Source organism: Camelus dromedarius, chromosome 11, assembly GCF_036321535.1.
Source record: "Camelus dromedarius isolate mCamDro1 chromosome 11, mCamDro1.pat, whole genome shotgun sequence".
NCBI lineage: Eukaryota > Metazoa > Chordata > Mammalia > Artiodactyla > Camelidae > Camelus > Camelus dromedarius.
The window spans coordinates 4132878-4196587 of record NC_087446.1 but is presented as its reverse complement, the minus strand read 5'-3'; the positions used below and the strand labels follow the sequence as shown (position 1 = coordinate 4196587).

Here is a 63710-nt window from a genome sequence, read left to right as displayed (position 1 = left end):
TCACCTTCAGATATTGGGGCTCCATTATGAAGGTCTGAGCATCCCAGGCCACCGTGGGCTGCTGGGCCTGGCCTGATCCCTGGGGACTCTGGTGGCACCTGCTGGCACATAGGCCCAGGACCAGGTGTGACCATTGTCCACGGGGCCCCTGAGCTCTGACAAATCCCTCCACCCTGGGGCGAGAGGAGGCCCCAGACACCAGCCAGCTGTGCCTCGCCTGCCATGGGGAGACTGCAGCCCAGGGAGGGTGGGTGCTGAGCCCAGGTCCCACAGCAGCTCTGGACACTCATTTGGGGCTTCTAGCTGGGGCTGCCCCTGCTCCCCAGAGGTGGGCCGAGCATGTCCATGTGTTATACCCAACCTTGTCTGAAAAATGTTTGAGGTGATCTACATCAAAACGTTAAAATTGGTAAATCATAAGTGAAAAATCAGGACTAGGAAACACACAAATTAAGATAGAAGACCAGCTACTCCTGGTCTCCTGGTCCACAGAAGCTTTCACATACAGCCATATGGGCCTTGGTGGAAGATGAAACCCAGGTGTTCCTCCAAGAACCAAACCTTACAGTGATGGTCACATCACTGACCATGTCTTCCTTTGGCCGCCAGGGAGCTCAGGCCAAGCCCCAAGCTAGCTGTGGCCAACGCCAACCTATGGCCCTATGTCTGCCCCACCAGCCTGCCTGCCTTCCACCCCCAAGGCCTGGTCTTCTCTCCCCACCCTACACCCCACCTCCTGATTCCGCACCTAATCGCTTCACAGCACTTGTCACTCTGAAATCCAGGGGTGGAAACAGGGATCGTGGGGTCAGAATCGCATACAGCGCAGTTTGCTTTAAGGGCAGAGTGGAAAGAGACTGGAGAAACTCCTCCATCTGCAAATTTACATCTGAACACGGGGCCGGGGCCGTGGAGTGACTGGAGCATGAGGAGCCCAGGGGTTTTAGCTTCATGAGCTCAGGGGAGACATCCCCCCAAGAGAAATGAGTTTGTCGTTAGCTTGTCTCCGCAGCCAGAAGGCAGCCCCGTGCGGCCAGGAGGCTCACCCGCCCCGCTCCCCCCAAGTCCTGGGCCACAGGCCAGTGCCAGCACGTGTTGGCTATTGCTTAACTAAGCGTTGGTGTGGCCTGGGCTTCAGCCGGGGAATCCGCAGTGGAACGTTGCATCCGCATCTCCAGGGCTGGGGTTCCAAGGACCGGCTCACTGTTTTTGTCTTTTGTTGCTTTATTTGTTGTAGATTTTCCAGGGTGACCTCTCACCCCCTCACCTCTCAAATGCAGAGTCTCCGGCTGGCCCGCACCTGCTGCTGCTGGATCTGCATCCCGGCCACACCCGGGGGTCCGCAGGCTGTGACCTGCTCCACACACTGGCTACGCTTGGGTTCCGGGGCGGCTGCTCCAAGGGTTGTCTGGACGGAAAGTCCCGCAGGCTAGTCAGTCAACAGCACTGCAGGCAAAACACACCAAAAAGCAGATGGTGGCTCACCTGCCCGTCCGTCCAGCCGCCTGCAGTGGGGGTGCTCGTGGTGAAACTCACATCCCCCGCCTCTGCTGGTACCTGGCCGAGGGCTGCTCACCCCGCGGGCTGGTCTTCATCCGAGGACGGCCGACCCTCACTCCAAGGTCAGGGCGTGAGCACAGAGCTGGGATCTTATCCGCGGGCAGCTCAGAGAATCTCAGGAGCTGCAGTCCAGACCCCGCAGCCCACCCACCTCTAGGGGCAGGAGGGACTCCAGACTCCCCTCCCCTGGGGTCACGTAAGCCCTATAGTGTCTGCTGGCCAGTTGTTCCAGGCACTGTGTGGTCCCATTGGTGGGGCTGCTGGCTGCCCCTTCCCACCGGAGGAGCTGGGACTCAGCCAGTTCAGTGTCCCCGGAGGCCTCCTCACCCTCCTGCCTGTGCCCACCACCCCCGCCCGCCTAGGCTGCCTCTCTCCCCAGTCACTACAACGGCGTCCGCGGCTCCCAGCTCCACACCTGGCTCCTCCCGCGGGTCAGCACTGCAGGCAAGAGCTCCCCTCCCACTGCCCCTGCCTCGGGGGCCAGGGCGCGCTCTGCAGCCTGGATGGAAGGCCCTTCTCAGGGAGGGCCTGTTGGCCTCCCCTACCTGGCTCCCCCTACACACCATGCACATGCATGCACACCCACACACGTGTGCACATGGCACACAGCTCACCTCCCAGAGGCCCTTTGCTGCTTTGTACCTGCTCCCGCCGATCCTTGAAGGTTCTCCCGACCACCCGGCTGCCTGGCAAACACTCACTCAGGGTCCCCTGACTGCAAAGTGCTCCCTGGTTTCCCTGCAGGGAGACTCAGCCATGCTGTCCTGACCCCCGCCCCTCTGAACCGAGGGCCTGTCAGGTTCCCATGGCACCCATGGGGTCCAGGAGACAGGAGGGTTAAATGAGACTTCCCTCCTGGAAGAGGACACAGGACAGGGACAGCGGGTGACCGCAGCTTAGGACCCAAAGCCGGAGCAGTCCCTGCCTCACATTCTCCATGAATGGCCAGTGTGCCAGCTGGCAGTGGGGGTCAACGGGCCATCCTTGGGGGGCCCTGCTGGTGAGGGCTTCGCCTTCCCTCACCCAGCAAACATCCTTGTCACTCTCATTAGACACCGGTAACCCCCTCGAGATCACGCTTCGTCCACGCAGAGAGAATTCTCTCTGTCTCTGTCTCCTGACAGCAGTGCCCCTAAAGCCATCCAGGGCCCCCACCCCCTCAGCGTCTTTTTTTGCAGAAAAGTCCAGCTCTGTCCCTTTGGTCTTAAACTTTCATATCCAGGCCTGGAAGAGGCTATCATATCCTTCTTAACAAACAAAAGCCCTTTCAACTACCAGGCTCCACCTGCTTTCGAAGGCAAGAGAACTGTGTGTGAGAGGTCACTTCTGGGACGGAGCAAGGAATTATAAACAGCTTTTTCCTGCCCCACCGGTACCGGCCTGCTGTTGCTCCGGGCCAGCACCTGGCCACAGATTCCCCCTTCGTCACCTCCTCTAACCCCTTCTCCCCAGGGCTAGCTGCTACCATCAGTCCTATTTCACAGATGACAAGACTGAGGCCCCGCCGCTGTGAGTGGTGAAGCTGGACTCTGTCTCAGCCCTGTCTGACAGCAGGACTCTCGTTCTGAGCTTCACTCTGACCGCTGTTGGCCCTCTGGCCTGAGAGCATCCGGGGGCCGGGGTACCTGGGACTCGTGGCTGGGACCTGTACTCAGAGGGTGCCCGCAGGTGTCTGCTGGATGAACTGAATCTCAGAGGAGCCTTTCAGAAGAAAGATCAGGCTGGATGTAGCTTACGTTTTTTCCCTTGAAAAAGATAAACCAAAATCATGTAATATTCTTAACTCCCCCCCGTCCCCTCCTCTCAGCTACGATTTCCTTTCTCTGACCCAGACTTCAGCTCCAGATGGCACTGATGTGCTCTGTGGCTTCATTCTTGGATGGGAAATGGTACAAACGCAGGTTACACGTGGGGGTGGGGGTGGGGGACATACCGGCAGTAGCTGGTGTGTCCTCGAAGCACTGCAGGGCGCACCTTTGGCATGTCCCTACGTCTGTCCTCAGTCCTTGGACTGCCGCCTGCCCCTGAACAGCTATCAGAGAATGTCTCTCCATGCCCCAGGGTCCCCACTTCCTTCCCAGCACCCCAAGGGGCTTCCTCAGTGCTGGGGATCCATCCTGGGTGCTGGTGTTAGGGGGCTGTCCGTCCCCCGGGCCTCACTCAGCATCTGGGAGAACTTCTGGGGCCGCTTGCTGTCTGCCAACCCTGCCCCAGCCTGGTTAGCCAGCCCCTTGTCCCTGGCATTGCCTGTGGGTGGGCTCAGTCCCCTGTCCCTCCCCAGGCCCCCTACATCTTGTGAACAACAGGGATCCTTTGGGCAGACAGAGAAAAGTGGGAACCTCTGGACTGATACGAAATCACGCATTTTGGGGGTGACAAGTGGTCTGGAGGCCAACAAAGAAAGATGGGAAAAGGTGGGGATCCCCCGTGTCCGAATGCAACTTTTGCTCATTATGCCTTCATTTCAATAAAATCAGCCTTGCAGATCAGAAGTGCCCGTCAGGCACCAACACCATGACCCTTCCCATCCAGACTCAATAAGGACAAAAATCCCTCCTCCCCTCGGGAAGGTAGAGCTGGGTGGAGATCAGGGAATAGGACCCCAAGCCCTTCCCTCCCCACTGAGTATTCTGCCCATTCATTTTTACACCCTGTGGAACCAGCTTGCCGAAGAGACTCGGCAGCTGCTCCCCTGAGCCTGCCGTCTCTCCCCTTGGGAGCGTGCTCTCCAACACTTAATAAATCTTCACTCTGCTTCCTAGGCCTCCGTGCCTCTTCTCAGGGATGAGGGACAGGAACGTAATCACCGGCAACAGTCCCCGTCACTCAAACTGCCACCAGCACCGACAGCAGCCCCCGTCCCAGGTACTTCACCTTGCAGCCACTGCAGCTCCCTCGCCTCCCCCCACGCCTGAGCTGCCCGTCTAGGCTGCCCTTTCCTGCATAATAAATTGCAGGGCCGCCTCCTCTCTTACGGTATAGGTCACAGTGGCGGAGCCTGGTCACTGTCTGGGCCCTGGGTTTATTCTGGGTAAACCCGCGGTCTGGCCCCCCGGGGCAGAGAGACTGGGAAGGTGGGGAATCCCAACAGAGCAAGGGCATTTGAAAGGTGCAGGGTGTCAGAGGACACAACCACGTTCCACCTTGATGTCAAAAAGGCATCAAGAACATGACCTGCTCAGTTGCAAGTCAAAAGGGTTTTGACAGTCAGGTCCAGACAACCCCAGAAGACATGGTGGAGCGTGCACATGGGTTAGACTCGGCTGGCAGGCAGTGCTAGCAACCAGATGCACTTGCTCTGAAATACGGACCAGCGCACAGGATAGGAGGCCAGGGCGTCAGGAAATGCGGCTGGGGTTCCTGGCTTGGCTACACAGCCACCAAGAAAGCCTCTTACCTCACTGGGTCTCAGGTCCGGGTCCACAAGGGAGAGAGTGGGAACGTGGCCCTCCTGCCCGTGCCCACGCTTAGCAGGAAAACCTTGATTTCATGGTTTTAATAAAATTCAAAGCAGACCAAATCTTGGCTCCAGCAGCTGGTGGGGAGAGTTAATTTGGGAGAAAACAAATGAGAAGCCCAAGGCCGGGATCGGCTGTGGGGGTGGGTCTTTATTTCCTCCTTTCTTCGAGCTCCCATCCCCCAGTGCTTATTAACGTGGAATTTGCTGCTTGGGGGAGAAGCAACTCTCCGACTTCATAAACATTTGCACGGAGCAAATTTAATAAAGCCGGGAATAATACCATTCAGATGTAATTCCTTCATTTTGCATTATTATTCTTGCTTTGCTACCGCAAAGTGCTTGAAATGCAAGGAGTTATTGTTACAGCAACAAAAGGAAATGACTGACTGGTGGGTTACTGATTAGACGTGCTTGGGGAAAAACAGAAGAAAGTCCCTAAAAGGGAGCCGGCCTGGGTCTCACAGTTCCTTTTTAACTTTTTTTCCTTTTATTATGAATGGCGGGATACACCTGCAATTTTTTCCCCTACAATCTTTCTGTATTATCGCTTTATTTGTACCTATTTTAATATCACTAAGCTATGGTCATGGAATTTGTATGAGATTTTTGCAAAACACAAATGCGAGGAGGGTGGCCTTCCCCTGACATCTCGTACGTAGTACCTTGAAATTAATGCTGCCAGCCGCAGACCAACCGGGGGCTGTTTTATTTCTGTTCAAAGTCACTTTTTGAAACAGAAAACCTGCAAATTGTCCGGCTTTCATGAGACTGATCTTACACTGGGAATAAAAAAAGATGTTTACATTCCAGAAAAGGAAAAGAGAACCCAGCACAAAGCACTAGACAAACCCAGCCAGTGTGTGAGTCACCGGCATGAGTTTTGTCCTAGAAATAGGCCCCCTTCCTGATCCAGCCTCGGGCTCAGATCTGCGGGGCTTAGAGGTCAGACAGTTCCGTCCGCTTTCTCACCACCCATGTCCTTCGGGATCAAGGAAAGTTCAGATACTAATAACTTGCAAGGGTGCTGTGTGAGGTGAACAGGCCCAAGTGCTAGGATGGTTACAAATTCTTTGCACAGAAAAAGGCAACTGCATGGGTGACGATAGGGAGAAACTGAGGTCATTCATACATTCGTATTTTTTGTTTTTTGGGTTTTTTTTCAGGGGGCGGTAATCAGGTTTATTTATTTTAACAGAGACACTGGAGATTGAACCCAGGACCTCGTGCATGCTGAGCACACGCTCTATTACTGAGCTACACCCTCCACTCCCATTCATTCATATTAACTGGGGACAGTGGCTACTCAATACTGGGCACAGGGCTACGCCCTGGGGATACCTCAGTGAGCAATAGTCTCCTGGTGCTGGCCTGAAGTAGAAGGGTGACAACTAATGTTTAGTACCAGGCACTGGTCCCCATTCATACTAAACCATATTCATTTATTTCATGGTCACCTTTAGCACAACTGGTGTGGAGCTGACTGTCTTGACTATGGGCTCACTACGGCCCCCTGAAGGCCTGCATGACTGGCTTAGGCCCAGTAACTTCCAGAGCTTGAACCAGCTGCTGGAGCAGTGGAGCGATATTACACCGACTGGCCTGTGCAATCAGACCTCATCTCTAGAAATGGGGAGGGGCCAATACATCTGACTGTCCTAGCTGCTGTACACTGGCCACCAGGGACCACAGAGCCTGCCACACATGACCTCAGAGCTGACAGCAGCCACACCACCTCCCACGTAAGGCAGCCCGGGATTGTGGGGCTGTTCTCACCCCCCCCACCCTTCTCCCCGAGAGCAGGGGGGAGAAGGGGGAGGGGCACTTGAGCAGGGACAAGACAGGATCTCAGGAAAGGATTCCCCTCGCTGCTGTGTTGACACAGATGGAAGGGGGCGAGGGCAGAAGCAAGGAGATGGCTTCGGAGGCTGCTGCACTGAGCCACGAGAGATGTTGGCGGCCTGGACCGCGTGCGCCAGTGCGGGTAGAGAAAGTGGTGGCACTGTGACACATTTTGAAGGAAGAGCTATCAGGCTTGCGGAGCACTGAGGGACCACACACGGGGTGTGAGAGAATGGGGGAGTCAAGGATGGCCCCGCAGGCTTGGATGGGGCTAGTGGAGATGGACATGGGAAGCCCAGGAGAAGAGCCGACGTTGAAGTGCAGACCTTGAGCTGCCTGCCAAGATCTCCCCGTGGAGATAGCAGGTGGGCAGTCGGAGGCAGGGGTCTGGAGTCAGGAGACATTAGTTGGGGACCGTCAGGGTATAGGCTGTATTGAAAGCAGGAGGCTGGGGAGTGATTACAGAAGGGAAGAGGTGCAGACCCAGCCCTGGGACGTGTCCTTCAGAAACTGGGGAGATGGGGGGGAGACTGAGAGCTGCACCAGAGAGGGGGGCGCGATAGACAAGGGGCCTGATGGAAATCCACCCTTAGAACCCCACTTCCTGAGCAGCTCTCAGGATTGGAATGTGACCATATCGGAGGACCCGCCATCTGCTTGCCTGGGGCTCCGGGCAGTCAATGGCACCTCCAAGGGTAACTGGACCCCAGCCAGGGCCTTCCTGATTATATGACCCCGGCCTCAGGGCTGGGGCAGTGACTGCACACATGCGCAGAAATGCAGCACCGGCCCCGAATGACCCCGGGTCATTCGGGGCCGGTGCTGCAGGAAAACAGCGCCGGAGGGGTAACGCGCGGGGCGGGGCGAGGGGCGGGGCCTGCGCGGGAGCCACGTCCGGGGCGGGGCCAGGTGAGGCGCGGGCCGAGCGGAGCCCAGGTGAGGAGCCGGCGGGGCTGGAGCCAGGTAGGGCCTGGGGTTCGCGGGAGGGAGCCCGCCTGTACCCGGGTGGGAACGCAGAGCGGGTTCTGAGGTTGGGCCCATTGCTCAGGTGGACACGCCGAGGCGGGGCGCGGCGTCAGGCCACGCGGTGCGATGACCGGCGGGGACCCGAGTGCCTGCGCTCGCCCCGGCCCGGCCCCTCCCCCTCCCCATTTTGCCCAAGCGCTCTCCTCTCCCTCCTCCCGCCCTCCTCTCCCCCTTACCCCTGCCCCTGCTCCCTGCCCCCTCCTTGCACCCCCGTCCCCTCCCTTTCTGCTGCCTCCCTTCTCCCGCGTTTTCGCGTTTTGGTTTGGTCCGGGTGGGCTGTCTCAGCCCAGGCTTTCGCCGGCCGCCCATTTCCCTCCTCTAATTCGGGGTCTCCGATCCGGCCGACACATCAGCTCCCTCATCCCGAACCTGGGAGGCGGGAGGCATCGTCCCGCTTCACAGATGTGAAAACTGAGGCACAGCAGGTGCTGCGCTCACTCAGAGGTTCTGGCTGCGGGCGCTGGCCCATTTATCACCAAGACCAAATATGCCGAAAACTTCAATCCGGAGGCTAATCAACCTCCAGAATCGCTAGTTAGGGGAGAGGCCCTGACTGCTTTCACTTTTCCCAAAACCTGGCATGGGGCCACTGTCAACAGCACAGGCTTGAGGGTTGCCCAGGGCCGGGCAGGTGTGTGAAGAGTGGCAGCTCAGGCCCCTGGAGAGGCAAGCAGGGTGGGAGGGGAGGAATTCCTGAGTCCTTATTTGGCCAAGTTGGGAGGGTGGGGACCCGGCCTTGGCTGTCTGGTGGTGCAGACTTTGAAGTTTTGTGTGAGAGGCTGTGTGGATTCCAGAGAGCGCGGCGCTGCTTGTCCGTGAAGTGTGGTGTTGACGTTTGTCCGGGTGAGAACACAGAACATGAGACTCAGCAGTAAATATCCTTTGGTCGGTCTCTGTTGGTAGTTTTAGGGTCTTGTTTATGAGTTTCTCCTTTAATGCAATGACTATTTCTCAAACTAACACCAGGGCAGGGGCCAAGGGGTGAAGAGGGACACGGGGCACCACCTGAGCCCAGCTAGTCCTTGAGGACAGCCCCCTCCCCAGTCCCTGCCCACAGAGGACCCAGAGTCTAGCCTTTGTGTGACAGAAGGAAACTAGGGGCTTATAGGAGATCAGGGACAGCTTCCTGGAGGAGGCGACCATTGAGCTGGAGGATGGATGAGAGATAGGCAGAGGAGGTGTGGCACGTTGAGGTCACACACAGGCTGGTTGGCTTAGTTGGCTGGTTGGGGATAAACCACCTGTGAGGTGGGGTTGGAAATGCCTGTGGAGTACCCGACAGGTGGAGCGGTAGGAATTTACTTGGACTCAATGACTTGAGTCATTGAGATGCAACCTCAGTGAGATTTTTGTTATATTTATTTATTTATTTTTTAGATTCCACATAAAAGTGAAATCATACGGTATTTGTCTTTCTTTGTCCGACTTACTTCACTAAGCATAATAATACCCTCCAGGTCCAACCATGTTGTTGCAAATAGCAAGTTTTGTTCTTTTTATGGCTGAGTGATATTCCATTGTATGTACAAACCACATCTTTATCCACTCATCTGTTGATGGGCACTTCAGTGAGATGTCTTGAGGTCTGGAAACTTGGCTAAACATCTCACAGACACACGGCATCTCCCTGACAAGCTAGTTCCAGCTGACTTGGTGGGGGGCATGCCGTAGATGGTGGCTTCTGTTAAAGAGAGGACAGCAAGAGCTCAGGCCACCGTGGAGGTGCCCAAGGTACAGATCTGTTCTCTGATTTTGCCCTCTTTCACTGATGGGGAAACAGGCAGCAGGAAGGTGAGAGCCGCAGGAAGAGTCAGAGACTTGAGCAGGTCACTTTCTCTCTTGGGGACTCAGCTTCCTGACCTGTAAAGTGACCTTCTTGGCCGTACTTCCCCCAAAGGGTCATGGTCACCTTTGCTAATGGCTCTCAGGCTCCAACTGCACAACTGGTTGCCTCGTTCCTCACTCCCGCCATCCTCATGAGTCAGGAACTGTTACAGTCCCCTTTTACAGATAAGGAAACTGAGGCAGGGAGCTTTAGGTGACTTTCCGAAGTCACACGGCCAGTGAGTGGAGAGCCGCAGTGTCCACACCCTCCCCACCGGCACTGAGGTCTGCCTCCTGGGTGGAGACATTCCAAGCCTGCCAGTGACTGCCTTCAGATCTCTGTGAAGTTAGCATGTCGATATAGAAATGTCTAGAGGTTTTTTTCAGACCAATTTTTCAACTTTTCCCTCAATCCTTTGATTAAAATTGATGCTCAAAGAAGATGTGCCCCACGCATCCAGAGCTTCGAGGCCTCCAGGCGTGCCTTTGAGGGTCCCCTTCTGGCCCAGGCACTGTGGGAGTAGGGATGGCCTCAGAGATGCCGTGTGGGGCTCAGCTGCAGGCAAACACGATGCTCCCGGGTCCTGCCCCAGCCACCTTCGTGTGCGGCTTCTGGAGCTGCTGGCAGCTGGACCTGGCCACTGTCCAGGTTTCTGGGTCCCTGAAAGGCAGGAGACCTGGCTGAGTCAGGTCCCTGTTGTCTCACCTCTCAGACAGGCATCGCAAGCAGCAGGTGGTCCTGAGGCTCAGAGGAAATAACGTGGGTGCTCAGTGCAGGCCGAGCGGTGCGCTGGTTAACAGCTGATACTGGAGCCTGACTCCCCGACCCAGCCAGGATCCTAACCATGCGACTTTGAATTGCTGACCCGAGTTACTCTGTGCCTCAGTTTCCCCAACTGTAAAATATGAACAACGTTATCTCCTATCATAGGGTTATTGGGAGAAACAAATGAGTTAATTTGCATAAAGTGCCTAAAACAGGCTGTAGCATCTTTACAGGTGTTTACATTTGTTTGTGCTAGATCCCCCCCACCAACATCACCCCCAACCAGGGGAGACGGGTGAGGACTGAGCTTGTGGGGAGCCTGTTCTGCCCGGGCTGGGGCCAAGTGGTTCTCTCTTCAGTGCCCCTGGGCAGAGTAAGGCTTGAGAAGTTTGCTTCAGTCAGAGCCCATGACTGGTGACTGTCCATCCAAAGGAACTGGTTTGGCAGGTCAGGAGTCCAGGAACTCCTGGGGACTGCCCCGTCCCTTCCCCTACCCGGTCGTGGAACTGAAGCCAGGGACACGCTGGCGGGCAGGAGGCTGTCTGGGCTGGGCCATTTGTCCTCTACAGAAAAGCTTCATTTCAGGTGGCTGAAGGCAGAAGGCGGAGGCTTGAACCAGCCGGGCAGGTGTGGGGCTTCTGGAAAGCGCCTCCTCTCTGGGCCATGGTCTCTGTCAAGTTGTAGGTGCCTCCGAGACCCCCGCAGCTGTGAGGGTCTCTGCTCCCCCCGGGCCCCTAAAGCTGCAGGGTCACCGCATTTGCTTCTGTGCTGTTATAGCACCTTGCATCTAGGGTGGGGGGCTTTGGGGATTTACTCAAAGTTTTTTCTTTAAGGAAAATTTCAGATATTCAGAAGTGAGCAGGACGTCCCAGCGTCAACCACTGCCTCCCTGCAGCCAAGCCTGGCCGGCACCCCGCCGCCTTCCCATTCCGTTCCCCCACCTGCTCACCCCCCACCCACTCAGCCCCGCCTCCTGCTCCCGTATCATTGTAATACTTGTTCTCCATAAACACTGCAGTGTGCCTCCCCTTATATCACGTGACCACAATACTATTATCACACTTAAAACAACAGTAATTCCTTAATAGCCAATACCCAGTTGGCAGTCAGATTCCCAGTTGCATCAAATATAAAAATAAGGTTAATCTGTCTTCTGACCATGCCTCGCCTCTTGAGGAGTGGTCTGTCCTTGGCTCCCACAGCCCTGGTGACTCTTACGATGCATTAGCCTTGGAGCGCCTGACCTTTCAGTGTGCTGTCACACCTGTCACTTTATCTGATCTTCTTCAAGGCACTGGCCAGACAGAGCTTGTGCCCATTTCACAGACGGGGAAGTGGGGTTTAGAGGGGCAGACTGACCTCAGCAGGGAGGTACCCTGAGTAGGGGTGACCCAGGCTGGAACCTTTTCCTCTGACTCTTCGTCCATGCCGTTTGCTCACGGCGCCAGCGTGGAGGTACAGAGGGGTTTCTGGGTGGGGTGCAGAGGGGATCAGAACCAGGTCCCTGGCTCTGGGAGGTATGGGTGGCCTGACCTTCCCCCAGGGACCTGGGGTGCTTTTCTCTCTGGCTACATGGAGGGAAAATCTTTATTTGACTCAGCTAAGCTCTAACCAGATCTTTCCATACAGAGACATCTGAAGGTAGAGGGGTTTTGGGCCCTGTGGGTCCCACTTTGATTTCCAAGGAGGCCAGTGTGGAAGGTAGATTTGAATTCAGACTGAATTATTGAACTGGACTTGAGCCAATGCTAGTAATAGGAACCATCTATGGATCATTGACCGCCTGCAGGAGCTATGTGTTCCAGGTAGTGTGGACAGCATGTGCAAAGGCCCTGAGGTGGGAACAGCTTGGCGTGTTTGAGGGGCAGCCCTGAGGCCTGTGTGGCTGGAGCAGAAAGAACAAGGGTGGAGGGGAGGTGATATGAGACAAGTTTTTGAGGGCAGCAGGGCCAGGCCACAAAAGTCTTTCAGGTGTCTGCAGGGGTTCGAATTTTATTCCAAGAACTGCAGGATGCTGCTTGCACTCAGAGGGTGTCATGGGAGGTGTGGAGTAGGCAGTTGGGATATTCGAGTCCAGGACTCCGGGAGAGGTTTGGGCCTGAGATCTGGGTGTAGGGGTGGAGAGCGTGGGATTTAATATCCCTTAGTGAGGAGAGGAGAGGGCCCAGGGTCCCCCACCCAACAGGTCTGAGTGTGGATGATGGACATCATGGCAGGGGCCACAACTGTGTCCTCTTCTGGGACAGAGAAGCCTAGGATGGCAGACAGTGGAGCCAGTGGGAGTGGAAGTGGCCTGGGAGTGACCTGAGAGTGTTGGTGAGACGGGCCGGGAAAGCCTTGAATGCGGGGCGCTGTCGTTGCGCTCTGCTTGTTCTCCTATTCAGCAGGCACCCCATGTTCCTTTCATGTCCTGGATGAGAGCTGAGACTCAAGTGTGTGTCAGAAATGGCCCCGGTTGTCAGGGGACACCCAGTCATGGGTCCAGAGAGATGCATGGACATGCGATGTTGGCTGGTGAGGGCTGCCAGAGCCTAGAGGAAGTTCCTGCGGCCTGAGGTGGGTGGGGGATCTGGGGGCATCATAACACTTTTGACTGTAACAAACAGAAAACCCAACTCTGAACTAGCCCCAAAGTCAAAGGGGACCCATTGGCCCGTGTAGCCAAAATGGTCTGGGGATTCTATGGAGATCAGATATGGCTTGATCAAGGCTTAGCAATTTCCTGTGTTTTTTGTGAGCTGCTGGCTCTTCAGGGTGGCAGTGATTGGCTACAGCCATTCTAGGCCACATCTTTATACACAGCTGTGTGGTGAGAAACTCCTCTATTGGCCATCTCCTGATAGCAAATGATCTTCTGGAAAACTTTTCCGGGTCCCTCACAGGCCTCAATGAACCTATCCGATTGGCCAGGAAAATTGCTAGGTGCTGATTGGTTCAACTTGACTTCCCCAATAAACCTTTGAAAAGGGAGATCGGCTTACCCTTAGGTAATCGGCAGGTCCTAGGAGGTGGGGTGGGTCAGCTCCTTGCAGCTGGAGGGCTGTGCAGGTAAGAGGGGCACCTGGGTACCACGGGCAGGGCCACAGGGATGCTGGGGAGGGGAGTGGCCCTGAGTCTTGAGCTTGGTGTCTACCAGAACCACAGAAGCGAGTGGGTGGTCCCAGCAGCTCTTTACAGACCCCCTTGTCCTTTCAGAGTGTCAGGGAACTTGTGGGCAGGCCTCTGACAGAACCGTGTAGCAGTTCACAGCTCACCTGGACCTTGCTGCTGCCACCTTTGGGTGTCTCACCCGGGTGTCATGCCCAGGTTCCAGTGGTTCTGGCCCCGGTACCTGGACAAACCAAACGGTCTACACACGCCTTCTCGCCAACACTGGGGACCCAGGGGTGTTTGTGTTAAAGAGTGGGTCATAGGGGTTTCTATCAATAAATTTGTGAAACGGCTGAGACAAAAGGGTGAGAATTACTCTTTATGGGGTGCACCTGGGAGAGCCTGGCATCCAGCTCAGTGGCGGCCCCTACTCAGCCAGGAGTGAGAGTTCCTGCCCCTGCCTCAGGTGTGACCCTGTGCCGGCGCCCTCCTCTCGCGTCGGTGCCCTCCCTGTAAAGTGCGGGGCCAGGCCTGGATGGCAGCCCAGCCCCTCCTGCCCGCAGAGCCCTTTGTCCGCACGCCCTGTTCACAGACAGGAGCCGGGCGGGCGGATACAGCAGCGAGCTCTTCCTCTGTACGCCCTGCACAGCGCCCGCACCACTCAAGTTAAATCTGGTGCTGATTTGCCCGAGGTGAGCAGGTGATAATTTGTACAAGATTAGGATGATTGCTGTGAGGGTCTATTTGGGTAACGTGCAAGTATGTTTTTATAGCAACAAACCATTTTGCTGTGAGTTACAAATAGAGCCGTTGGGTGATTCGACACCTCTCTTGCGTGACGTCACGTTGCCCTAGCTCTGGTCCACGTCTCTGTCGTTGTGGCCTCACGATGCTGGTGGCTCCTCGGTGCCCATGCCCCCCACACTTGGGCCACAGAGCCCCACCCAGAGGGAAGATTTTGGGCAGTGAGAGGTTCTGGAAGCAGGTGAGGTGCGTGAGTTCTATGAGTCATCCTAGCGAATTATTGAACCAGAGCAGGGCTGGTCATGGGAACCCCCGACTTTGTAGCCAACTCAGACAGAAGTGCACCTGGCTGGGGACCTAGGACTTGGACTGGTGTGTGTAGCAGGGGCAGTCTTATGGGACTGAGCCCTTAACTTGTGGATCTGCTGCTAACTCTGGGTAGTTTACGTAAGAATAAGATTGTGGGACACGGACTTGGCATCAGAGAGTTGGTGTTGGGATGACGTGTTTGTTGTTAGAGGAAAACCCTGTACAGGAGCAGAAAGAACAAGGCCCAGGGAAGAGTCTGTGCAAAGGTCCTGGGGCGCGGAAGCAGCGTGGAGTCTGGGAGAGGCTCAGATGGGCAGGTTTTGTGGCTGGAGCTGCAGGAGCAGAAGGGGGAGCCTCATGTGAGTCTCGATTATGGGCCTGCGGGGTGGGGGGCTCACAGGGCTCACCCCAGCAGTTACCCCCTAACTCGCCATCCGTTGCCACAACAAAGTAGAGATTATGGATGACACGCTTAGGCCTGAATGTACAAACTTCAAAACAAATCGTGCTGCCTGTGCTGTTTGAGATAGGCGATGGAGTAAAGGTTTTGAGCTTGCAGAGAACAAAAAGAGGAAAAAAATCACTCTGTCTGGTTAAAGAAGAGTCTGGAGGGAAAACAAAGCCCTCTTGGCTTCAGAGACTCTCGGCCCCGGGCGGTGCTGCCGGACCGTGCAGTGGGAGTCTTCCCTCTGCGGTGGGAGTTCTCTCTCTGCTGAGGACGAGGCCTGGGCCCTTCCATTGTTTACCCGGGTAGTCGGGCCGCCTGCCTGCGAGGCTTGTAAGCAAGAATGTTCCAGGCATGTTCCCTCCCCTGGGTGGGTGGGTCCCTCAGGAGGTGGGCCAATCAGGGCCCCTGGTGTCCTCAGAAGGTCACCTCCAAGCTCTTTGTCCAGCTTTAACAGGCTTTTCCAGGGTAGCCCAGCAAAAGGGGGCGCATGGGGCTGAAGGCTGGCGGGGGGAGCTGCGGTGGAGTGGGGACAGGATGGCTTCCCACCTTCTTCAAACTTCAGGAGCCCCTCCTGCCTGTCGTGAGGGGTCAGTGGAATGACAAGGTGGCTGTGAGTCCCCCACAGGACTGAGTGCCCCCCAAGGGTGGCAGCGGTCTTCACACGCACCCCTGTGCCTGGAGTGACTGAGGACAGACATGCGCCAAGTTCGCAGCTCGTCGGGCTCCCGGCCTGGTCTCCTTGCGGACCAGCTGCCCGGGCTGGTGCAGGGCTGTGGGTGTAGATGATTGAGTTTATTTTCTCACTTTCACTGCAGATAGAGGGGAGCTCCCTGCCAGGCGTAGGTTCTAGGGTCCCAGGCCTGGGTGTTACCCCGCTGCCCCCGGGTCCCTGGCTTGGGGAAGGCTGGATGTGGAAGACGGTGCTGTGTCCTGATGCGGAGGAGGTGGGCGGTGGGGCAGCGCCGGGCCTCCCTGCCTGGTGCTCGGTGCCCTACGTCCCGCAGGGAGCAAACCCCAGCCTGTGTGTGCACCTGGCCCTGCCCACCGGCCTTCAGCTGCCATCCCGTCCGCCTCCCCTGCCCTCAGGAGATGCAGCCTCTGGAGAACACAGAGGGTGCAGGGGTTGGGGACGGGGGCAGTGGGCGGGGGTGGTGGCAGATCCAGTCGCTGGTGAGGGTGAGACGTGTGGGTGGTTAGGGGGCCGATCTGGAATTGTCTGTGAGGGCGCTTGCTGGAGGTGGTGGCCCAGAACTGTAGGCACAGGGGAGCCAGGACGAGAGTGTGTGTGTGTGTGAGTGTGAGTGTGAGCGAGTGTGTGAGAGACACAGAGAGAAGTGGAGAAGGTGGTGCAGGTGACTCCTGAGACCTCGCCTGCCTGTCCCTGGGGTCCCTCTCTCCGGGGGTCTCTGCCCGTCTTTCCCTGCCTTCCCCATCCTGGGCTCCCTCCGTGTGCTCTGCCCAGCGTCTTCCACCAGCAACCAGCAAGGCTCTTGGTCCATCTCAACTCAGAGAGGGCACAAAGGGCACAACTCTTGGCGAGGCGACACAGCTCTCAGTGGCCGCAGAGCCCACCTGAGGGAGCAGGTGGCCTGGGCTGCAGGGAGTGCTGGCGGGGTGGGGGTGGGGGACACAGCAGGGGGTGGAGGCTGGTTGAAACTGGAAATGGTCACTGGTGACATGGCCCCTAGACAGTGGAGAGCTGTCAGAAGGGACACACAAAACCCCCAGGTGTATCTGTGCCAAGGTGAGAGAGACTGTAAAGGGATCGGAGTAATAGGAGGCATCCTGGGGCCGTGTCACCGTGTGACCCTGAGCCACTGTCTGCACCTCACTGGCCTTCCTCTTGTTCTCCGATAAATGGGGAGGCTACAGAGTGGCTCCCTCCTTCCCGCCTTCTGTCTCCAACCATTGTTATGAAAATTGTTCAGAGAACAGCAACATGTAAGAAAACACACTTTTTGCCTTGGTTTGGAAGTTGGTACCGTTCATTATGGATTTTCTCTGTCTCTTTCTCTCTCTCTGAGCTGAACTCTTGGAAAGGAAGTGGCGGACCCCCCGCCATTCATTCCCTGCCGACTGTTTGAGCATAAAGACGTTCTCCTGTACAACCTGATACTATTCCCACAGCTCAGCAAATGAGCCGTAATTCCTTTAATATCATCGTCCATTCAGGCCACGTTCACGCTTCCGCAGTTGTCCCAGGGATGTTTTCGCCGCTCCTTTATCAACCAGAATTCCATCAAGGGTCACATGCTGCGTTTGCTTGTTCTGTCTCTCCGTCTCCATTCAGTCTAGAACAGTGCTCCCACCCCACCCCACCCCCACGCCTCCCCTGCCTTTTTAAAAAATAACATCAACTTTTAAAGAGGCCAGGCCAATAAATTGCCTGGTAGGATGGCTCTCATTCTGGGTTTCTCTGCTTGTTTTCCCCCATTATTGTGTTATTTCTTGTGTTCTTTGATTCCCTGGGGTGTTTCCTCTAGAACAATAGAGCTGGAGGCTTAATTAGATTCGGGTCGGACCTTTTGGGCAATATTGCAATGCATCTGAAGGTGCGGAGGTCAGGCTGTCCTGCAGTCGTGGTGCTGGGCTTGCCTGACTGCGGGGTGGCCACCAGCACATCACATGTTGTCCAGCACCCAGCTATGTTGTCCACACTCCTTTCCTGACTCCCACATCTTCCTCTTTGCAGCAAGAGACGCCAACTCCCATCCCAGATGGCGATGGCCGTGCCGCTGGTGGCCCAGGCACTGGGCTGAATATTCCAGGGTCTGGGGTGCTCTGGGCTGATGGAGGTGGTGGTGGGTGAGCAGACAGAGCTGATTATAAAACATACATGTACGTGCAGTCTGATTGTGGCTGTAAAATATGGGTGCGTGCAGACAAAGACTGGAGGGAAATGTGCAGAAATAAAAGTTGTACACAGGGTCATGAGCGACATCCCCCCAACCCCTTAAACTCAGTCCTTCAGTGTGCTTGTCACACCATTTTGCTGTTTAGAAATGAACTGCGGAGTAGAGGGAGGTCTGGGGGACTTAATCACGGCGACGTGGAGCAGAGCAGGTTCCTTACAAGGCTGTGTTATCTGCCTGGCACAGAGAAGCTTGGATCAGGGGAGAGCAGCGTCCTCAGGTGCCCTGCTGAGTCAGCGCTGGTGCTACCGTTTCTTACTGTGTCCTGGAGTGGAGAGATGGGGTCGTGTGCAGGGCCAGGGCTGGCGTCGGTTGTAGCTCTGTTCTGAGTCAGATTTCCCCCAGAGCGTTTTCAGAAATGCAGTTTGTTTACCTGTACCACCATCAACAGGAAAATAGTGGGCTTGATCATTCCATTCTCTTAGAGAAGAGAATATTGAGGCAGATTTCATCAAGTGTTTCAGTATCACTGATTTTTCAAAGGAAAAAATAGTTCTGGTGGAAGTGACAGGTCATCTACAACCCCAACTGGCTTAAGGAGAAAAGCGGATTTATTGGCTCTTCACACTCAGGTACAGCTGGATCCAGGTGCACAGCGTTTTAGGGACATTTCTCTTCTGCCATTCTGTTTTCATTTTCCTCAAGTTCATGTGGTGACCTTGGCTAGCTCAAGGCTCACATCCTCTCAGGTTTGGGTCCAGCAGAAGAAATTTTAAAAGCATCTCCTTTCAGTGGCTTTGTGGACGTCTTAGACGTCACTCTGATTGGACCGGCTGTTCGTGTGATCGCTCCTGAGTCGATCCCTGTGGCTCAGGGAATTTCGTGCTGTGATTGGCCAGGCAAAGGTCCCGGGGGTGGAGCCTCCCTCGCCATCGCAGGGCTGTGTGTGTGCGTGTGTGCATGTGGGTGAGGGAAAGATTGCACGTGTGTGTGTGTGTGAGGGAGAAAGTGGGTGAGTTACGGGCAGAGGGGGAAAGGATGCCGGTGGCCAAGAGGTGTCCACTCAGTCCAGCCATGAGCCCTCTTCCTGTGGGGCCGCAGGCCTGGACCCTGGCCGGAGCCTGTGTGTGTGGCATCGTCCCTTTGGGCACAAGTGTGAGCAGTGCTGACTGGGGAGGCCGTGCCTCTGATGCCTGTTGGGGTCTCCTGACACCGGCTTCTCTGCCCGTGTGTGGCCTCAGCAAGCCCCTTACCTCTGTCATTCTCCACATGCGTCTGGTAGACACCCAGTCCTTTCCTCACACTGGTCACTTCATGTCTGGGCCCCTGTCTCAGCCTGAGTGCTTCTGAAGGCACAAATCCATCCTGCTCTTTGTCGGGGCCCTGGGATCCTGCCCGGAGCGGGTGGCAGGTGAGGGGTGAGGCCATCGTTTCATATGAATGGAATCGTGTGATCTTTTGTGGCGGCTTCTTTCACCAAGCATCATGTCTTCAGTGCTCGCCTGGGTTGTAGCAGGTGTCAGCACTTCCTTCCTTTTCGTGGACAAATAATATTCCATTGTTCAGTTACTAATGGGGATTTTTGTAAAGATGTGTACAGGTTTTGAAGCAGCATCCAGGCACAGAATGACCATGTGGTAACTCTTAGCTATGATTGTGATTGCCAGCCCTATGCAGCCATGAGTAGCTGAGATGGAGCTTTGCTGGCCTCAGTCACCCCATCTGTAAAGTGGGTACAGGAGTGAGTATGCGTATCTCTGAGGTGGGTGGCTCGGAAGGAATGAGACTGTCCTTGTAGTGCTGTCCCCACTCCATGTGTCCCTGATCCCACCGCCCTCCACCCTGCTCTCCTGGGATGTGGGGCTGGTTGGTGAGGGGAAGCCCCGTGGGTGCCCTGGTCGGTGGGCAGTGCCTGCAGAGGAGGAGGTCACATGTAGAGGCCCAAACATGGGGCTGATGCCACCGTGCAGCTGGACCGTGAGTTGTTCATCGAGGGGCAGTTCTCCCGTGTTGGGGGGATGGGGTGCGGGAGGGCTGGGCAGGCTGAACCCCGAACACCAGAGTGATCTGCAGTCTCGGCGAATCAGATGTAGGTGTTTTGTTTTTAATGTCAAGGAGGAAAATTAAACAGTAAGCAGGTCACATGAAGGGCGCTCCTTTACTCCTTAAGCCCGGTGCACTTGTGTGTTAAATGCCCCCCGGGTTCCGTGTGCTTCTCCCTCAGGGCGTCAGAAGGACCCCACGCCCAGATCCTCAGGCGGTGGCATCCGGATGGTGTGCCCAGGCCACCCTGTCCCCCGTCAGAGCATGTCCCGGCTGGACTTGGAGGAGCTGGCCGAAATAGGTAACGCGCATCCTCCCCCAGCCCCATCCTGGGAGATCCCTGGGGCACGTTTGTTTTTAATAGGTAATATATTGATATGGCTCAGAAAACCCTACCCCTCTAAGAAGGTGCTCCGTGAAGCTGTCCTTCTACCCCATCTCTGGATCCCCACCTCCACCCTCAACAGCCAACTATTAGGGACTTTTTTCTTTCCAGAATTTTTAATACAGATTCACCTGCACCCCCATGGGTGATGACGGCCATCCTGCTGGGGTGCTGTGAGGCCCAAATGGGAAAATACCCTCATTCACTGCTTCCCGCTCCCTGCTGGGGTGCCGGGTTCTAGACCCCCATTTTACAGATAAGCAGCCTGAGACTGAGTGACCGGAAAGCATACCGAGGTCCCCTGGGGACAGGGCCCAGATGGGAGGAGAGCCCGTCATCCAGGTGCGTGGGGAGACCCCTTTCCGTGGCATCAGCTCACGGAGCTGGTTAAGGCCACGTGCATATGTGTGTTTAGGTGAGGCGCTGTTTCTGTTCTTGTGTGCAGCGCCGCCAGACTATCTTATTCATTTCACTCAAGTGCAGATTTCAAGGTTTGCAGGAGCCAGGGCAGAACCTAAGGACCTGCTGAAATAAGTGATTTTCCATCTGCGTCAGCATTTGACACCCAGATGAGGAACCCTGACGGGTTTTACATGTGCTGCTTGATTTGCTCCCGAGAACCCGCAGTTTTACCTTCTAGTTTCTGCCCCTTAACGCAGAAGCACGCAGCCTCAGACCGCTTCTCGCTCGGGTCGATTTGGCAGCACGACGGTAGTGCCAGTTTTAGGGGAAGTGACGTAGTTCTGAGACACGGGCCATCCTGTCCCCGGAAGGGGTCCTTGTTTCCCTCCTCTCCCGCCATCCTTAAGGGGTCCAGGGTTCCAGCTCGTCGTCTCTTTACAGGTGTCCCTGCCACGTGCTGGAGCAGCTTTTACTTTTCTTTTTAAATTGAGGTGAGATTCATTTAACATGAAATTAGCCATCTTGGAGCGAACAGTTCAGTGGTCTTTATGATACTGACAATGCTGTGCAGTCATCACCTCTCTCTGGTCCCAGAACATGTTCATCACCCCAGAAGGAAACCCCAAACCCGTTAAGCCATCTCTTCCCCGTCCCTCCCTCCCCCCAGCCCCTGGCAACCATCAGTCTGCTTTCTGTCTTTATGGATTTACCGATTTTGGAGATTTCATATAAATGGAATCATACATTCTATGGTCTTTTGTGTCTGGGCAGATGACATTTTGTTTATTTATCCATCCATTGATGGACACTTGGGCTGGTTCTGCTTTTCGGCTTGGTGAGTGGTGCTGCTGTGAACGTGGTGTGTACGTGGATTTGTCTGAAGATCTGTGCTCCTTTCCCTGTGTGCACACCTAAAAGGGGACTCGCTGGGTCGTAGTAATTCTGCGTTCTACTTTTTGAGGAATAGCCAGACTTTTCCACGACGTGCCCCAGTGTCATAAACATCTATCAAGATACTTCCAGAAGTGGGGCGTTTGTGGGGGTTTCCATGGGGCTGTGTCTGTAGGATGTGGCGGGTTTAGAGGTGGGCTACTTTCAGTGAACATGGGTCAGCCCAGCTCCGGGGCACGGCCTGAAGGTCCCCAGGACGTGGCCTCGCTCAGCTCCAGCCTGATCCGCACGCTCCCCTCTGTCTCTGGTGTGAGGCTGACCAGGATGATCACTTACGGCCCCCATCTTCCTGCTCTTCCTCCTGGACTCGTGACCGTAGCTTCGTGGCCCTGTGGTCTGGCCTGCCCACCCCCAGGCCTCACCCTGCCTGCGTACCCCCTGCTCTCCCTCTGGCCACGCTTGTCTGTTACCCTTCCCCCGCTGGGGCCCTTTCCTCCCTCTGGACCACTTACCCTCTCACCCCTCTGTTATTTTATACCCGTCCATCATGAGCACTCAGTATAGACTCGGCTCCTCCAGGAAGCCTGCTCCAACCGCCTGGGATGGGCCAGCCCCTCGCCCCTGCCCCCTGCAGCCTTCAGGCCACTCAGCTGCCCAGGGATCCTGGGAAAACCCGTGGATGGAGCTCTTCAGGGTGACAGGTTCCTACCCATCTTCTCTGATTGTCCCTGGGACTCCCTGCTGACACCTCATGGCCTCTGTGCGCCGTTCCCTCCACCCGGATTCCCTTCCGGCAGGTTCCAGCCGCCTGGCTCCCTCCCTCCCTCCTTCATGCCTCTGCTTAGAGGTCCCCAGCTCAAACCTGATGCAGCCCCCAACTCTGTGTCCCCCTTAGGCTGCTTGATCTTCTGTTTGCCCCCCACACCTGACATCCCTCTGGTGTCTGTTTCTTGACCCCGCACGAAGGCTGGTCCTCGAGGGCAGAAACTGCATGAGTTCCCTAGAGCTCCCGAAACAGCCCCACAGAGCTCGTGTCTTGGCACAACGCTGTCTGAAGTGCGTTTCACTGGGCGGGTCTGTAGTGAGGCCCGTACTCCCTGGGGGCTCCCGGGGAGAAGCTGTCTCCTGGCTTTTCCACGTGCCTGGGCTTGTGGCTCCCCGACACCCTGCAGCTCCACATCTTCCTGTCTGTCTGTCTGTCTGTCCTGTCCTCACAGCTCCTCGGATGCTGACCCTCCTTCCTCCTTCTTACAAAGACCCTCATGATGACGTTGGTCCCACCCAGATACTCCAGGTTGATCTCCCCATCTCAGGTGCTTCATCATATCTGCAGAGTCTCTTTTGCCGTGGAAGGTCCCCTGGTCTCAGGTTCTGGGGATCGGGATGCGGACATCACGGGGCCGCCAGTGTCAGCATCTCTCAAGAAGGGCCCACGTTGGAATGTAGAGCCGGGGAGCTGAGTTCACGGCCACACCTTGCTGCCAGTTTGTAGTGCGACCTTGGGGAGTCATTCCCTGCTCTGAGCCTCAGTTCCACCCCTGACCATGCAGAGGACAATATCCAGTCCTTGGCTCTCATTTTTCTCCCTCCATGGTACTATGCACTGAGCGGCTGCACAGTGGGTGAGCAGCAGAGGTGGGTGCATAGTGGGTGCACAGCTGAGACAAGGTGCGTGTCCTAGAAAGACCTCAGGAGGCTCCCTCTCTGTCCTCCATCCTCGGGAATACAGCTGACTTCCTCTCCCCCTCATTGTCTGCTGTAGAGCTGCAGAGAGATGAGGAGGAGGCCACGGCACTGGGCGCGGTGAGAAGGACCCCGGTGGCACCCATGGCTGGCCCGGACCCTGCTCTGAGCATGAATCACCCCTTCTACGACGTGGCCAGACACGGCATCCTGCAGGTGGCCGGTGAGTCCCAGCTGGGTGGTTCCCCAGGACACCGACAGGGCCAGCCTTCCGTGGGTCCTGTGGCACGAGACGGGCTCCTCACGTAACCCCAAATGTCCTCTTTAGAAAACCTTTAATGTCTAGGTAGTGGGGAGGGATACTGGTCCAGATGTGAGGGACGTGGACCCACAGATCAGGTGCTCACCACAGGAAAGCAGGAAATCTAGTTACTTTTAATAAGATGTAAAAAATTCATTATTTGTGTTAATGTGCAGTGGGTTTATTATTCTTTTAAAATGAGCAATTAACTAAATATTTTAAAATTCTCTGTTTTAGGTTTTTAATACTGTAAATTTCTATAGAAATAACCCACATTAAAAAAATTATTTAAAATCTCTTTGAAGTCCTCAGTGAGTTTTAGGAGTATTGACATGTTCTGAGACCTAAAAGTCTGGGAACCAGTGGCCTTGTCTATGATCTGTCTTGTGCACTTAAAAAGAATGTATATTATATTCTGCATTTTGGGGCGGAATGTTCTGTGTATTTCAATTAGGTTAGGTTGGTTAATAGTGCTGTCCAAATCTTCTGTCTTCTTCATCACTTTTGTGTCTGCTTCCATCAGTTACTGACGGGAGCGTTCAAAGCTCCCACGATTAGAATTTGCGCACCTCTCCCTTTGGTTCTGCCCACTTTTGTTCTGTGTTTTGATGCTTTGTTTTAGGGGCGGCATATATACTTAGGGTTTTTATGGCTTCCTGACCTGTTGACCTTTTTGTCATTGTGGAGTGGCCCTCCTTCCGTGCGTCATACTCTTTTATTCATCCTCTTTGCCCGATTTGTCTGATGTTACAGTCGTCTCGACAGCCGTGTCAGCTTTCTCCGTGTTGCTGTTGGTAGATACGCCCTCTCCATCCTTCCCCTTCCAGCCTGTCTTAGTCTCTGCGTGGGCAGCGTGTCTCTTAGAAACAGCTGATCGTTGGCTCTTTCCTTTCATTGAGAAGGGGGCTGAGTATCGGGGAGCCACCTTCTCGACAACTTGCACGCCATGCTGGGGAGTTTGCACTTGGTCACGATGGCTCTGGGGAAGCTTGAACAGGACCGACGTAATCCGGTCTGATTTAGGGGGATCCTTCGGCGTGGAGGGTGCTGACGGCGGCTGCAGGAGGCAAGGAGACGCACGGGAGCAAGAACGTGGCAGCAGCGAGAGGGGAGCGGCTAGAGCTGAGAGAGACTCTAAGATGTTATGCTGAGGACCTGCTGAGTCCCACCTGGGATCGGGCCCTCGTAGACGAGATGAGGCTCCTGGGTGCAAAAGGAAAAGTGGAATTAAGAGACGAGGGTCTCTGGGCAGTGACTCGGGCTGGCTCTTCTTTTATTCATTTATTTTTCTTTCTCTTTTTAAATAATTTTTCTCTGTTATGGAGGTACTGGGGATTGAACCCAGGACCTCGGGCATGGCAAGCACTCGCTCTACCACTGAGCTATTTCCCTCCCCCTGGCTCTTTTTTCACGTGCCTTACCTCCACCTGCTGCTCTGGTGGGGGCCGGCGGGACACAGTTCCTTCCTGGCAGGAGGCTGTGGGCATCCCCAAGGTTTGTGGTGGGTCCTTCAGCACCGTTAAGGGACTGTAGCTGCCGTGGGGTTGTGCTCAGGCCCTTCTAGAGACACCGCATAGAACCGTCACAGTTGAACACGTGAGCCTGTGTCCGCACTCCTGCAGGTTTCCTTGGGAGGGTGGAGGCTGGGCAGTAATCTTTGGATTCCGGATGGTTCTTTTGGACTAGAGTTCTCACTCGTTCAAACACCGACTTCTTGAGCTGTTTAAGTGTCTTAAAAAGAACATCTAAGAGCCTCGAGCCATCCTTAAGAACGCCGGCCCTCCTCAGAGGTCGTGGATAGCTGGAGAAGAAATCAGCAGGACCAACTCCACACTCAGCGAACGGGATTTTGTAGTCATGGATCGACAGCAAGGGGAATGAAGGGCCTCACCTGGGTGACTCAGTGGCTAAAGATGGAGAAAATCATCAGAGCAAAAATCAGTGTCCCTGAAATCGCGCGTGGCTTTTCCAGTTGGAGCGCCCGGTGAGGGCAGGCTCCGGGGTTCCCTCCCTGAGGGCTGGTCCTCCACCCCTCCTCCCAGGCCTCACCTGGTCCAGCGTTGTCCCCTCATCCCAACTCAGCCATGCTCCTTTGTGTCTGGTGGGTCTGCGATGTGGGGACGGAACCCTTTTTCCTGCTCCTCCAGGAGGTGGCACAGGCCACTCTGGGATCCCCTTCAGGGGTAAGCAGGCATCCCTCTCCGCGAAGGGGCTCCTCTAATTTTCCTCTCCCAAATGTCACCTCCTCCAGCGCTGAACGTCCAAACCACAGCCAGAAACCAAAGAGTCTTCTTGAAAATAGTATTGAAGGATCTCTCATTACTTTAGGGGTTGTATATTTGGCCAGATGGAAGCTTTGTAGAATTTTAACTCTTAAGGCAGTGTTCTGTAAATACAGTTGATTTAAATACTTTGAGGAGTGGTCGTCATCTGAAGCTCCGGGCTGGGGCTGGGGCTGGAGCTCAGAGGGGAGATGAGCCTGCGGAGAGCAGGGGGGTCCCGAGAGATCGAGGAGGTGGGACATGTCATCTCTGAGGCGCGTGGCAGGGGAGAGGGACACCGGGTCTGGTCCCGCTGGAGGACAGAGCCTTCCTCGCAGCCCATGCAGACTCCAGCTGGCCTTCCCTGCAGGATGAAGACAAAATGAGTCTTCAGATCTCCTTTCACTTCTGCAAAAGAAGGTTAGCAACCTGACAACAAAAACCAAAACAGACAAGCCCCCACGTCGGTCCCGATGAGGCTGCTGCTGCCTTTATTACGCATTTTAATCATCCTTCACTCTCGGAGCGATGATGGATCGACGCGGGCGTGGCAGGGCAGCGGCTCGGGGGGTCATTTCTTTATTCATAAACGGGGCTTCTCCCGCCTCGGAGACAGTGAACGATGCTGTGCTGTAAACAGCCAGGGGAGGAAAAGGGTCATGAATTAAACCGATGCCGTGTCCAGTCTGCGTTTTATTGATAGTTTTCATTTCCCGCCGTATTATATCATGTGGAAGCCCGTTCTCGACACACTGGCCCGTGTTGCGGAGGGCAGCCGAGGGTGTTCACTCATCTTGACTGATGTCGTTGACGCCAATGCCCAGCGACTGCGCAATCAGCGGGAGGGTTGGGTGTCCAGGGATTCCTCTGGGCTGCGGAGGAGGCTGGGCCTCAGCGGCTGTGGAGGTTAGAAGGCCTCCTCCCCGGGAACGTGGGTGACCTGGCAGCAGAGAAGGCTGCTGAGGCCGGGCGGGGGGTGCCACCCTGGGAGTCAGCCAGCTGCGGGGGTGAACCCAGCTCTGACACTCCCTGGCCTCTCCGGGCCGTGGTTTTCTCACCTGGAAATGAACAGCACACCTGGAAGCCGCCCAGCATCCCGCCTGGCACGTGGTCATGGATCACATTTATTGAGCATGTGCTGTGTGCCAGCTCTGCAAGACTATTCAAGCTATCGATTTAGTCTCTCCTGAACCCCTTGAGGAGCCAGGCAGGAGCCGTGTCTGGTCTCTTCTCTCCAGAGCTGAGTGCACGTGGGCCCGCAGCAAGCGCTTGTTGGCTGGATCTTCCGTTCACCAAAGTAGCGCATCCCCAAGACTTTCCGTTCAGTCCGATTCAGATGTTAGTGCTCATTTTCCCCATCACTTCATGGTGGCTGTTGACTTTCTGTTTCAGCCCCAGCAGCTTTTAGTTCCTGGCTCCTTCAGTAGCCGCACAGACAGTTCACATCTTCAGAAGCCGACTGGTCCTTTTCCCTTTCCTCCTGCGGAGCCCCGGCCTCCAGGGTGGTAGGAACATTGTTTGGAAAACAGTCCAGGCAGAGCCGTGGAAGGCTTTGTGCTGGAAAACGCCCATCTGGCAAGGGGAGCAGATAAATGTGTGGGTTCCAGTGCAGCCCTCCCAGCGGGAGCTTTCTAAGCAAACGGAAACCATGACCAGAATTCTCAAGCAACCTGTGAAAAGGCCGCTTTATTTGGAAACCGAAACAACTCTCGAATTCTGAACGTCAGAGTGGCTCCCAGGCTCCTGGGAGAATCAGACGTGCCCTAAATAACAAATAGCTCCCTGGCCGGACAGCGGGCGGGGACCTCAAGGGGCACGTGGTATGTGTGCGCCTGTGTGTGTGCCTGCACATGTGTGTGTACGTGTGAACGTGGGCACGTGTGTGATCATTTTCTTTCTTTTTTAACAAAGATGCTGGGGATTGAACCCAGGGCCTCGTGCATGCTGAGCACGTGCGGTACCTCTGAGCTAGACCCTCCCCCCGACGTAGGATCTTGCCTTTCAGAGCTGGGGGCGGGGCTGAGGAGGCGGGGCTGCCGTTCTTCTCATTTTAAGCAAACCTCTGAGAACAGTTGTGAATACTTGTTAAAGGGGCTTAAAGTGGGTTCAGAGTCAGGCACGTTTCTGGAAGGGCTCCCTTGTGTTTCCTTCAGGGTCCTGGTGATCTTCCCCAGTCAGTCCCTCAGCCAGTCAGTGAATGGTGTCGGGCATCGTTTGAGCCACAGGCATGGGCAGCAGGCGTGGGCTCTGGGGATGCAGATGGTGAAGGTGAACTTGGCACAGGTGCACAGAGCGTCGGGTGGTGGGTGCCCGTCCTCAGGTGCTGCATCCACCGCGCCCTGGGCACCTGTGCCCCAGTGGGCTGGTCAGGAGGCTACCGGTCTTTGTTATCGCCTGCGGGCGTGGTGGGGGAAGGCAGCCTTGGGTGTCAGTGCCATGAGGCAAGGCTCACGCTGTCTCCCCTGCAGGGGAGGACCGCCTTGGAAGACGAGTCGTCACGTTCAGCTGCTGCCGGATGCCCCCCTCTCATGAGCTCAACCACAGGCGGCTGCTGGAGTAAGTCCTGTCCCCTGTCCCCTCCACGCACCCCCACCACCTTGTGCACACATCCCCTCTGTAGGCTACCCCCCCCCCCGTGTAAATGCCTCCATGACTCTCAGCACCGAGTGGATGTTCGGGGTCAAAGGCTAGCATACACAGACTGACGGGCAGGTCCCCAGGTGGATGTCACGTCAACTGCCAGGTCACCAGTCCACCCCGGGCCTGGAGCCCACAACTCGAAGTGAACAAAGGCACAGTTGGGTCCCAGAAGCACCTGGAAGCTTTGGGCTGGTTGTTCTGTGAGGCTCCCCCTGACCCACGCGTCCGCTCTGGCTTGTTAAAGAATCTTCCAGTAGCTGCTGAAGATATAATGGCGATGGCAAAAATCTTTGCTGGGAACTGGGGCCCAGAGTCTTTCTGCCAGAGAGCCAGTTCTGCTGTCTTGAGCTGGGATCGGCTGTGGAGTTCTCGAGGGGAGCCCGCGTGCCAGGCAGTGGGTTCCTCCAGACGGCAAGCCGGCCCTCCCAGGAGGTGCTGGCCTCCCTGAGGAGCCAGGCCAGTCTGCCGCCCACTCTGTGTAGACAGGGCACGTGGGGAGGGAGGGGTGCCCGAACTCAGAGCACTTGTATCCTGAGGTCCTCCGAGATCAAACACATTCCCTTGCCAGATTATTCCTTTTGTGGCATCAAGTAATCTGTGACCTGTGGGTCAGCTCTCACCAAGGGTACCACTGCTGAGCCAGGAATGAGTTCAGGATGTGTTTTCTTGGAAAGACAGACAGAAAGCAGGTTGGTGGTTGGGGGTGAGGGCCAGGGGAAGGAGGAACGCCTGCTTACTGGGCTTTCTTTGGGGGCAGTGAGAATGCTTTAGAGCTGGCTGAGGTCATGCTTGCACAGCATTGTGAATGGACTGAATGTCACTGAATTGTTCACTTTAAGATGGTTAATGTCACGCATTTCACCTCAATCCAAAAAAATGTACCTCTGACAACAATCGGTATGTTGTGCTCTTCTGCCCTGCCTCAGAAACCGTCATTACCGGATGGAGGTGTTAAGCATGGCCACCATGAACAGTTGTGTAGGTTGTCCACTGCACAAGGGCACCAGCAGGTGCTCCCCTCACCCAGTGCTGGCAGGCGTCTACCTGGAGGAAGAAGCGTCCTTTTCTCACTTGCTCAGAAGTGCTCTGTAGGCTTCTCGGCCTTGATAAGCCCTAATACCTAGTCTTTTCCGTGGCTTTTCAGGAAAAATCAACACCATGTATATTATCCTCTATCACTCCATCCCAGTGGGTGGCTTTCCTGTGGCCAGATGTGTGCTCCTATTTTGAAACGAGGGAAGAAATAAGTCCGAGCCTTTGAAGCTCAACCAGTGATTTAGTTAATGACTTCCTATGCTGAGCAGGCGTGCAGATGTGCTGAGGCACTGAGAGGAACTTGACACGTTATGGAAGGAACCGGAGGCACACTGGGCTGGGGAAAACGTGCCCGCTTTCACTGCAAGTGTCCGCTGTGGACACGTGAGCTGGTAAGGACAGCTTTCTGATTTCTCCTTTCTTAAGAAAGTTGAGAAATGCAAGAGTGACCATCCTTACAGAAATGAGAGGGCGTTCTCGGGCTCAGGGACTCTCTGCGGGAAGTCAGAGATCTCCATCTGGTCCTGTTAGTGAGGGCAACTCGAGGCAGCATGGTATCTGTGAATTATGCCCGAGGGCTTGGTCCCGAGGATCTGGGGGACAGTGCACTGGAGAGTGTCTGGGCGTTGGAGTTGCTTCCGCGGCTGCTGAGCCCAAACCATGTACCACGTGAGGTCAGACTCGCATCATTTTTACATCAGAGCAGATGGCAGGTGGGGGCCTGTGGCTTTCTGGGGGCAGGACAGTGTGGGTCAGAAAATGGACTCCGGAGCCAGGCTGCTGCATTCAGATCCTGTCTCGGCCCCTTACCCGTTCTCCTCTGCCAGCCTCTGTTGACTCCTCTGTAAAATGGGCATATTGGTGCCTGCCTCAAAGGGTCGTTGTGAGATTTAAACGAGCAAATCCGTGTAAGGGCCTGCAGTTCATGTGGTCAGTGCTTTGGGCAGAGGGCACTCTGATGTTTAGAATCACACAAGCAGAGGAGAAACTGCCATCCTTTGGGGCAAGGAAAAGACCCCCTGCGGTATTCCGGCCGTGCGGGGCAGCTGCATGCCTGCCGGTGGCGGGGACTACCTGGGTTTTTGCCTCAAGTGGTTCTGGGGACACTTGTCCACCTGAGAACCGGCCTGCACAGTGGACCTCCGGGCTCCAGTGGGCTGCGTTCGCACAGCTCACAGTGAGGGCCGCTGTGTTCAGAGACACTGGGTCTGAGCTCCTGGAGTGCCCGGCTGGGTTAATTGTGGGATGAACTTCTAGGTAACGAATGACTCTGGCAGCCTGACGTGTGAGAGCTCGTACTGACGGCTGGGTGTCAGGGGCCCCGCCAGCGTGGTGGTGGGCTCAGGGATGGGCTTTCTGCAGCTCGTCTACTGGCGGCCACACGAGGCCGTTCTAAGTGGGCCACATGGGTGTGTCCAGGAGGGAGGGATCCGTGATCTCGGGACTTGTAAAGCTTGTGCTAGGGGTGTGGTCAGATGACTGAAGCAGAGCAGAGCCAGGGTTGTGCTTTACAGTAAAAAGAAAAGGTGCTGAGAGCTATTCTGGGCAGAAGGAGTTGCTTGCTTCTGGAGATGCAGCAGAGCAGCAGGGAGTCGAGGTGGAGGGGCCGAGCGAGTCCCGGGGCTGCATCCCAGTTCATCCTCTTTGTTGGTTTCCTATGGCTCTTATAACAAATTACCGAAAACTAGGTGGTGTAAAACGATGAATTTATTCTCTTCCGGTCCTGGGGGACAGAAGTCTGAAAGCGTGGTGTTGGCAGGGCCCCCTACCCACCAGAAGATGCTCCCCGTCCAGGAGAGAATTCCTCTTGCTTCTTCAAGCTTCTGGGGGCTGTCGGCAACCTTTCACCTGCCCGGAGCCGGTGGCTGCGTCACTCTCTTCTCTGCCTCCGTCTCCACAGGGCCGTCTCCCCGCTCTGGCTTTCCCTCTTATGTCTGTCTTATCCGGATACAGTATTGCATGTAGCGCCCTCCTGGATAAACTCCTCCTCTCGAGGTCATTGTCTTAATCACTTTCACTGAGACCTTTTTCCATGTAAGGCCGCATTCATGGGTACGGGGATTTGACATGGATGTCTTTGGGGGGCCATTTTCAGGCTACCTCCTCCACTTACTGTCTGTGTGACCTTGGGTAAGTTACTTAACATGTCTGAGCCTCAGTCGTCATCTAAGAAACGAGGACCAGGCCCCCAGCCTGTGGATTCTCAGTGTTGTCCTGGACATGTTCCCACTGGGTGCCCATAGCTTCTGTTATGGGGAGAGCACATTTGGTTACAATGATGGGGAGCGGGAGACTGAGCCCTGTGCTTTGCGCCCAGGTATCTGAAGTACACGCTGGACCAGTACGTGGAGAGTGATTACACCATCGTCTACTTCCACTACGGGCTGAACAGCCAGAACAAGCCATCCCTGGGCTGGTTCCAGAGCGCCTACAAGGAATTCGACAGGAGGTGCGTGTCCTCCAGCCTTCAAGGGGGGAGCCTCAGGTGCAGGAGGCTCGGGTGACAGGAGGGGTCACGTGTCTGCAGTGGGGGAGGACGGGATGCCAGGGGAAGGCGGGGTGTTAGGGGCGCCTCTCTTCAGGACCGGGGCCTCTGCCCAGCGCTGTCACAGAGGGCAGGGTGGGCACACATACTCTGAAAGGGCCAGACAGTCAGGATGCTGGCTTTGTGGGCCACCATGTCTCTGTCGCAACCTCTCAACTCTGCTGGAAAGTCTGGAAGTGGCCGTGGGTAACAAACAGGCAGGACTATTTATTTATGGACATGGAAATGTGAATTTCATGTCATTTTCACATATCACAAACTATTATTCTTTTCATTTTTTTCAACCATTAAAAGCATAGAGCCATTCTCAGCTTGCGGGCTGTACAAAGCAGGCGACAGGCCAGACTCGTACCCGAGAGCACCGACCCTGGTCTAGTGAGTTGTTGGCAAGGAAACGTAACCGTCCCCCCGGTGCCCTCCACCTGCAGAGCGCTTCAGTCTGCAGGGGGCTTTCTGGTGTCTCGTGTCGAAGAGGTGGGCACGGGTGTTACAGACAGGGACACACGGGTCCCAGAGGACGGGTGTCTCCCTCTAGGTCCCTCAGCTGGCACGTGGCAGGGCTGGGACCCCAGCTGAGACCCACGTTCTGCACTGTTTGGGGACTGCCGGGGGCTGGTGGACTTTTTCCTGCCACGTCTTGCGTTAACAGTGGGCTTCGCAATGCACTCGGCTCACAGACGGCGCTGCTGGGCGTTAATGTTGAAATCCGGGACGACTCCGGGTTTTCCTTCTTCCAGGTCCTTTCAAACCTATAATGAAATCTTCCTAACAGATGTTTGAGTCGGTGGGACGGTGGCAGGCAGTGCCTGATTTCTCAAAGCCCTCCCTCCCGACTGCCTCTTGGGTCCTGCTGCCATTGTCAAGAGAAGCTAATTTAGAGGGATTTCTCGATTTCCTGCCCTGGGTCTTGGGGAAAGTTTTGTTGCTACGTTTTGCAGTCATTTATCTGGCACCATATGTACCGGTCAATGCAGGGGAGTCAGAGGCGACCAGGCCTCAGCTCTGGCCTTCCCCCATGAAGCCTTCCTGGATTGGCCCAGGAGAATCAGCAGTCCCTCCCCTGCAGCTTCACTGTCCCTGAGCCAATGATACACCTGCAAAGCATGCATTTGTGGCCAGGTCTTCCCCCTGCACCTGGCTGCATCCCCTGATCCATCTCTGCATCCCTTGCCTGTCGGAAAGGGTCTGCATATGACAGGCTCTCATAAATGTTGGGTAGGAGGAGGGAGGATGGAGGTGGACCAGCACTAAATACCAGCCTTCCAACTGGGGCAATCAGAGAGGCTGCATGGAGGAGGCAGCCTCTGAGTGGCTCCTGGAGTGATGGGCAGGCTGTTGCTAGGCGGCAGACACAAGAAAGGATGGTGGGCTGAGGCTCCGTGGGTGGGAGGGCTAGACTGGTGGGCTCACATGGGAACCATGGAGGGAAGCAGCAAAGGGTAGGGAGCGTGCTAAGGATGCCAAGCTTTGTCTAGGAGGCAGTGGGGAGCCATGCAAGGTTCTTGAGGAGAAGCAAATGACATGTTCAGAGTAGCCCTTTTCAGAAGCTCAGGCTGACAGCACAAGGATGTTTGTTTATACCTTTGTCTTGAACTGAAAAAGACAAATTGTCAAATGAGAGGAAGTTAACTTGTTCTGTGTCTCACACTCCCCTCAAAGGTGGACTGTGGGTGGGGATAGGGTTACAGAGCTAGGTTTGATGGAAGCCAAAATGAGGGAAAGCCTAGGCTTCAAAACCAGCCAACAGTGGACTGTCTGCTATCAGGTAGTGAGTTCCCCATCACTGGAGGTATGTAAGTGGATCTCCAGATCTAATTACATGAGATTTATACACAAGGATTTTCCATCTGCCATCACTGCACCCCAGTGGGTTTCCTGGGTTCTTTTCTGTTGTCTCTGCTATTGACTTCTCATCTTCCAGACTGTTCTGCCAGGTTACTCCTTTAAGGAAGAACCATTCACACAGGAGTATCCGTGACCCTCTTCCAGCAGTACTCACCTCTGCCAAGAAGCTCCTGCCATGGGGGCATCTCACGGAAGCCACCTTCCAGTAGGGATGGACTTCATGGCAGCTGTGTTCTGGGTCCTTGGACCACCTGAAAGTCACCGTAGCCTCCCTGTTCCGAATGGCAAGCCTGTCTTTTTGTAATTAATTAGTATTCCTTTGGGAGACACTTGGAGACTCTATAAATACCCTGCTCCTCATGGGAGTTGTGTGGGCTAGCTTTCACCTCCGTTGCCATTTCTCGGCTTGATTATTACTAAGATGGGTGCCAAACGGTGACTGGGATTCCTGGTTGGCACTTTACTGTAAGAAAGAGCCTTCTCTTCTGGTTTATTTATGTCAGTATGGACTTGTGATTTCCCATTTTATTTGGTGGGTTATAATCCATGACTATATTTATCTTGATGCTCAAATTGTTCAAATTTGGCCAAGCGGGCTTAAGCCTAGCTCTGTGTCCCTCAGACACGCCCCGTCCCTCTGAGCACTTCCATTACTTTCTAGCACCAGGAGATGCTCTGCCCAGCCTGGGAATTGCCGTTCCTCTTAGCGGAGGGTGCTCCTGGGGCCCTGGAAGCAATGTGCTAGTTGCTCTTGGGGTGTTACGGCTCCTGGGCCAGTCGGTAGACAGTTGGGGGGGGTGTGTGTACATATGCACGCACACACATCAACCTCGATCTCACATTCACACTTACCTATTCCTGCTGGTACCCATGCTTTCACACCGACATCTACACCAGTTCCAGCCCTACCCCACGGATTGTTCTAGTTTTCTCACTTTCTCTATTTGTAATGTCTCCTCTCTGACAGTGACAGACTGGCTTCTGCTGCCCCTGCTTGTCCGACTTGCCACGTGTCTGACGACCCTGTGTGGCCGCCTCTCACTCACTGAGGCTCCATTACTGCTCGGGCGGCCCTGCCCCCACCCAGCGCCTTCCGGCTTGCACACTTGGCTGCAAACCTTGGGTCTCCTCTCATGCCTCTGGCTCCGGTGCTGTCCCCACCCTGCCTGGGCTCAGACACCTCCCTCGGGCTGTCTTCGCTCCTGTCCCCACCCCGCCCAGGCCGGCTTAGTCACTGACTCCAGGAGGCGGGTGGTTGGGGAGACTGATTTATAACATTTGCAGATTTCTGTGGTGACACTCCTGCCACTGTGGCCACTGTCCCCGCTGGACACAGGCCTGGGAGGAAACAGGCGGCTGTCACCTCTGTGTCCGTTCCACCCCTCAGATGCAGCAGGCAGAACAGCACAGGGATGCCAGCCTTCCGGGCTCAGCCCAGTGGCTTTGGACTGAATTACTCAGGAAGGACGGAGGGCAGCAAGCTGAGAAATGCCTCGTTTACATGGGCGCCTCATGCTGCGGGTGGCTGTGCTGAGGCTCGGCTGTCCCTGCTATGTGAGCACACAGCTAAGTCCCCCACCCGGGGCCGACTCCCAGCAGAGGTGGGGCTGTTGCCAAGTTGCTGTCCAATGTGTGTCCCCAGCCTCAGCCCCAGAGTGAGCACCTGTCAGTGGGAGCTCTGATCTTGCAAACTGTGAAGTGCAGCGTGTACACTGGCGGTGGTGGCCATGGAGTCCTGATAGTCTCCTACTTTTGGTTCAGTGTCCTTAAATTGGCCAGAAAACGGAAGGTTCTGAGACTTGCCGTCAAGGCCACGGCTCTGCGGTTCTGCAGCTTAGAGTGTGTGTCTGCGTCTCGTGCTCTGAAGCCGTCTCCCCTCCCTCCACAGGCACAGGAAGAACCTGAAGGCCCTGTACGTCGTGCACCCCACCAACTTCATCAGAGTCCTGTGGAACATCCTCAGACCCCTCATCAGGTGCGGGGCGCGCTCTGCCTGGATGTCCCTGGGTGGGACAGCCTTCACCGTCCGGGCGCCGGGGAGGCCCTGACTCTGGGGTCCCCGCCCAGCCCGGGGTCGTGAACAGGCGTGCCGGCTCTCGACCGCAGTGAGGTTTGCTCCTGATATTTTAAATCCCCCCTTGGCCTGAGCACCCATCTTGTGGACTTGGGTCCCAAGACCACCGTCAAGTTTAATGACTCCCCACGAGGACTCCCAGAACCCAGGAAAGCTGTTATACTCGCAGATATGGTCTTTGCAGAGAAGGAGCCAGGTGGGATCTGGAAAAGGCCTGTAGGGGGAGAACAGGCAGATCACGCCAAGCCCCCCTCTGTCCGCCCCGGGGGATTCACAGGCCACCCCCCGTCTCCCAGCCACGACGTGTGGCCCCAGCAGAGTGTCGCACCCAGGGAAACTCGCGCGAGCCTGGTGTCCAGTCACTTAGACAGGCCAGTCCGAGGCCCCTGCCATGAACCACGTGGTTGGCGTCTTGTTCCTCTGTGTTGCTGCTTAACCAGGACCAGCATGCTGGGGCCACAGCTGACAGAGAGAGAAAGCCAGTGCCAGTTGCCCGCTGCCCGGGAGGACAGTTCAGATGTTCCTCTGCTTATTGGTGCCATCATTCACCTTGGGAAAGCCCTAAGGGTTCTAGAAACCTCTAAAGTCCTTCTTGGAAGAACACCCCCCAGCTCCTGCTGTGGGCGGCATGGCCGCCCGGGTGACAGGGTGGTTCTGGAGCCGGACCTCCTGGCTTGACTGGGCTGCCTTGAACATCTGTCACCCTCGGCAATAGATGCCACCTCTCTGCCTCGGTGTCCTTGTGGCTGACAATGCTACTTCAGTCACTCTGCCGCTGTAACAAGAGCTGACTCAATACCCGTGCAGTGTTTTGAGCAGGGCCTGCCCAGCGCTGGCAAACACTCACTATTAGCTGTTAAGGTTGTTCAAAATTTTTTTAATTATCCTTTTGTGATTAATTAATTAATTACAATACATTGGGTACTTTATGTGCAAGCCACCCCCAAACAATTCTATGAAGTCAGCTGTATTTCCTTATTCCAAAGGAGAGAAGGCTGATGCTCAGAGAGGTTAAGGAGCTTGCCTGAGGTCACACAGCAAGTCAGGGCTTGGCTAGGATTCCAACTCAAGCCTGTCTGGTCCTGCCCCTTATCCTGCCTCAGGCAGGAACATAAGCAGATACCATGAGCGGTCTGCAGAGATCAGGCTTGGGGCCCTAAAACTCCCCGGCCTGATGGCTATCACCTGGCTGGCTGCCCACCTGAGCCCAGGAGTCCTCAACTGACAGTGGAGGACATGGACAAGAACAGGGGCTCTCCACTGCCCACGTGCTGCCTGACTCCGACCCTCTGGAGGTGAGGCCTGGCGATGCCACCACACACCCGCGTTGGGGTCCCCTGGATGGGCTGCCAAGAGGCCCTTTCCTGGGTGTGATAGGCAGGGAGGGCCCTGTTTGCTCTGCAGAGCCTGCCATCCAGCAAATGCCTGGATGGCTGGAGGGCAGGCAGAAACTCAGAGAGAAAGTTGAAGGGGGCTGCTGCATGACAGGAGTTGGCACAAGGGACCTGTATCCTTGCAGACGAATCACGGGAGGCCCCCACAGTGCAGGTGGCCAGGGGTCCGGGCACCCTGTCTGACTCCCCCTCATCCACTAGGGGGAGCCAGTGCACGCGGCTCGGCCTCCCGTGGGCTCCGGGCTCACGCCAGGTCAGTGATAAAACAGCTCGGTTTCAGTTATACAAGGTGAAGAGGTTTTAGAGACCTGCAGGACCGCGGAGAGCCTGCAGTGAACCATACGGTATCGCGCTCTTGAAAACTCGTTAAGAGGGTACCTCTCATGTTAAGTTAAAAAAAAAAAAAAAAGCAAAGGGCCGCAGGGAAACCTGTAGGAGCATGGTTATACTTGCTACCTGATTGTGGTGCTGGTGTCCCAGTGTATACATACGTCCAAACTCATCGAGCTTGGACGATTTCACGATCAAATTGTGAATGCATCAAATTGTGTGTATATCAGTCAGACTTCAACAAAGCTGGAAACCACGGAGCCGTCAGGTGGTGATCATTCACTACGTGCCGACGTGGGCCTGGCATTTAACTTCTCACCCATCTGCGCCTCCTGGTCGCCCCACTTTGCAGCTGGGGAAACTGAGGCTCGTTAATGACGATAGTCATGGACTGTGATGTCTGCCAGGTGTCGGACAGCGGACTGTTTTAAGTAGCCTCCTATTTACGCAGGAGAACCGACCGCATTCGGGGAGGGGGGGCAGGGGTCCTGAAAGGTGGGCGAGTGGATTCCGCTAGGACTTACCTGCGTCATGCCTGCTCCATGGTGGACCCCTGGGGGGACCCAGTGTGTCTTGTTCAGTCCCTGCAGTAACACGGAATTGGATGTGGTCGCCACCCTCGCCGAGAGGGGGACTGAGGGGTTCAAATGTGCAACCAGCAGCGACCCCAGAGGCCACAGGCCCCACGAGCCCCTCTCCGTGCCCCTCCCTGCCCCGGCGGCGCAGGGCTCCCCGGCTCCCGCTCTCCTCCATCTGTGCAAATTCACCGCAATTCAAACTGGAGGCACATATTTATTTTTATGCAGATGAGACTCTCCAGAGTGTTTGGTGCATCCAAGATCTTATGAAAGCGAACATCTGCAGACGTGCGCTGCCTCTGTTACATCCTGGCTTTAGGTTGTGTCAGCATTTACATTTTCTTAATATGAAAAATGCCAGCATCTCTGTTCTTCCAGTGCTCCCGCTGCCAGCCCCCTCCCCCGGCCCCCGGCCTCTCTCTCGCCATCTTATCGGGGGTTTTTTTCTGTTTTTTTTTGTTTTCATTCTCTTGCTTCTGCTTTTTCAGTCACAAGTTTGGGAAAAAAGTCACCTATTTCAACTATCTGAGTGAGCTCCGTGAACACCTCAAAGATGACCAGCTGATCGTCCCCCCGGAGGTGCTGCGGTGAGACCCTGTCCCAGGAGGCGGGGACTGGGCCCCCGGGCTTCCGCAGCCTCCGTCCCATCCTGTGAACACTGAAGGCTTAATTTCCAAATGTGTGCCCAGCCAGATCTGGTTGTGAAATCTGCAGCCTCAACAAAGATTCGCAGTAAAAGATGCTAACTGCTGACGCAGGGAGACGAGGCTGCGGACGGCTGTGTACACAGAGGAGATGCTTTCCTCACCCACCGTTGCAGAACTGATTAAAAAAAATAAGCCACGATGGGGAATGCTGTTTGCTGCCTTAGAGTTGACCATTTTTGCTTTTGAGCAGAAAATTAGGGGGATTTCTAATTCTAGGGAGTGTGGATAATGCTGTGTACAGAATGGAATGTTCTCCGGCACCTCGCAGGTGCTCTGGAGAGCAGCCCACCTGGTGCTTCTGGCTGAAAGCCTGTCTAACGTGTCTGCTACTTTGTTTTATATGGCAGTGGTCCACCACCCGCCCCGCCCCCAGCGACAGTCTCTCAGGTAGGGTCATGTGGGCTGAGAGGGCCCAGAGGGCCGTGTGGTCGGCCCTGGCCCCCTACTGTCAGCTCCGAGCCCTCCCTGAGTGCCCTCCGCCCTCTGCATCTCCCTCTCTGGGGGGGCTTCTTTGAAGGAGCAGGGCCCCTGCTAAGCTGCACGCGGGTGAATCCACAGCCCTGCAGGAGGAGTGACAGTGTTTCGCTCCCTCCGGGTGCCAGGTCACAGCCAGGTTCTGGGGATATCAAGCTGTGTTAGGGAGTGTGTCTGCCCACAGGACACTTGCAGGTAGTGGGGCCACGAGTCAGTGACAGTAGGAGCTGAAAGAGGCACTGAACCCAGCTGGGGAGGGGACTAGTGAGGAGGGATATCAGGGAAGGCTTCCAGGAGGAGGTGACTCCTGAAGTGAGTTTCAGAGGGACAATTGGCTAGATCGAGAGGCCAGGGAAGGATGTTTCTAGCAGAGGGAAGCTGTTGTGTAGACACGTGGGTGAAATATTGGCCAGGGGTTGGCAGGAGAGACTGGATGCTGGATAGAGGTTGGATTACCCTTGCTGGCTTCTGTGTGAACACCCCATGGCTACGGGGATCTCGAGGGTGCGTGTGTCTGTGTGTGCACATGCGAGACAGCAGTATGACACACAGGCCTGGAAGATGAGACCCTCAGGTCTCCTGCAGACATTTGTGGGACATCTGGCCCCAGACAGCCCCTGGAGGCGGCCCTTGGTGGCCCGAGGCTTCTCCCTGCACGTGACATGGTGACAGCTGTACTTCTGTTCTGTCCCCAGGCACGACGAGGAGCTTCGGAACCTGCACACGGGCAGGCTGCCCCCTCCCACCAAGACGCCGCCGCCGCGGCCCCCTCTGCCCACGCAGCAGTTTGGAGTCAGTCTGAAATAGTGAGTGAGCTGGGACGTGGTCTGCTCTGCTTGCTGGAACCGCGGAGCGCTTCCGCATGCTGGGAGCTTCTCCCGACCTCTCCTCCAGCAGCCAAGCTTAACCCTGCAGGGGAGCTGAAGTGTGAGCGTGTCGCTGAGGCTGGAGTGCCCGTCGCTGCTGTGCGTGTCCATGTGTGTCTGTGCAGAGGACCCAGCAGTGGGCGGGGAAGGCATCAGGGACCTGGGGTCCTCGTCCAGCTTTTGTCACCACTGCTCACTGGCCAGTTCTGGCCTGTGACCCCCAGGCCATGGCCGGGACACCTCCCACCACCTTCCACGTGAGCTGTGGCCACATGCTTTGCTCTGGCCGAGGAGATAGGAGTGGCCATGGAGCGCGTCACATCCAGGAGGGAGCTTTGGGGGCCAATTCATGGTTTGCCTCTCGTGGTGACAGAAGCAGCTGGACATGGTGCCCAGCCGGCCTGTGTCCCCGAGTGACTACAGAGTGTCTCCCACTGACACCTACACCGATGGGGAGCACGAGTGACAGGTGAACTTCTGTTGGGCTCAGCTGCCAGCATTTAGGGACTGTTGTTGCCGCAGTGTAGCCTCCCCTTCCTGACCAACCTTAGCCTTATTAGCCATTAGCCATGTGATCTTGAACTCACTCCCCCTCTCAGCTTGTTTCCTTATTTCTGCAGTCAGGGAGCTGGATGATGTGATCTTTACTTCTTGTTAAGGCTTCTGGGGCCACCTATGCAGGCCAGCTTCGTCTCTTTGAAGACATCCCAATGGTACCTCCTCCAAGAAGCCCTCCCTGATGCTCCAGACAGCCCACAGGGCCCTCCTCCGTGGCAGCCTCGATCTGAGCAGGCTGCCGTGGGGAGTCTCCCCTGCCGACTCCCCTGCCCAGGGGCGAGCTCCTGCCCATCCTCCTCACCTCTTCTTCCAGCATCTGGGATGACGGAAGGTGAAGGGCTTGTTTTAACCACACAACCACCATCAGGCACTTGGGTCTGAGCTGTCTGATGCAGAGGGAAACCGGGGCCTGGAGGGTCGTGGATCCCGGGGAGCAGTCTGCTCGCTTTCATTTGTTCGTTGTTTCTGGTCAGAACCTTGCATGTGCTTTGCATGTGGTGCCCTGTAGACCTAGGCTGGTTCTTGTAACACTGAAGGGTTATGAACCAAGGCGGCTCTGGGAGAGCCCAGGCCAGGGAAGGCGGCGGGAGTGCCACCTTGGGTGTGTCCCAGCAGCTAAAGATGGACTGTCACTTTCTAGAACTTTGTGCAGTGGTGGACATGATCTGTACTGTCCACATGTGAATTTTTGAGCAGTGCAGGTGAGGCACGGAATGTCTAGCTTTATTTAGCTTTAACTGCTTTGAATTGAGATGCCCACTGGCTGCCTGGGGGTCCGTGAGGCCCTGGACTGCGGGGTCTGGTGTCTCTTCAGAGAGGCTTTTTGTAAGCGCTTAGTGAGTATAGTGTATGTTCAAATATGATCTCCCTAAATGTGTCTGGAGGAGAAGTTTACCGAACGGCACTTCCTTTTCCTTTATCACTCATTGTAAAAATGTGCTGGCGTGACCCACTTGTGTGGTGTGACTGGGGAACGCGCCTGCAGTGACCCTGGGCCCCTCTGGGGGGCGCTGGCGAGAACGCGGCGCTCAGAGGCGGGTTCTAGGGAGGTTTAGTCGGCAGGGCCGGAATTTTCAAGCACCTGTGACCATTTCCCCAGAGTTTCCTAGGCTCCTGCTGTCGGCCCTGTGTGCTCAGCCCAATATGGGTTCTGCGTGCGGGTGTGGCCTGACACACGGGGTTCCAGAGCGGCTGTGTCGAAGCCGCTGGCATTTCTGTCATCAATCCCTTAGCCCGAGGACTAGCGGTGCCTTCTGGTTTGCCTTTTCAGAACCACTTCTGTCCCCTTACCGTCTAACAAAGCTTAAAAAATGAAAAAAAAAAAAAAAAAAAAAGGAAACTCACCCAACTCGTGGACTTCTGAAGCCATCCACCTGAGCACAGTGCAGGGGGCTGTCTGTAATTTAACCCAGCCCTCTGAAGCTCCCCAGGGCACCTTAAGCCTTGTGTTTCGAGCAGGTGCCTTTTGAAAACAGCTGACGCAGCATTTGAACCCCAGAGCTGTCAGCAGATGGGAGGCACATAGTACAGATGTCTGTTATGAAGGCTGTGGTTCACCCCTGTCCCAGGACTGGCTGTAACTGTGCACATCAGTTCCTTGTGTCTTTAGGGAGTGAGGCGTACCAGTGGGCAACCTTTGAAAAACATGCTGCACGTGCCGCTTTGAGAGAGAATCCATGCAATTGCCTCTTTAAATGAATATTTTATGCTGTTTCATTGCGAATGACTATAATAAAATGGCAATAAACACATTAAATAAAGCACCAAATATGTAATTTGTTTGAACTATGAATGAATGAATGTCATTAAAATTCATAAGCAGATCCTATTCACAAATGTTAATTCACTGAGTGAAGTTCAAAAGCACAGACAGGAAGCTATCACCTTAGAACAAGCTAATTAAGTTAACATATTAAGGGGAAGTCAGAGATTCAAAGAGGCCTTCGCCTGCTTGCCGTCCCCGAAGAGAGACAGGGAAGACGTACATGTGTGTTTAGTACGGCCCTGTCTGGGCAGCTGTAGGGGGCTGGGAAGAGGGAGGGGCCTCTGTCAGCGGAGGAGGGGCACAGGTCCCAGTCCAGCTCCAGCACTTTCCAGCTTTGGGAAGTCGAACTTGGCGTGTAACTTCTCACACCAGTCTCTTTCCCTGTAACTATAGGTGAAACCCTGCCCTCCGCACCCTCCAGGGCCACGGGATCTTAACAGGGTGTGCAGACAATGCGAGCTAGTTCCTGCTGCCCTCATATTTGTGCTTTGCTGTTATTCACCCTCATAGTCCCCTCCTCCAGGAAGCCTTCCCTGATGGCACCACACAGATGGGGATTTGTCGAAAAGGCTATTCTTTCCCCCACTGGATTGCCTTGGCACCCTTGTAAAGAACTAATTGACCATGAAAGTAAGCGTTAATTTCTGGGCTCTCATTCTCTTCCATTGATCTGCGTGCTGGTGCCATCAGTCTTTATTGCCGGAGCTCGGTGGTAGGTTTTGCAGTTGGGAAATGCGACTCTTCCAACTTTGTTCTTTTTCAAGATGATTTCAGCTCTTCTGGGTCCTTGGAATTTCCGTATTCATTTTAGGATCAGCTTGTCAATTCTGCAACAACAACAAAAAAGCAGTGGGGTTTCAGGAGGGACAGTGCTGTCTCTGTAGGCCCATGTGGGAGGTATTGCCATTTTAACAGTGTTGTCTTCCAGTTCACGAGCAGGGGATATCTTTCCATTTATCTGAATCTTTTAAATTTCTTTCAGTGATATTTTATAGTTTTCAATGGACCAGTTTTGAACTTTTTTGCTATATTTTTTAAAGTATTTTTTCTTTGTGATGCTATTGTAAATCAAATTGTTTTCTTAATTTCATTTTTTGATTGTTCATTGCTAGTATATAGCCATACAGTTGATTTTTTATACTGATTTTATATCCTGTGACCTTGCTGAACTCACTTACTAGTTTGAATAGGTTTTTGTGTTTTTTGTTTTTGTTTTTGTTTTTTTTTTAGTATTTTCTACATCCAAGGTCATGTCATCTGCAAATGGACATAGTTATTCTTATCCAACCCGGGTGCCTTTCATTTCCTTTTCTTGTCTGATTGCACTGGCCATGCCCTCCAGTACAATGCTGAATAGAAGTGGTGACGGTGGGGATGGGGGGTATAGCTTCGTGGTAAAATGCATGCTTAGTATGTGCAAAGTCCCAGGTTCAATTCTTAGTACCGCCATTAAAATTTTTTTTTAAATTAAGAATAATTAAAAAAATTAAAGTAGTGAGAGTGACGTCCTTGTTTTGTTCTTGATCTTAAAGGAAAGCGTTTCAGTCTTTTACCATTAAGTCTGATGCCAGCTGTGGGTTTTTCATAGACGCCTTTTATCAGGTTGAGGAAAATCCCTCCTGTTCCTGCTTTGTTGAGTGTTGCTTTTTTTTCTTTCATGAAAAGGTGTTGGATTTTGTCATGCTTCCTTTGCTCTGTTGAGATGATCACTTGACTTTGGTCCCTTAATGTGGTTACACTGGTTGCCTTTCGTATGTTGAACGAACCTTATACTCCTGGGATATATCACATGTGTTCATGGTATGTAATCTTTTTATATGTGGCTAGATTTGCTCTGCTAACATTTTGTTGAGGATTTTGTGTCTACGTATAAGAAATATTGATCTGTAGTCTTGTCTTATGATGTCCTTGTCTGGTTTTGGTGTTACTAGCCTCACAGGATGAACTGGAAAACGTTCCCTCCTCTTCTATTTTTTGGAAGCGTTTGTGCAGGATTTCTTTGGACATTTGGTAAAATGCACTAGTGAAGCCATCTGATCTTGAGGTTTTGTTTGAGGCAAGTTTTCTTGATTACTCACTCAGTCTGTTTACTTGCCATTCTATTCAGATTTTTTATTTCTTCTTGAGTCAGTTTTGGTAGTTTGTGTTTCTCTAGGAGTTTATCCATTTCATCTCAGTGATCTTATTGTTTACTGAGTTGTTCATAGTGCTCCCTTACACTTTTCGATTCCTGTGACGTCACTAGTCATGGACCCTCTTCATTCCTGATTGCAGTGATTGAATCTCCTCCCTTTTTTTTCTTAGCCTTAGCTAAAGCTTTGTCGATTTCATCTACAGCCTTGTCAATTTCATCTACAGCCTTGTCGATTTCATCGATCTTTTCAAGGAGCCAACCTTTGGTTTTCATGACTTTTCTCTATTATTTTTCTATTCTCTGTTTACTTCCACTCTAATCTTTATTGTTTCCTTTCTTCTGCTTGTTTTGGGTTTAATTTGCTCTTCTGTTTCTAGTTTCTTAGGGTGGAAGTTTGGTTGTCGATCTGAGATCTTCCTTCTTTTCAATACAGGCATTTACAGCTCTAAGTTTCTCTGAGCCCTGCTTCAGATGCGTCCCGTAAGCACCAGTAGAAGACAAAACCAACAATCTAAGAAAACTTGAACAACATAATCAATCAAATTAGTCTAACTGACATTTAAAGGACACGCTTCCTAAGAACAGCAAAACATATTCTGCTCAGTTAAAAAGTGACAGAGCAGAATTCCAGCCAGGTGTGTCTGACTTCAGAGCCCTTTTTCCGCAATCCAGCACAGTCGCTCAAATATGATGTCTTTGGGGTAAGAAATTCCAGGAAATAAGGAAAGAGAAAAACAAACATGTTTAGTGGGAGCCCAGAGGTCCGTAGGATGAGTCATGGTGAGTGGCTCTGGCTTCAGATCCTGACAGATGGGGGCGGGGGGGGGGGTTGAACGTGTGTGTGGGTGGGGCTGGGAAGGCCATTCTTTTATATTTGTACACATATTTTAAAGTTTCCTTATGTGAATCTCTGTATCGAATTAGCACGAGAGACTAAGTGTTAACAGCCTGTCGGAGGCAACATACTAGGTTTTCATGAAACAGGTTTTTTGACTAATCAGCATCCGATCCAGGCCTCCTGGTTCTGCTTTCATGGCCAGATCTTCTCTCACCTCTAGGCTTCCCTTTGTGTGCTTCCATCTGCCTGTAATGCACTTCCCTCTTTTGTCCTCTGCAGGCTCCTACTCATCCCTCAAAACCCAGCTCAGAAGTTTCCCCGTGTAGAGCCCTCCCCAACCCAAGGTCTCCCCGGTAACACGTCATCCCTCTGGTGGAGCCCGCAGACAATGCATTATCATTTTTGTTGTTTCTCTCTCTTTTGGCCGCTGGACCACCAGCTTCCTTGGGGCCCAGGCAGCATCTCTCTCTCCCTGTGTGTCATCGCGGTCCTGTGTTTTCACAGGGGTGTGGAGAGGACTAGAGCCCTGTGCTGTCATCCCGTCATGCCCAGGGAAAAACTTGCTTTCTTTCCTCTCCTCAGCCTCAAGGATAAAAATCAAGGTGAACTCATCCCCCCTGTTCTGAGGTTCACAGTGACGTACCTGAGAGAGAAAGGTGAGTGCTGGCTCCAGCCAGGGGAGGTGAGGGCTGCCAGGTACACCTCCCCTGGGGGCCGCTCCAGGGTCCTGAGTGTCCCACAGGCCAGGGAATTGGAGGACTGGAACCTGGGAGGGAGGGTGACCAGGATGGGCAGGGCTCATGCACAGTGTCTCCATCTAAGGGCTCTGACCCAGACTGTCTGGGTTTGAATCTTGGCTCTGCTGTGCACTAGCTCTGTGGCCTCAGGCCAGTTACTCACCTTCTCTGGCCCTCTGTTTCCTCCTCTGTCCAATAGGATTAATAACAGTACCTGGTTCACAGGGTTGTTATGGGGACTAAGTGAGGTGATGACTGGGAAGTGCTTTGCACAGCGCTGGTTCACAGGACGCCCCCCATAAAAGGGACTCCTTTGGTACAAGAGATAAACTTGGTTTGCAGATGCCACTGCCAGTGAGACGAGTACATTCAGTGGCTTGGAGGGGGTGAGCCTTGTGGCTCCTCCAAGACTCCCGAAGCCAGAGCTCAGATCCACAGGGAAGGTGTGCGGAAGCCACTTTTACCCTAACGGGAGGCAGATTGTTCTCTCGGAGGAGCAGGATGCCGGGGAGGGGTGGCCACCTGCAGATGTCGGTGCAGGAGCTGCAGAGGGGGCTGTGCTCAGACAGGAAGTGGGACTCACCTCCGCTGGGGTCCCTGCTGGTGGTTCCCGGCCTGCCCTGGGAACTGCGAGTTCAAATGTGAAGAGTTGTATGGAACACCGCTCGGGCTGGCGGAGCTGTGGTTGTCACGGGAGTCTCTGCTTTGATATTTGCTTCTGCTTTGTCGTTTGTAGTACTTCCCGTTCCGTAATGTGTTTCAGGGATAGACGAAAAGATAGTGAGTAAACAGTTTCACAGAAACTGAATGGGAGTCTTCCTTTTTTTTTTTTTACCATATTAATACCTTTCTTTATTAAAAAAAATTTTAACAAAACAAAGAAACAGCCCAGAGTAGGAACTCAGTGTACATTTGTTGAATGAACATGTGAATTAAACATTTACTCACTGGGCACCCACACTGGTCCAGGCACTGAGGTTTCCGTGATGACTGCAGCTCACAGCCTCTGTGTTCCAGGGACTCACAGCCCATTATGTTTGTGTCCGTAAAGCTGTAACTGTCACAACCACAGACTTAGGCAGACGGGGATGAGCCGTTCATAGTAATCAGGGGAACCAGGGTGCTAACACCTGGGTGGGAGGTCACTGTATCGATTTCGGTGCTGTATAACAAGCGACCACAAACTTAGGGGTTAAAGCAGCATGAATTTGCTACATTCTGGAAGTCAGAAGTCTGGGCACACAGGAGTTGGGTTTTCTGCTCAGGGTCTCACAGGGCTAAACTCAAGGTGTTGGCCAGGCTGTGTTCTTCTCTGGAGGCTCTAGGCAATACTCTACTTCCACGCTCATTCAAATTGGCGACCAAATTCAGTTCTTTGCAGCTAAGATGCCTGCTTCCTGGCTGGCTGTCCACCAGCAGCCTCTGTCTGTTTCTAGGGGCCACCTGCTTTCCTTGCTATTGGGCCCCTCGCTGAAGAAATTCCCACACCTCGAATCCCTGCCCGCATGCTTTGAATCTCTGTTGCCAGGAGAACTTGGTCCCTTTTAAGAAGCTCACCTGATTAGGTCAGGCCCACCCTAGATAATCTCCACATTCTTGCCTTGGATGTGAATTCCATCTGCAAAGTCCCTTCACTGCAGCATCTAGATTCATGTTTAATTGAATATCTGAGATCCCGGGGTCCAAGGATCTGGGGGCTATCTCTGAATTCTGCCTGCTACAGTCACTCAGCAAAAAAGAGAAGGACCAGCCCTCCAGGCAGAGGAAACAACAGAGCATGGAGCCACCTGGAGGCTAGATGGAGGGGCTAGAGGGGCTGTGGGACAGGAGAGTAGGGCAGCAGCAGCCAGACCATGTGGGCGGGGCAGCAGCAGCCAGACCACGTGGGTGCTAAGGGTTTATGGGCAGCTCTCCCAGGCTGATGAAGGCAGGAGAGGCTCCATGCAGGGGCTGATGAGATTCGGATAGACATGTTCCATTCAGCTTCAGGATGGAGAAGAGTTGAGGGAGGAGGGGAGGGGAGAGCTGGGGGTCCAAGGCCCACTGCTGTCCCGTAGAACTTGGAAATGTCCTATATCTGCACTGTCCAAGATGGTGGCCACTGGGCACTTGTGGCAGTCACCTAGTAGAGTATTTTAATATGTGGCTCGTGCTTGAATGTGGGTAACTTGAGTTTTCCTTTTATTTAATTTTAATTAATTAAACTGAAATTTGAATCACCATGTGTAGCTGGTGGCCCCTGTGTTGGACAGATTAGCTCCAGGCACTCACGGGAAGAAAGGGAAGCAGCATGTTTGGGGGCTTCCTGGGGGCCGGGCATGTGCCGGGGGTTATCCTTCCTGCAGCCCTCAGAGGCAGAGGCTCTGTGGACTTACTCTGTAGACGAGGCAGCGGAGGCTCAGAGAGGCTAAGCGCTTTCCCTAAGCCCACACAGCTGGCGCGAGGCAGAGTTGGAAGGACCTGGGTTCTGTCTGCCTGAAGTGTCAGTCTCTTCCCCTCTCCCTTTCTGGGGCCCACAGAGGTGGGGAATCACAAGGGATTGAGGAGTGTGGACAAGTTTGATTTAAGAGGAGTAAATACAGGTACGGGTGGAGGATAGCGTGGGGAAGAGCCTTTCCTGCTAGCCACAGAGGGAGTCACACAGTGTTCTAGAAACCTCATGTGCTAGGACCTGTGAGATGCCCCAAGGCTCTCTCTCTGCAGGACTCCGCACCGAGGGCCTGTTCCGGAAATCGGCCAGTGTGCAGACTATCCGTGAAATCCAGCGGCTCTACAACCAAGGTGAGGGGGCTCCCCGGGGACGCTGGGTCTCCCGCCTGGCCAGCCCCCAGCCCCTAGAATCGCCCAGGGCGGAGGGAGATGCCCAGGTGAGTCCTGTGCCCGGAGGGGCAGGTGGCCACACGGTGTCACTTAACTTCCCCGGGTCCTCCTCTCAAGCCGGGTGGACAGTGGTTTGAAGTGTAAGGAACTGTCCCGTGGCACCTGCTCGGGCAGCTGCCCCGCCAGCCTGGCTCGGCTCCCTCAGCTGCCCGCGGATAAACCTGCTGGCCGGGAGCCGTGGTGTCACAGCTGGCCCACCACCGGTGACGTTAATAAAGCAGTTGGCTGCGGACAGGAGGCCTCCCCTCTTCTCCCGAGCACCCTTGTCTTTCCCACAGCCATGCATTCACTCATCAAGCGACAGGGCCAGCCCGTCTCAGCCCCGTGTGCCGGGCACCGGGGACAGTGGAGCCTGGTCTGACCTCAGAGCACCCTCATCCCAGGCAGGACCGAGTCACCTAGCTGAGAATCTGTAGCATGCCCAGCCTCCAGCGGGTGCCCTGGAGAGGCAGGGGAGGGTGGGGCGGCACCCCATTTCCAGGTGCTGTGTCCCAGACACGTGGTCCAGCATAAGGCCCTTCCCCTTTGGAGGTTTAAAGCCATTTTGTGTTAGAGCCTGTCTGAAAGCGGGAATCCCCAGCCCAGAGTCAGATCTCAGACGTGCGATGCCCTGTGTCCAGGGAAGCCTGTGAACTTTGATGACTACGGGGACATCCACATCCCTGCCGTGATCCTGAAGACCTTCCTGCGGGAGCTGCCCCAGCCGCTGCTGACTTTCGAGGCCTATGAGCAGATTCTGGGGATCACCAGTACGTACCTGCCGCGGGTGCCGGCCTGGGGTGGGGCTGCCCGGCCTCCTTCTGTTTCCATCTGGCACTGTGGGCCAGGGGAGGGGCCCGCCCCCACCTGGACCCCTGCTGGCCTCAGCCAGGCCGCTACTGTCCATGGTGGGGGGACATGGGGTAAGGGGTCGTCATCAGGGTGGCAGAGGGCATCCTAGACGGGGCACGTCACCCAGATCAGAATGCTGCCTCCACCCCCTCGTGGTGCTGCTCCAGAGGAACCCCCACCTCCAGCATCTCCGCATCGTCGTCTGGAAAGGGGGTAACCACCCCCGCCTGCTGTTAAAGACAAAGCTATTTGGGACCCTTGTTAAAGTACAGCAGGGCAGCCTCTATTCAGTGGGGGCAGGGGGACATTGTGAGAGGTGCAGGACCCCGGCAGTGGGCTGTGTCAGTGGGGAGACAGATTGGCTCAAGTCTGAATCCAACAAGCAAAAGTGGGGACTTACAGCCAAGGAGCAGGTTGGGGAGTGGTCACTGGGTGGAAACATCAGGGGTTGAGGGGGTTCTGGCTAACCTGACCCAACAGAATTCTTGCTGCAGGCAGGCCTGGTGGTCCAGCATCACCTAGGGTTGTGGGACCGGGGATGAGGAACCCAGTCAGATACCAGGGGCGATCAGAGTTCTTGTTAAACTGGCTTAGCAGGGTCCTTGGTAAAGCTGGACAACACAGAGACAGACATAGAAGCCCAGAAGTCAGGGCCTTGTTAAAAAAGAACTCAGAGGTGCCTGACTGGAGCTTGAGGAGAGAATCTTTGTCACCATGTGTCTCCCCAGATGGGTGGAGAATGCCGGGGAGACCTGGCCGGAGCTGCGACCACAGTGCGTGGTGAAGTGGGTGCTCTGGGGTGGACCGCGTGCACTGCTCACATATCAGAGATACTGGGGCATGCCAGGAGACAACAGAATCGAACACTGTCACTTTCAAATGGGAAACAGGACTCCCTCCAGCCCCAGTGTGACCAAAATTGGGTTCACCTCTTGGTGGGTGTCAGGCCAAAAGACACACACCAAGCCAAAGGGCAAGAGAAGGACAGATTTTACCATTGCAGCAAGTCAGGACAACCAGGGGTCTTCCCCAAGCTGTGTCTCCTCAAGCAGCAAAACGGGGATGGTTTAAGCTAAGGGTACGCGCATATTCATGCAGAGGCTCGGGTGGTATATGCATATTCATGAGGGGCTTGAGCAGAGGAGAATGCAGCCTAGAACTGGGGCAGAGCTTGCCAGAGCCCACGCTCCAGCTGACTGACGTCACAAGGGTCCGCAAAGGTCAGCGCCGTCGTCCCTTAGGTTCTGGTTGACGTGGTGGTTGGGCGCTTGCGGGGACTTGGATCCTGCCAAACAGCTCAAGAGTGTGCTCCAGGCTCACCTTTACCTTTGAAACAGACCTGGGGGGCTTGACAGCTGATTTATTGCCTCCGATATGGTGAGGTTACCTCCCTGACCTGGTCAGAGCTGCTCTTACGTTCTTTGTTCCTTTAAAATCATCAACTGCCGAGGCCTGTTCTTCTGCAGGTGCAGGCCCTGTGGTCAGGCCTGGATCACAGATGGCTTAGGCCGAAAATGGCTTCTCTTACGTCAAGAAAGCCAGGCCTGGTTCTCTTCCTCCAGGGCCCCCTACCCCATCTGCCTACACCAGGCTTCCTGGAGCCCTGCAGTCCCAGACGGAAACTTGGGTTTTATATCAATTCCAGAACAGCTATTTTAGGATATTTTAAAGATAAATCTTGAACTGTTTGCTCCCAACCAGTCTTCTCTGTTTTGCAGTGAAGAATCAGTTTTACCCAAAAGAGGTCTGGCCTCTGAGCTGGCTCCCGGGAGGGAACCTCTAATCCTTGGAATTTCCCAAGTGACAGAAGTTCTTGTTCATGGGGGCCTGATGGTTTATGCTAATGAGGTGACTCAGGATGGGGCTGGCCAATCTGGAAAGACCAACCAGGTGCTGTTAGAGGTGGGGTGTTGAGCCTGACCTCTGGGGAGGACAGGGGGTGGGGTGAGCTGGACGCTGATCTTAACCACATGGCCGTCCTTCAGGGATATGAGGCCCCAACTCCCCTCACCCCACACCCCATGGAAATTTGCACCCATTTAGTTGGCTGGCGCAGCCAAGCACCTCCCAAGCACCAGGCCCTGCCTGAAGGGGGAGGTGGGGATGGGTGACATTGAAGCTGACTGACTTGGGCCTGGGGGGCTGGAGTCAGGCTGGGCCTCAGGGAAACGTGACCGTGTGCACAGAGGTGATTGGCTGGAGGAGACAGACAGGGAGGCTGCCCATCCGGCGTCCACCCACGAGCCGGGCCCCATGCAGGGATGGCGGGGCAGGGGAGATGGCGGTGCCCTAGAGAGACACTTCCATACCTCGCTAACCCCTGCAGGGGTCTCTGACCGCCTGTGTCCCTGTGAGTGGAGGTGAGCTGCAGTCCAGTCCTCTGAGGGCCCTGCCTCAATGACAGAGCTGCGCTCGGAGAGCCCCTGGGGTCAGCAGGACACACGGTCGTGAAGCCAAGTTGGATTTTCCCTTGTCTCCTCTGCTGCCCTGGCCCCCAGTGTCATGGCCATCAGGGAGGGTGCTCACTGTCTTAACCTTCACGAGATAGGAGTTCTGATTAACATCATTAGAAAAAAAACCATTTAGAAACCTCATACCCAGCGTGGGCCGTTATGCTGCTGGCACGGACTGTGTGACTCGTGTGACAAGGCCTCTCCTTGGCCGCACTCAAGTGAGGCTCCTCTGGGCCTCCTCGAGTAGGCCTCGGCCTTGGCCTGTGAAATCTGCACACCCGGCACAGATAGTTCACCAGCCCACGCCCTGCCCCCCGCACACACACACAGACTGGAATAAGCACTAGCATTTTTTCTAACAGCTCAAGGCTGCACCCCTAGGACGGTGACTCCAGACTCAGTCAGTTCCTGCCTGAGAGACAGAACCTGGTGATAGAGGTGCCCGCCCCGTCTCAGAGCAGTGACTTTAGACAGTGTGCAGTCGTAAGGCCCGCCTCTGCCCGCTTGGAGATGTAGATCTTCTCTTCCCAGGACTGCCTTCTCAGGGGCCGTGGAGCCATCCCTTTGAAAGGCAAACATTCAGGAAGACCCGTGCCTCCCGGAGGCGGGGGGGGGGGGGGGGGGGGGAGGGCATCGCTCACCTGCCTCCTGTCCTGAGGCCTAAGTGTGTTTCTCTGATTAATAAACCCAGACGGCCTTGTCACATTAACCCCCTCTTCCTGCTTTTGCAAACGTCCCCTTCCCTGACTGCTCGAGCCCCTGCCCCCCCCCCAGCTCCCTCGCCCCCTTACAATGTTCAGCCACCTCTGCACAAGTGGTAGGGTTCCATTCATGCCAGATTCTTCCCTGTTAGGGTAGTTATTACTGAATGCAGTCTATCCTGATCTCCATAACTAGGGTCCAGATAAACCATCCAGTTTATCTTTTACGCCGGCACCTACTTGCCAAGCCCCGAGCCAGGCAGCGGTGATCTTAGCGGAGGAAACCTGCAGGCCCTGCCCAGAAGGCATGCCGGGCTAGCTGCGGGCCAGGTGCAGAGTTGAACTGAGTTGACAGAGTTAAATGGTTGAAGTGTTTCTCGACCTGGACAACAGGTATTTTCCAGAAGGAACACGGGAGAAGGCTGCCGGGCGGGAGGAAGAGCGGTGGCAAAGGTGTGGCAGGGTGACTGAGCTGGGAGCTTGTGGCCATGAGGCTGGCTGGGCAACAGAGGTTCTCAAACTCTCCTGGGCATCGGACTCCCTCCCCCACCGACCCCCCAGGGGCAGGTTGAAACATTGACCCCTGGGCCCCACCCTGGAGTTTCTGACTCCATAGGGCTGGACATCAGCCCGCAAACCTGCATTTCTAACTGGTTCCTGGGCGATGCTGATGGGCAGGGCTCTGTCCCGTGGAACACAGTGGACGCCCAATTCCTGGGAAAGGCCAGGCTGTGAAAAACCAAGCCTCTGAGGGATAAAGCTCAATATGTGGTCTTTTTGCACCAGGAAGCAGGGGCAGGGGAGGGGCAGACACTGAGAATTTGTGAAGATTATAGCATGATGGTAATCACACGAGCACACAGTAAAAGAAAAAAAATCGAACAGTGCGAAAGGGTCTGTGATGAAGCTGGGGTCCCCTGGCAGCACCCTCGGTCCCACGCGTGCATCGACCCCAGCAGTGGGTCTGTGCCTGTTTGCCTCTCTTTCCAGGAGTGTTCCTCGTGCACACGCTGTTTTGAGCCTTGCTTTTTTTTTTAAACTTGAGACATCTTTTAGTTCTTTCCTCGTCCTGCGCATCTCGACTCATTCTTTTTAACAGCTGCCTAGCATCCCATCAACTTTATAATGTTACAGGTAGCAAACATCTAAGACTACTTCCAGTTTTGTTTTGCTCCCTAATTTTAAGTCTCAGTTCTGGTTATTGAGAACCCCCATGCCCATGTGACCGAAGACTAAGGCTTCCGGCTGTCGTCTGACAACGCAGCCTGGCTGAATTGTGACTCAGGTGTAGGGTTGCCAGATTGAACAATAAAAATACAGGATGCCCAGTTAAATGTGAATTTCAGATATGCAGTGAATACTTTTTTAATATAAGGATATTCTAAATACTGCACAGAGTGTACCTGTACTAAAAAATATTCGCTGTTTATCTCAAATTCACATTTAACTAAGTGTCCCCTGTTTTACCTGGCCACCCTGCTCAGGTGGGCTGCATGTCTTCCTGAAGGGAGGCAAAAGCCTGCTCCTGCAGGGAACACTCTGGAGGAAATGGGCTTTCCAGGTGGCCTGTGTTGTACAGGGAGAAAGGAAACTGCTACAGGGACAATCACCCAGTATAGAGCAGGGAGGTTGAGAGCCCTGACTCAGAGCTGAACAGATCTGGACTCCAGTCTGGGCTTCACCACACATTAGCTGTGTGACCTTGGGCAAGTCACTTAACCTCTCTGAGTTCAGTTTCCTCACCTGTATCAAACTGGGGCTGCTTTAAGGATTAAGTGTGCATAAAATGCTTGGCATGGTTCCTGCTCTGTGCATACATGAGATACATGCTGCATACACGTAGCTTTAGGACAGCAAGTGGGTCTTTCCTGCTCGCCAGGGAGTGCTCTTTCTCCAAGGAACCATGAGCCGGGGGAGGGGGGGGACCTGGCACCAGTGTCTGCTCTGGGACCACAGTTCCTAGAAAGAAGACGTGGAGGCTGGAGAGCAGAGACCCAGGGCAGCCAGGTGGCCACCTCCAAGCCTGCTGGTTCCTCGGAAATATTAATCCCAAGGAAACTCTTTGTCCGCTCAAATGACCCAGCAACAGCTTGAGTTCCGGAAAGAATGACTTTTATTAAAAAGCCAACAGGGATGTTCACAGCAGGGAATTCTGTGTCTTTCCGCAGTGGCTGTGTGTGTCAAGCACAGAGCGTTCACCGTAACCCTGCCCAGGGCTTCGTGGGAGGAGGTTAGCGCTCAGAGGACTGTGGTGTGCGTGTGGGTGTGTGCGCAGGTGTGTCTGCCAGTGTCTGCCGCGGGGGCCTGGTGCGCACTTGCTGATGGCGAGTTTTGACTTGAAGGCAGTGGAGGTCGGTGGAGGATGTCGTTATGGGGGGGTCTGGGGCTGCTCACTCTGGTCAGCTCCACCCAGGCCCCTGGTGGGCGCGGGCACCTGAGCTGCAAATCTTAAGCAGGTTAAGTTGGTCTAGAGCGGGATCAGCACACTCTTTCTGTAAAGGGCGAGAGAGTCATTATTTTAGACTGTGTGGGCCGGACGCAACTGGAACGCAGAAGCAGCCACGGACGAAGGGGCTCGGGTCTGCGCCAGTAAAGCTTTATTGCCAGAAGCAGGCCGTTGGCCCTCGGCTTGCAGTTTGCCGCTGCTGGCCTGGACCATTCCATGTATGAAGTGGTTCGGCTCCCTGGCCCTCTGGGAGGGAGTAGCTACGGTGCCCGTGGAGAGGGGAGGGGAGCACGAAGAAGAGGGGTTTGCTGAGAAGAGCCGCCCAGCTGGGAAGAAGGCGGGGCCCCGAGCTGCCCTCCTCCCAGTCCCCATGGCTGTTCCTGGGAGGGACGCAGGAAGGACCCTCGTGCTGTTGCAGGTGTGGAGAGCAGCCTGCGGGTGACCTGCTGCCGCCAGATCCTGCAGAGGCTTCCAGAACACAACTACGCCGTCCTCCGCTACCTCATGGGCTTCCTGCACGAGGTGAGCGGGCCGGGCAGGGCCGCGGAGGGGAGGCACTCCGCTCGGAGCCCCAACAGACCAGGGTCTGGGTTCACATTCTCCTCGGGCTTGGAAGCCCACTCAGGCCTCAGAGGACACCATCCAAGGCCTGGCCAGGCAACAGCTCTGCTGAGAAACCCACCTGGCCGCTGGGCAGGGTCACCTGTGCCCGCCCCCGCCCCCCTTGGACCCCTGGTCGGTGCTGAGACCTTCCCTGTCCTGTCCCTCTGCTCCGCGCCCACCCGGGCTGAGTGTCAGGAGCGGGGATATGTGCCCAGGCCAGGGATGGCGAGGAGACTCGTGGCTGTGTGTGGGCCCAGCAGGACGTTCCTGTGAAGTTTCATGAGTTTCCTGGAGCTGCCGTAGCAAAGTACCACACGTACACGCTGGGAGGCTTAAAGCAATAGAAATGTGAGCTCTCACCATCCTGGAGGCCAGAGGTCCTAAAATCAAGGACCGAGGTCTGCAGGGCCACGCTCCCTCCGGAGGCTCCAGGGGAGGGTCCTCCTGCCTCCTCCAGCTCCCAGCGGCTCCAGGCGCCCCAGGCTTGTGGCTGCATCCCCCAGGCCCGTCTTACCTGACCGCCTCCTCCATGTGTCTCTGTGTCTCCAGTCTCTCTCTCCTTTATCTGATAAAGCTGCTTGTCGTTGGATTAGGGCCCACCTGGGTCATCCAGGGTGCTCTCACCTTGAGATCCTTAATGTCTGCAAAGACCCTTTCTCCAGTACGGCCACCTTCGCAGGTTCTGGGTGGGCGTCTCTCTTGTGGGGCTGCCATTCACCCCCCGGCACCAGGACAAGGACATGGAAGTGAGGAGCACCTTTCCCGGCTCTGGGTCCGGGCTCAGGGTCCCCCTCCTGGGACAGGGAGCGGCAGTCTGTGAGGCCAACATGGGGAATGTCCCCAGCCCCAAATGGGTCCTCCCCCGGCACCGCCAGACCCACGTTCCCCGCTGTATAACCGCTTCCGGATCCCCTCCCCTCTCCCTTGTGGGTGGAGTGTGGACGCAGGCGTGGACTGGGCCGTGCCTGTCTGTGTGGGTGCCAGCCAGGGACCCCGAGCTTCTGAGCACCCGCAGGGCGGCAGCATTTCCAAGAGACCTGCCCAGGGTCTTCAGGGGCTCATGTGGGAGCCCTGCTCCGTGGCAAGTGGCCTGAGGATGTGATGACCAGTGAGGGTGGAGGGGACCTCCGGGCAGAGCCAGTGTCACGTACTGGATTCCATCAGCTGATGCCACCTCTTGGTTTTAAAATAAACCACTTCATTCTCCCTCCCCCTCACTTGATTCCGTTTCTCAGAGGTCAACAGCTAAAAGTTTCTCCCCTCACGTTCTTTTTCTCCTTTGTTTTCATGATCTGGTGACAGATTTGTTTCTCAGCCCTCCTCCACGCTGCTGACGTTCATACGTCCAGTGGGGCTCGGCGCTGCGGCATGCTGGCCCTGGTGTGCGCCAGCAGGGGCTGTGGGGGCTGGTGGTGACAGTGACTGGGAGGGGGACCGGCTGGCTCACTGAGGCATGCTTGGACTTGTCTGGTCATCCTCTCTGGGTCCGTGTGGGTCACCTGGCTGTGTCCCCCTCACCCCAGTTTCTTCTCTCCCCTGGCATCTGTGGCTTCTGATTCTCAGAAGTTCTGGGACCTGGGAGCTGAGAAGAGAACAGGCTTTGCCCTCAGGTGAGCCCAGGTGACCCTCTGGCCACTGACTAGCCATGTGACCTTGGACAAGTCTCCTGGACCTTCTGGGCCTCAGTTTCCTCCTCTGTAAAATAGGCTTGAGGCGCCCCACTTCCCGTAAGTGTTGGCTGAGATGGGGGGCAGCTCCTTCGGGGAAGCAGGCTCCTTACGCCCTCTCGTCAGCCCCCTAAGAACCCTTGCGTGCCAGCCGGTTTGGTCTCTGTCCAACTCACCAGCCAGAGCACGGAGGTCAGAGGTCATCTGGCTGGGTGACACTGAAGGCTGGGCTCATACACACTGTGCTCGAGCCCCCACCACGAGGGGACTGCCTGAGTCCTCCAGAGTGGAAGAGGAGATGGGGGGCTGCTGTGGAGATTCTAGAAGGGGACCATAGAAGACCAGAGCCAGAGGGCCCCATCAGGGCATCGGGAGACCGAGGCCTGAATGGGGAAGTGGCTGCCCGAGGTCGCCACCCTGGCTGGTGGCTGCCTGCGCTCTGCCCACTGCTCAGAACCCATGGTCACACCCCTTGTGTTCTCACCCAGGTGTCCCGGGAGAGCATTTTTAACAAAATGAACAGCTCCAACCTGGCCTGTGTCTTCGGGCTGAACTTAATCTGGCCATCCCAGGGGGCTTCCTCCCTGAGCGCCCTGGTGCCCCTGAACCTGTTCACTGAACTGCTGATCGAGTACTACGAAAAGGTCTTCCGCAGCCAGGATACACACGGGGAGCCCGGCGCCAGCGGGGCCGCCCGAGATGGACACGCCAGAGACAGAGCTGCTGCGGGGCCCGCCAGGCCCCCCGTTCCCCCGCGTCCCCTGCCCGTGGCTGGGAGACCCCTCTAGCACTGGGAGTGTTATGGTGAAGTCTGTCAGCCTGCGCATGCGCGTGCTGTGTGAACTTGCATTAAATGGCCTTCTGGTGAACCTTCTAGTAGGAATTCCATGGTCCTGAGGGTCCAGCCCTTCGCACTGTTCCTGACTGAGGGCTGAGGTAAGATGATGGGTCTGTGAGGACCGTAACCCAACCTGGCTTAACTGCGGTCAGGCCTTTATGGGCTGGGCCTTGTACCAGGCATCTCCTGCTGCCGTGACACTGTGTGACACGCCGCAGACCCAGGGGCTTCAAACAGCGGCTCTCTGTCGTTGCCCACAGGTCAGCGGGGCAGTTCTGGTCCTGTTGGGATTGCTCAGTGTAGTCGGGCGGAAGGTCAGTGGGGACACTCAGATCTCCTGCAGGCGTCGCATTTCCCTTTAGTCGGCTGATCCAGGCGCTTCGTGAAATGTGGGCCAAGGCTCAGGCACAGACACTAGTGCAGCGTCTCTCTGAGCTTGCGTGGTTCACTTGTGCTCACACACTGTTGGCCAGAGCAGGTCTCATGGCCAGGGCCAAGGTCACAGTGGAAGGGCTCTGCCACGTTGGCAAGGGGTGTGGACACGGGGAGGTGGAGAACTGGGGCAGCCGTCAGCCTGCCCAAGGGCTCCAGGACATGCTCTGGCCCTGTAGTCTCAGGCAGGCTGGCCCCTAGCCTTGCAAGATGGGCCCTGTGTTTCCAGCTTTAAATACAGTGAGGAGCGGTAGGAAGTCGTGGTTCTCCATTCCCAGCAAAGAGCCCCCAATTTCCCTGATCGGCCAGGCTTAGGTCGCGTGCCCACCCTGGACCAACGCCACGGCCAGAAAGTGCACTGGTGGGCTGGCGTGAGCCGTGTGCCCCACACTGACCTGGCAGTGAAGGAGAGGGGTCCCCCGATGTGTCATTGTGCTGGGGCCACCACAGCAAATACTGCAGACTGGGGCTGAAACAGCAGGCCTTTGTGTTCTCGCCATTCTGGAGGCTGAAGTCCAAGGTCAGGGTGCTGGCGTGGTCAGTTTCCTGGTCGGGTTCCGGAGGGCTCTCGTCCTGGCTTGCAGGTGGCCGCTTTCTCCCCCTGTCCTCACATGGCAGAAGAGAGCGCCCTCTGGGGTCTGTTCTTATAAGGAGACAGATCCTGTTGGATTAAGGCCCCACCACGCTCCTGGCCTCATTTAGCCTTGACTACTTCTGTCCAGGCTCTGTCTCCAAATACAGCCACACTAGGGGTTAGGGCTTCAACAGATGGATTTCAGAGGGACACAGCCACTCAGGCCACAACACTGAGCAATAACACCCTAGTGACGTGCCACCCTCCACAGAGGGTCAGCTATGTGTCAGGCACTGCCAAGCCCCCCGCGCTCTGGCTGCAGAGAGAACGGGGCTGCCAGGGAGCAGAGGACACATGTCCACTGCGGGGACACCGTCAGCCAGTCCAGGACAGGGATAGGGTGTCAGTGCCTGACTGAGCTGTGACCCGGGTGTCTGCATGGACCCTTGGAGTCTCTGGGGGCTTCACTCTGGATTGGAAGGTGAAGGTGCCTCATTCACCTCCTCCCTGTCCTCATCTCTACATTAACTCCACTCCTGACCTGTCGTGTGCAGTCCTCTGCTCTGCTTGTCTCCGCTTTCCTTGAGGGAGGGGACGTGTACCCAGCGAGCATCTCCCAGTGCCTGTCAGTGAATGAGTGACCCCTTGTGCTGAGGACCAGGCAGACTGAGGGCAGGAGAGCATCTGCCGGGAGTATTAATCCTACCTGATGAAGTTTCTCCCCGTGGCGCAGGTGGGCCTATGTGTCTTCTCTGATCATCTCATTCCTGGTCTACAGATGAGGACTGGAAGGCCCAGAGAGTTGAAGGACCTTGCTCTAAGTCACACAGCTTGTCCTCAGCAGAGCAGGGATTCAGGCCTGTGCATCCCTGTGCTGTGGGAGCCAAAGGGAGAGATGGGGCCTCAGTCTCAGCACATGTACAAGTGTGGGGGTGGTCACACTGCACACTCCCCTCCAGCTCTGAGGACACCAGCACAGAAGCCATGAGGCCTGAGCTGGGATCAGCTCCACCAAACGTCTGATCAGGTTGAAGTCCCACCCGCCTGCTTCCTATCTGAACACAGGTGAACCATCCAGTGGGGACACCAGGGTTCATCTGCCCCGTGTCCACAATGGCAGAACATGGAAACAAAGTAAGTGTCTGTCGATGGATGAATGGATAAAGATGTGATTACATATACAGTGGAATATTATTCAGTCCTGAAAAATGAGGAAATTCTACCATCTTTGACAACGTGAATGGACCTTGAAGGCATTATGCTGAGTGAAATAAGTCAGGCAGAGAAAGACAAATACCATATGATATCATTTACTATGTAGACCAAAACACACAAAACACACCAACCTCACAGAAAAGGAGTTTTGTGGGTACCAGAGGCAGGGGGTGGGGGGAGGAGAAACTGGAGGACGCTGGGCAGAAGGTACAGACTTCAGCTCCGAGATGAATGAGTACAAGGGATGTGCCGTACGGCGTGCCTGCAGCTGACCCTGCTGCACCATCTGCATGGAAGCTGCCGAGCGCAGCTCCTAAGAGTTCTCATCACAAGGACATTATTTTTTTCTTTTTACTGTATCTGTATTGAGATGATGGATGTTAACCTATTGTGATAAATGCTTCACAAGTTATGTAAATCAGCCCTTCATGCTCTACACCTCACACTCAGGGATGTACTTTAGCTATTTCTCAATAAAACTGGAGAAAAAAAGGTTGGTCTGCTGCACACTGTATTTTGGATTTTTCCTGGTTGTACTGGAACTGTCTACATTGTTGGGTTTAAAACAGGTCTTGGTCCCCCCAAGGGCCGTCCCTGCCCCTCCCTCTGTGTGGCCCACCGGGGACACCTCCAGCGGCTGCAGTGGCCCTGAGCAGAGGGCACTGGTTTGTAGAACCCGTGGCACTCAGGCTGTCAGAGTCCCCGGCAGCCTTCCGGGCGGGATGACGTCAGAGGCCCCAGACCCTGCTTGCTCCGAGCCAGCCTCAGAGCTGTCTGGCCCCAGCCTGTGCCCTCCCAGTGCCGGGCTCCTGTCCTGTGTCCTGGGCATCTGGGGAGCCCCCAGGCTCTGCTGGTCTGAGCGGTATGGCCTACAGGCTTCTCTTCACCCATCCCCTCCCAGTGCCCTCTTCCTCACCACTCTCTGCACCCCCCACCTCTCTTCCTTGTCTGTCTTTGCCGTTCCTTCTAGCCCACCCCTCACAGCTAATCTCAGCCAGAATCATTCTCTTGTACAACTTGAAAAGTGATGATTGTTTCATTTCTTTTCTATTCTGCTACAAAGCCTTCTTTTTTTCCCCCTTTCATCCTTTTTTCTTTTTTTAAAACACAATCCTCCAGCTCCAACCAACCACAGCCAGGCACAGGGGGCTCAGACTGGGCCTGAGTGGGCTCCCCCAAGAGGAGTTCAGTTTGGAGCCGAAGGCAAACCCGCCGTCTGTCCCCTCCCCTGGCCTCAGCCTCTGGAAAAGCGGCTTGGCACCTGCTCCCTAGCCCCCAGGAAGGTGTCTTTTACTCATACAATTCAGAGCAACGCTAAAGCGGCCTCAGAGTTCTGTTGCCAGGAAAAAAAAAAAAAAAACCAAAATAAAAATGATGTCTCCCTGAAGAGCACACCACTGCGAACACCAGAATTAACAACGACATTAAATCAAATCTCATGCATTATGCAGAGAGGTTTACAGTGCAAAGCACATTTGTGAAATAGATGTTTCAAATTTTCTGACTCCGAGAGGTGGCCCCAAGACGTTCTCCTGTGGCTGCTTTGATAACAGTCTCCCTTTCACAAACAATTGTGGAATCCTAGCTTGAGCACGGCGTGGCCCTGTCACCTTCCCTGGGATCAAAGCGAGAGAGCGATTACAGTGATAATGTGTTGGAAGCACACACGGTGCGTATCAGCCTAAAACTGAAACGTGATGTAGAAATGAGGGCTCTAGGGTGTCTCTCTTGACAGGACGTGTGAAATAAATTGTCCAAACATTCAGTTTTGCAGAAATGGCCGAGATTTTAAGTGACTCCAGAGATTAGGCAGGCTGCCCAGAACTTGTAGCCTGGCGTCCACCAGGAACGAATGGATCCTGCCCAGAACAGGAAAGTCTGTAAGCAAAGCAAGTGACTGGTCTACCCTGAAGAGAGCCAGGCTGCTGTCATTGGGGAGCCGGGACTGGGCACCCCACTTCTGGTACAGCTGAGACTCCCGGCTGTGTGACCCTAGGCAAGTCATTTTGTACAGTGGGAGGAGTCCAAAGTCAGAAGACTCAGCGTGTGTCTCTGCCCTCCACCGGAGGGATGCCTGGGGTAAGTTCTCCGACCGTTTTCTCCTTTGTAAAATGAGAACAATGCTGCCGTCCCCTGTGTGCTTTTAAGCACCTGCTTTTTTTTTTTTTAATTTTTAAAATTTATTTTATTTTGTGTTGGTGGGGAGGTAACTAGGTTTTTAAAATTTATTTATCTTTAATGGAGGTACTGGGGATTGAACCCAGGACCTTGTGCATGCTAGGCACACAGTCTACCACTGAGCTAGACCCTTCCCCCCTTTAAGCACCTGCTTTATGCCAGGCAGTGTCAGTCTCACGAAGACAGAGGTGAGTCGGATACATTTCCTGCCTTCAAGGTGCTTGCAGAAGAGTTGGGGAGAAAATAAATAAACACAGGAAATAAGTCTTTCTAGAGCTAAGGCTGTATGCACAGGACACAGGCAGGAGCGGGAGGGAGACAGGAGACAGAAGAGGGTCCCAGGCACCTCCTAGTTTTCTGGCTTGAGCTGTGTGGGCCCCTGAGGGTAGTGTTCTCCCCTGAGAGGGACCGGGTTTAAGAGGCAGAGAGAGCCTTGCTGTTGGTTTGATAACAAAAAGCTTTAGTGTTTTAAGACAAATAATTGCTCA

General features: G+C 54.9%; 1 protein-coding gene and 1 non-coding gene across 3 annotated transcripts; one reads left to right on the top strand and one right to left on the bottom strand.

Moving 5' to 3' along the window:
• The first annotated feature begins 7778 nt into the window (after positions 1-7778).
• ARHGAP8 (Rho GTPase activating protein 8) lies at positions 7779-61520 on the top strand. Of its 2 annotated transcripts, XM_031463416.2 has the most exons (14): positions 7779-7822; positions 20143-20262; positions 23402-23545; positions 28353-28440; positions 31877-32008; positions 35838-35924; positions 38814-38912; positions 40202-40312; positions 46250-46323; positions 49108-49185; positions 49905-50033; positions 56134-56237; positions 57882-57928; positions 58474-58577. In XM_031463416.2, the coding sequence occupies exons 2-14, from the start codon at positions 20190-20192 to the stop codon at positions 58502-58504; spliced, it is 1197 nt and encodes a 398-aa protein (XP_031319276.1). In that variant the 5' UTR covers positions 7779-7822; positions 20143-20189; the 3' UTR covers positions 58505-58577. The 2 variants fall into 2 exon arrangements, with proteins under 2 accessions (XP_031319276.1, XP_031319274.1); XM_031463414.2 differs by lacking the exon at positions 57882-57928 and having other exon boundaries at positions 58474-61520.
• On the bottom strand, positions 24944-25017 carry TRNAG-GCC (transfer RNA glycine (anticodon GCC)). The gene has a single exon. It is a non-coding gene; the product is annotated as a tRNA-Gly (tRNA).
• Positions 61521-63710: the final 2190 nt, after the last annotated feature.

Bases quoted from the DNA above. Each gene is read 5' to 3' on its own strand.
- ARHGAP8 (XM_031463414.2), top strand. From the start codon at position 20,190: ATGGTGTGCCCAGGCCACCCTGTCCCCCGTCAGAGCATGTCCCGGCTG. The intron at 23,546-28,352 runs GTGAGTCCCAGC...TCTCCCCTGCAG, and splicing joins CGGCATCCTGCAGGTGGCCG to GGGAGGACCGCCTTGGAAGA. The intron at 50,034-56,133 runs GTACGTACCTGC...GTGCTGTTGCAG, and splicing joins GCAGATTCTGGGGATCACCA to GTGTGGAGAGCAGCCTGCGG.